Source organism: Acomys minous, assembly GCF_964271855.1.
Source record: "Acomys minous genome assembly, chromosome: 1".
Classification (NCBI taxonomy): domain Eukaryota; kingdom Metazoa; phylum Chordata; class Mammalia; order Rodentia; family Muridae; genus Acomys; species Acomys minous.
Window position 1 is genome coordinate 51931145 of NC_140483.1, and position 72089 is coordinate 52003233.

The window sequence follows — 72089 nt, forward strand, 5'->3', positions numbered from 1 at the left end:
ACAAGAGAACATCATTTAAAACAGTATCATTTCCATTAATCACCTGTAAAATGCCAAAAATTTTTACTAGAGGTATGTTTCTGAATAGATGAGGGTTTTGTTTGTTTTTTGTTATTGTTTTTTTTTTTTAAGTAAAAAGAATGCCTGGGCGGTGGTGGCGCATGCCTTTAATCCCAGCACTCAGGAGGTAGAGGCAGGCAGATCACTGTGAGTTCAAGGCCAGCCTGGTCTACACTACAGGGAGTCCAGGTCAGCCAAGGCTACAGAGAAACTCTATCTCGAAAAACCAAAATAAAAATTTTAAACAAAGTACTGAGATTTCTGGATTTTGACCATCTATAAAGTTGTAGCTACTTCCAATTTTAAACTTTATATTAAATTGTACTAAATTTGTCAAATTAGTGAGACAAAAATATAAAAAAATAATAATTCCGAACATCCAAACATGATAATATGTGACTGCAACCCCAGAATTTGGGAGGCTGAAGCTGAGACAAGAGGATCATGACTTTGAGGGAAATCTCTCAGTTACATAGCAACACTCCAACACTCCAGAAAATGGCCAAAGCAAACCAGGTGACCGTCACAGGGACAAATTCTAGTCATAACTATACTGTTAATACAGTAAATTCTGAAATTCATTGTGTGTCATAGTGGTTATTTATAAAAACAAGGAATCAACATGCCAATGCTTCAACTTACAAAGTTACACATATAAATATACGACAAAAATCTATTTTATAGTAACATGTATGTACATACTTAATGATAATTTTATGCCTTAAGTAGTGAGTTCCCTAGAAATGAGTTGGTATGTCAATTACAAGCTTGACTTTTCTTTGCCTCGTGCCTCTGTACTTCATGAAAGAGGACAACACGGAATCCCCATTATCTCCTCTTCTTATTCCTTCCTCTCCCTTTTTAAATCAACTACACGCATTTCCTTTCAAGCCTCTTTTTTTTACTTAACTGCCCTCATAATGCTATAGAATATGCATCTTAAGTAGCTGCAAATTGATATTTTTAAGTAGAGAAATCACTTTGGTCTTACTTTTTGTGTGTTTTTATAAAGAAAATATTCAAATATGAAAGGAAACATACTAATGTAAAAGAAAACGTGCTTCACAAACTTTAAAACAAGTAAAAGTTAGGGGAGTGTTTTTACCCCCCCCCCCCAAAAAAAAAGTGGTAAGTGGCTAGCTTTTGCAAATTAATGTCTGAGAAACCACTAATTCTGGGAAAGCAAATGAACAAACCCAGAAAGCCACTGTGGAACTACTTGGCCTAGTACAAGCCAACCCTTTTTCTTTTACTTAAAAGAGAGAGAGGGAGAAAAAAATGAGTCCAAATAGCTGCTCTTCTAGGGAAATGAAATTGTGCTGTAGCAATATTTCAGAATGTTTATATGTTTAATGGTTATGCTAGAACTATTTTGTCTGTACTAATTGGTCATTACCAACTTTTTTTTTAACAAATAAAAGAACCTTTCCTTTATTTTATCATTGGGTTGTTATTACTATAATGACTATCACATGTTTTAGCCTCCAGTTATTAGTAAGCATGCTTTTGTCTTGTGCTGATGAACTAAAAGATGGAGGAAGTAAAATCAATAGGAGAGCAGAGCTAACCTAGAACTCCTGCTCAGACAGCGACCGAGAGTTTCAGTGCCACTGGTTCGAGCATGGGATTCCAGAAAGATCCCTGTGTGCAGCTCTAGGGTGGAGCCCGGAGTTGTAGATGTAACAAGGATGCTGTCACACAAGGCATGTAGTGAGGAGTAAAGTGGTTGTCATATCCATTTCCTGAATAAACCCCTTGGAAGAGAGTGGTCTGGATTTTTTAAAGTACTACATGAATATATTATGAATTATTCATCATATAAATTATTTGTTATTAATTAAATTATTTAGTGCCTTCATTGCCTTTCGTCCGCTTCTGTGTAGAGGGTGATTACAACAGCAGAGGTAAAGATATGTCGATGGAATGACTAGGTTTAGAACTTTTTCAGTCACATAAAGAGAAAGGCACATTCATTACCATGGGCCTATTCATTTGCATATGAGAGTGAAAAATGATAATCCAGTTCTTTGACATGAAACTGGATTTATCCAATGGGTAGTGGGCAGTTACGTTCTGGGGACCAGTGGCACACACCTTCTGTGTGTTGACGCATAGATGGCATTTCTATTCAGGGAAATTCAATAGCAGTTCAAAGGAGTCTAGTCCTGGTGACAATGACTGGACTTCATGGATGGGTGACTACTAGTTTGGAAGATCCTGAAATGTGTGGCTATCTTGAGCTACAAAGATGTACTCAGGTTCAAAGCCTGGAGACTCTATGTGAAGTACCTATGAAATTCCTAATTTATTAGGCCAGCAGTGGGCTTTGTAGTTAGTAGGGAAGATACATTAATTCTGCAAATGCGTTTGTGATCTGTATGCCCACACTTAAATGCCTTTCAGCAACTCTTCTTAACGGCAATGAGACAAAGTTTAAACGTTTTGTTCTTAAACAAATGTAAAATGGGCGGCTTGCTCCGTAGCAGTGAGCTAGGAATGGTGTTGCACACCTGCAATCCTGGCACTTGGGAGCTGGAAACTGGACAAACAGTTACTAGTGAGTTTGAGGCCAGCCTGGGATACAAGAACAAACCAACCAACCAACAGATTGTGGGGAAAAGGGAGGTATCCTGGTGGCCTATGACACAAGCACTATGAAACTGATGCCAGAGGATTGAGAGTTCAAGGTCAGTCTCAGCATCATAGAAATACAAAACAAAGCAAAACATTTAATATACAGCACATTGCATACAATAGATTATCTAAGTGGCATCTTGTTTACATGGCTTTGACCTATCTTTTGAGAATGTCACAGTATGTTAAATTTGGTGAAACCAGTGGTAGCCATACATTGCATGGATTATACATTGCATGCAAAGAACCAGCACTCTACATGAATATCATATCAATTACAAACATGATTTCATCTCCCGGAGATCATCTCCAGAGAAGATGTGTGGCCAACTGCACTGTGATCAACTACAGTGCTTCTGCAGGGCTTTGCTCAATATAGGGATGCTGAAAATGTACTGTTTGACGTGGGTTTGATACTAGAAATACTGTTTTTGCCCCCTTTATAATGGGTAGATTTTATGACAATTATCTTTAAATTCTTACTTTACTCTCTGCTAAGATAGGCAAGAAAGGGTCAAATGAGACTATTTAATGGTTGGTGTATATATGTACATCTAAAGGATTACCTATATAGTGTTTATTAACTTATGACTGAAAAAATATTTTAAAAGTATAAAATACTTTTCTGATGCCTATTTCCTATAAATGAAGTCCATCATTTGAAGAAACAAGAATTGCCTCTATAAAGTATGCAAGTTTATGCTACGATAGGGAATTTTCAGTTTTGTAAGATTGAAATTAAGAACAGAAAGATGTCTATTATATCAACACTAAAGTTTTAGTCATTAGAAAAATAGAAACATTCATATCAGAAAATACTTTAAGATTTAAAAACTTAACACAATTATCACCATCATGTTTTCTGCCAGTCTGAAGAAAGTACTAATAAAAAACCAAACTCTCAACACCCAAGATCACAAGTGCTAATACTGACAAAATCACAAGTGTTTATACTGAAAAGATCGGAGGTGTTCACACTGACAAGCTCACAGGTGTTCTTACTGACAAAACCACAGGTGCTCATACTGGCATGATCACAGGTGTTCATATTGAAAAGATCACAGGTACCCATAGCAACAAGATCACAGGTGCCCATAGCAACAAGATCACAGGTGCCCATAGCAACAAGATCACAAGGGCCCATATTGATAAGATCACAGGTATTCATACCAACATGATCATAGTTGCTCATACTGACAAGGTCACAGGTGCTCCTAGCAACAAGATCACATGTATTCATACCAACAATATCACAGGTGATCATAGCAACAACATCACAGGTGTTCAAACTGATAAAATCACAGGTGTTTTTACCAACAAAATCACAGGTGCTCTACACTGACTTATGGAAGTTTACAAAAACTTCATACCCAAAAGAGAATTGAAAAGTAAAAGATTCAACAACAATTTTGGTTTGGTTGTTGTTACTTGTTCTTTAAGCATTGTTTGTGACCGGCTAAGCATTGGTGAGTGTGATGAACAGTGGATAAGTATATACAATGAAAAACTATTCTGTCTAGAAAAGGAAGAATATTCTTCGCCCAAATGAGGGCTTTGTGATAAGTGGAATGAGCCAGTCAAGACAAGACATATATATATAAAATTGTTCACATGATGTAACATAGTAGTCAGATTCATAGACACAGACAGTGCCAAGGCAGCAGTTGTGATGTACTGGGCATGTGTTGTTGTATTGGTATTCAGTTCTGTGGAAGAGCTAGAATGTTCTTGAGCTAGATGGTAATTTTAGCTGTTCTCTGCATGAATGCTTTGTGGCATTAAATATATTTTTCATATTATGTACAAATTCTACTTGTGTTGACCTCATATAATGAAAAGTGAATTCAGATTGAATAAATGACCTAGGAAGGTAAGGCTTTATTAAAATTATTCAAGTAGCTACTAAAATATATTCATATGCACAAACATTTCATCTTTTTAGATTTGTATAGAAAGCCCTGTTGGGTTTCACATTACAACATTCTAAATTGCTTTATCTTTCCATATATACACCAACGCCCCCCAGTATGATATTATATGACTTTAATCCCAGAACCTAGGAGGCAGAGGAAGGCAGGGCTCTGTGAGTTCAAGGCCAGCCTGATCTACATAATGAGTTCTCAGCTAGGAGAGTTTTATGCTGATGCTATGTCTCAGAACAAAGCAGTGTAAGAAACCTAACTCAACCAACAAGAGACAGGTAGCATTGTACAGACCGGGCAGGAATATATATGCGTATGTGTATGTATTTTACATATGTTTGCATACATGCATGTATGTATAAACAATTAAAGAGGCCCGAGGCTACGAATTTGTGAGTGGGAAAGGTAGGGGAGGGGTCGGAGGAAGGAACGACAATGGGAAAAGCAATTAAATATGTCCTGTGAATTGTTTTAATCTCAAAACATAAAAAGTTCTAGTCTAGAAATATATAAATACCATTAAAAGAGTACTAAGACATAAACAAACAAACCAACTATATCCCATTTGGGTAAGGAAACGACATTAAGTAAAAAAACCAAAGTTAAAACAAAATTCATGTATAAACTACATCCAAAACCCTTAAGATTCAGAAATTATTAATATACCGCATATTTTAGAGTATTCCTTAACCATGAATGCCACAATATACACAAGAATTGTGCCATAATGGTTCTAGCCTAAGGAGGATAAATCAAATGCCCAAAAGAGGAGAGCCTAAATTAGGAATGATTCAATGGTGAAGTTCCGTTTAGCAGTGAAGCTGACGCCTGTGGAATGCTGGCAAGGGATCTACGCAGCGGACTCTCAGCAGCATGGTTTAGGTTGCTGGTAAAGACATTTATGTTGTATAAAGCTTAAACTCAAGCAGATATATTATACATCTGAAAAGAGAACCTCAAAGCTTAGGAGGGGAGCAGATCCATGGGCATAGCCCACACAGGTGGCATGGAGCACGATCCAGTAGGGCCTTATTCTTAGCAGGCCTGAACTGCAAGGTTGATATTTCTTTTAAGGTGTGTAAAGAACCCATCTTGCACAGGGGATGTGTAGCCTTGACAGGAGAAAGTTCTCAAGAGAAGAAGGACATATGGGAAAAGGAAGGAAGCCATACTATCCAGTGAGACACACCTCTTAACTTCTGTATAAGTGGGCTTACAGGTCTTCACCACGCTGCCCACGTGTCTTTGTGTTTATCAAGCAATGGGCTTCCAGAAAAAAAATTCTAGCCTGCATGCTACAGAGAGGAAAGGATTAGTCTGAAGTTAACTGTTGTCCACACGTACAGAACTTCCTATGATTTCACTTCTGAATATGGCTATTTCATTGCAAAAAAAAAAGTTGTATTTTAATTAAAACATTATAATGTGTGACTCTATTTAGCTAAAAAAAAAACCTGTCAGTAAAACATTTGCCGTGATTTTCTTGTCAATTTTTAATGCAATATGGGCACATTTAACCCAATTCAATAGGGAAAAACCAAATTGTCCCTATTCTTAATAAATACCCTGGTTTCTTAGGGAGGTGAAATGTGTTGTGAGATCTAAAGATAGTTTGAGAACTATCTACACAGTCATACTTTTTATCCATATCTTTCAAATAGCCTAAAATATAAATTTCTACAGGCATACACACAGAGAAAGCGCGAGAATGAGACAGGAAGGGGCGGGGAGAAAGGAAGGGAGGGAGAGAGAACGTATGTAGATGCAGTTTGTTGAGAACTCTCAGAAGTTTGGGAATCCACTTATTTGCAGTGAGTGGCCTTTTCCAAAACTAAAACAAACATTTTGGTGGAAATCTTCTCAGCTAAAGCTTACTTAAGGGAGCTTCAGACCCATAAAGCAAAACAAAAAACCTCCCATGAGAGTATTAAAGTCAATTATTTCCCACCTCAGTCTTAAAATGAGCAACCATATTATGAAAAGCCTCATTACTTCATCATATGATCTCAGCTTACTCTTGTAAATGCATGAAGTCTGTGCTACACTATGAAAGGTGAAAGCAAAGTTCTCCACCCAATTACTAAGGAAGCACGTGTTCCTGAAAGGGAGATTTATTCTTGATATATATAGAAGCATGTATTATTAGATAACAATTGAACGAAGCAAATGTATAGTGCTTTTATAGAAAGTGAAACATCTTGTTTGAATATCTGTAAGAATACTGAGTAAAATGCTATTTTTTAGAAGGGTTTTATTGTGAAGTCACTATAATAAACATTATGGTAAAAGTACATATTCCAATTAAAACTTGTTTCTTGGGTGACATTTGAGAGATGCCATCTGTACTGAGTGCCGTCCCAGAATTCAGAGTGTGGCGTTTTCCCTTCATATTAAATAGCTAACCCAGTATAAGTAAGCTTTACATCATAGTATCTTGTTTTGGAATAAAACAAAATTCTTGTAATTGAACATACAGTTTTAATTTTCATGCATCATGTGTGAATGTAATATGCATCTGATAGGTAGATGAGAAAGCTAAAGTAAAATTATGAGAGGAATCTATTACACAAAGGAAGAAAAGTCTATAAACCAGCTTAAAACAATATAAATAAAAGCATACCTTTTTGTCTATCTTGATTAGTTCAACTATAGGCCTAATTTAAAAGACAATTTTCTATCAAATGAGAAAAAAAAACCAAGGGCAAGGATATGGATTTTTAAAGTGTGACATCCTGACTAATTGTAATGTGGCATCCTGTCAGATGACGTGGTGTTTTGACTGCGTGGCTACAGAGGGCTGTAATTTAAATGCCACTGAAGACACATAAGGCCCTAGCATGGAGGCAGGAATGCTGTGAAATCCTTTCCTCTCTAGGCAACTACGCAGATGGAACTGTTCCTCTGATCTCTCAGTGCTGAAGTCTGCTGGCCAGAAGGAAAATGTCTTTGTGCTTCCGTCTTAAAGTAAGACAAACTACATTTTCCATCAGAGGCACTGTGTTAACACCACATAAAAAGTACCACGGAGCAGGGCTTTGTGTTCTCCCATCCTTATTTTCAGCTGTACTATGATTGTGCAGTGCTGAAAACAATGTGCCCAGAACAGCCACATCTGGTTTAAAGAGCCTAGACTCCACCTCCATGTGTAGATAAAGACCATTTACATGGTTTTAGGTTAGGAAGTCAGAACTTTGTGGCTCGCTGCTCTTCTCTGCAACTCTTCTTCCAGATCAATGGTGAGATATTTTGCTTGTGAGACTAAGGGTGACATCAGCACTGTGTTTGCCTCTGAGGAAACTCAAGAGCTAAGATTTTGAAGTAAAATATTGCTGCAACATAGCAAATTCCATACAGTCCATGTCAAGATCCCAAGTCACAGAGAGATTTGTGGTATGTTAACATTGTTTACTTTACATTAAGTTGTAATTTTTAAAATGTATGCTAACTTCTCCAAGGGAGAGAATGATCTGCCGGATTTCCCTAGCAAATTCAGTGTTTCCAAGGAAAAGCAGACAAAGGAAAAGCCATTTTCCTTTTAGCCATCTTCTTGCGGGGCTTTATATGAGACACTGAAATCTGCTCCTAAATCATCTATTTCAGATGATAATATGTTGGTGATAGCTTTCAAATCTTAGTATATTTTAGGCCTCACACATTTGTGTGGTGAATCTTCTTTTTATTTAAGGAAATGAATACTACATTCTTTAAAAGATAAGGTGTTAGGGATGTATTTTTGCTGATATGCATATCTACTCCCATAGTCAAGAATAAATTTTAGCTCTTTTGTAGGTGAGAACTTCATAGTAACTAAAAGCGGTCTATATAATGACCAGTGATAACATTTCCAGCCTGAGGGCAATGGTAGCATGCTTATGTGGTATGTGTGAGGCTCTGGGTTCAAACCCAAGCACTATACAAAATCAAATCTATCATCCAAATGTATCATGTGGGAACCCCTTGATAATTAATTTTACTAAGGTTGGCTTAAATGCTTTAAAGGTGAAATATATTGTGCATAAATCATCTCTAATTTCACCTTGCTGTATTTCATGTCATAACATAAAACATTCTAACTGAGATTTGGAAGTGAGATGCCTTTTGAGAGTTAAAAGTGATTTTCTGAAGTGTGAGGAAAACCAGAAAGAATAAGGAGAAAAGCTTAAGCATTATTTCTGTCACGTATTGCGTCCAGAAGAAACAACTCAAAGTCAGTTTGGTAAAATACTCATCAACAAGCAAACAATCAAAATCACGTCTCAAGCTGCTAAGCGATATCGTCATTAAGCTGGCCTCTACAAGTGGACTGTAAGCCAGTAAACAGGGGGCCCCTTTCCGTCTGCCCAGAGCCAAGGTTCTTGCAGATGCTTCTGCTGAAGGATCTTTATGACCAGCTTGATCTCCTGTCAGGAAGACTACAGTGCAGTCTCCCTGAGAGCAAGTCTTTGCACTTCCCTTTGCGCATGCGCCCCCTGCGGGACCCTGCGCTGCAGGCTAGGTTACCCTGTGTGCTTCTGTTTAAGTAGCATTGAAAAGAAATGTTTTCTCCAATGTGTTGCAAAGCATCAATGGTGTGTGAACAGACCATCTTAAATACAATTCTGCCTTTTGATTGATTCTGAAAATACTTCACCTGTGCCTGAATGCTCAAAAATTGCACAGACCAATGCTAAATTTGCTCTTACTCACTGTGTGTTGATGAAAAATGAATTGTCACTAGGAGAACACAATGCAGAAGTACCTGGTAGCAAAGTAACTGGACAAGATGTATTGTATATTCTGTATGCAATTTTAAAATGGGGTTTAAAAGACTCATGTAAACATCTTTCTAGACTTTATATTGCTACTTACAGAGAGATGAGCCCTGGCAAGGTTTTGCAGAGCAGTGAAGGTAGAAATGCCAGCTTCTATCCAAATAAAGATTTGTTTTGAAATGAGTTATGCCTACAGTATAGAATATCATATTAAATCATTAGAATAATTCCTAGTAACTTATTGTTATCAGAGGACTCCTCCTCTACAGATAATACACTGTTTAAGCATATACGAAATTAGTATCATATGAACATATTGTAAATACTCAAAAAATCCTAGTCAACAAAGGATAGTAGATATCAGAGTCACTACATAAATGATATAAGCCTGCTTTAATCATTTGAAATAGACTGTTGAATTATGAGAGACTACTTAATCACTATGAGTGCAAAATTAAAAAAATAATCAAGCAAAGGAAAATATCAAATTAAGTAGTACATTAGGGCAAATAATGTGCTATGGAGAATATTTTAATGTTTTGGAGTAAATGAAATCAAGATGGATAAACAGAAATAAAAATACAACTAGCCAACTAAATAAAAGATCATGTGCAATTATATTTTTGCCAAGTGGTGCTGTGAGTTAGAGCAGCTCTCAGTCCATTCTGGAGCAAATCAGTTCTGTCTCTATAAGATGGCTGACAATCATGTTGATTAACAAAATGATTACAGAGCATTAGTAAAATCCATCTCACTCTTAATTTTGTGAACAAAACCTACTAATGCTCTTAAAATGAGGATAATCATTATGGCTCTTTGGAAGATAAGTTAATAGCAAGTGCGTGTAGCACCCACTACTTTTGATCATTTTAAAATAACAAAAGCAAGCCACATAAGCATCCATAAATGTTCAGCAGCTTTAAATCTCAAAATTATTCCACACATTTATTTGGTGCCAAAAGACAGTTGGGTTTTACTGATACTTGGTGATTCTGTGCTTCATTTGGGAAACTCTAGATTTAAAAAAAAAAGCGAATAATTGACTTTTTTTTTTTTTGGTTAAGATTTATTTATTTATTATTTTTACAGTATTCTGCATACATGCATGCCTGCACGCCAGCAGAGGGCACCAGATCTCATTATAGATGGTTGTGAGCCACCATATGGTTGCTGGGAATTGAACTCAGGACCTTCGGAAGAGCAGGCAGTGCTCTTAACCTCTGAGTCATCTCTCCAGCCTGACTTTTTCTCTTAGTAATATCATAAGAAAAGTGTGACTTTTATAAAATGTAATTTATAAGAATGTGTGCCACCCAAAAACATCTTTTATCTAATTGTTATGTACTTTTTTCATATTATTGTAGGTTTTCATAATGAAGTACGAATAAAACAAACTAATATATTCTTGTACCACTTACAAGATTAAGCTGTAAAACCACTTTAAAAATATTACTTGTTCTCAAGTATATATAGTATAATAAATATTCTTGGTATAAAACCTTAACATCTTCATCAATAAAAAAGTTAAAACGTCAAAAAAAAAAAAAAAAAGCTGATTCCCAAGTACTTTTTTTTTTAGACAGGGTTTCTCTGTGTAATAGCCCTGGCTGTCCAGGACTCTCTTTGTAGACCAGGCTGGCCTCAAATTCATATCGATCCACCTTCCTCTGCCTCCAGAGTGCCAGGATTAAAGGCGTGTGCCACCACCGTGAAGCACGATATGAACAAATATAGATCCTCACACTAATTGTCTAGCTTAATTCTTCTCCAGCAGTTTAAATAGGAGTGTGTACTGAGGCACACATCTTGCTAACCTTCATAATTGGAGGAAATGAGCCTCCAAATCAAAGATAACAACACTGAAGACCAGTTGCACATCTAACTAAAAAGGGCCAAATTGAGCTGGGCATGGTGGCGAAACACCTTTAATTCCTGCTCTCAGGAGGCAGAGGCAGGTGGATCACTGTTAGTTTGAGGCCAACCTCGTCTACAAAAGCAAGTCGAGGATAGTTATACAGAGAAACCATGTCTTGAAAAACAAAAACAAAACATATGGGCAAACTTGTAAGGTGGTGTGTGTGTGTGTTTGTGTGTTGCTGATCAAAAGACAACCACCAGCATCTGTAAGTGGTTCATATGTGATGCGTCACACGAGTATATGATTCTAAAATGTACATGGTTACAAGTAGTGTGCTTGCCATTAGCCTTGGTTTTGAATTCCCAGAAAATACCAAAACAATGAGTGCTCTTCAGGACATGTGTTCCACTTCCTGCCATGGGGCAGGGATCGCAGCTGCGACAGTGGCTGGGGGCTTCCAGATGTCAAGGCTGCAAGGGTGCTGAGGTGAGGTAATTGCAGGAAGAAAGGGATACAATTTTGTTATCACAGATTATCTTCTGCACTGGGAACCGTGATCTAGCATCAATGACGGCACTTCAGATATGCACAGGATGAGCTGGAGGTCTTTATGTTAAAGAGATTTGTGCTTTCGTCTCTGTGGGAAAGGAGGGCTAGGTCCATAAGAACACACAGAAAACAGAGAGGACAAGGACTCAAACTACATTTTTATATTTATAACCATATTTAGCTGTTTAGAACTAGAAGATAACTTCTAACCCTAACTCCCAAATTTGGATACTGTTGGCAAGGCATTGTATGACAATGTTTTTTTTTACAAAACCGGGAAATAAAAAAGGAAGTTGAATTATTAGTGTTCGAATGCAGTGTTATCCACTGCACTTGAGAATATAAAATATTTACACACTAATGAATCTGCATCTCTACTCAAGGTTCTTTGAAGAGCATTAATTTAATTGGGGGTGGGAGAGGACCAGCAACAATTACTTTCCATCTCCCCTTGCTATGTAGCCAGAACTACAAGCTTCTCAGATCGCTGTAAGCTCTCGTTCTCCAGACAGACTGAAGAGGCCATAATTCTGAGGAATCTTAAAGCAAACATGCCTTAGTGTGGCATAATTCACTGTCAAATAGGACACATATTTATTGGCAGATTAGATATTAATTCAAGTGACAGCGTCTTGTTTTGAAAGATGTGTGTTCTTTGTTTGTCTAAGTGACTCAATGTTTCTGCCACATGAGCAGAACAGTTGGTACCCTGGTTTATTGTGAGAGTTAGAATTCAATTGTGGGTTTTCTCCCAAGCAGGAAGAGATGGACTTCTCATTGTCTTCATCTTCTCCCAAAACACCGAGCATTTCCCTGGTTTCTGTGGAGGGCTGCATGGTAACCACTGTAGGCCAGCTGTAGTACAAGAGGCTCTTCACCTAAGCCAACACACAACAGATGGATCACTCTTGTGCTATGCTTCCATCATTGTGTCAAATTTGGGAATTTGGATTAGAAGCTCACTCCTGTTTCAGGATGACCTGTCCATTACATCTCACTCAGGAGCTTCTGGGGTAACTGGTTGACTCTGAATGCTTTGAAATAATGCACCAAGAATGAGGGGACACTCCACAGCCCTGCAGTCCATGCATAATGGCTCACAGTTCCCACACTGCCATCCGCATGATCAGCTGATCAGCGGATCAGCTACACTGTGTACTTCAGGTGGGTGGCCTCCAGCATCAGTTGGGGAGCCCTGAATATCTGTCAAGATGTGCTTTGCAGTCTGGCTAATTTATGAAATGTATTATGTCCTGTGGATTATCACTTACTTAAATGTAATAGAATCTTGATAAATTTTAAGTAATACTATTGAGTCATAGAGATCTGTAGTACATGTAAGTAATAAAAATATACAAGGCTAAGAGATATTGGATATTAAGGGGAGGTTGAACACTGAGAGAACAGTCATTAATTCTTTGAGAGCAGGTGGAATGGGGGATAATTAGATGAATAAAATATTGATGACAGGTATTTTTGTTTTGTGTTACTATATAGCGCATACTTTTAAAATTAAGTAGGTTAAAATTTCTACTTGAGAAGATATCACCTGTTTTGTTTTCCTTTTAAAGTTTCCTGTCTTTCAATATTATGTGACAGGTCTTGTTGAAAACAACCTCATGTATAACCCATCCATTCTACTGGTAACACTAAGGTGGTCAATTACAAGGGAGTGTTCCCAATCTATGAAATTATTTATTTAACCCGTAAGAGCCTTTGCCATTTCTAACAAAGAGAAAAGTCTTGGTTCAAACTAAAGTTGGTTCCTGAGTGTCAGTAAAGCTCTACATCAGTGGCCATGACACCGCTGGACAACTGGTCATATGTGCAGGCTGTCAGCTTCACTTGAAGCAGACACTTTAGGCCAAAGCTGAACAGTCAGTATTTTCACAAACCTTTTGAGAAGTTTTGGCATAACCCAAGTTTAGGGAACTCTAGTCTAGAAAAGTCTGTGAGAGTTAGAAGTGCCTTTAGCAACAAAGTTGCTGGAAACTGTTTCCCAGGCCATCATTAAACCAAATTGTAATTTCTTTTTGATGTGAACTCATTCACTATAAAAGTTTTTTTTTTAATTACAGGCAACATCTACTAGCACTAAGTTCTCATATTAATTCATTCCTTTTATTTCACACATGGCTATTTACTACCAGGGAAAGACTCTACAGTAATTTAAAAAATCATGTGATATATCAAACCAAAGCACAACCATTATACCCTCTTCATAAAGAAAAGAGTGAGTTATAGGCATAATGCCATTTTATGATGTAGTTACTACAAACTAGAGTTCTAAAGTCTCCTGGCTTTTATGTCTAAATCTTGACACCACAGACATACAAATGTAAGTTCAGTGATGTTACAGTTAGCCCCTCAATAGTCCATGCCTTGCCTGGTGTACAACTAAGGCCCTGTACATAGATCTGGATGACTTATTAAAATCCCAAACTGCAAACATAAAAACACATAAACAAGGCGTGTTCAAATGTTACTACCTCCACAACACCTGGTAGAGGTCATAAAGCAGAAAACCACAGAAATTTCAGAAAAATTGACAAAAACGAAAATGAACAAGGAGACAATCAGCTTTGTAATGCAGGTACACAATGGGGAGGCCACATCACCCACACATCTGTGTGCAAACATCCGTGCATGCTCACTCACTGGACAATTACAAGTGTCTTCAGGCAGTTAATCTTCATCAGTTAGCAGATCCCGATTATTCCTGTACCACTTTTGTTACTATGGACTCAAACTAAAATGTACCATCTTAGTAATGCTAGCAGTTTTGAATAGCACAAATTCAGGCCACAGAATATATTTTCTGTCATCACAGAGCAGTTTGCTGATGACTCATCTTAGTTTCTATGTGACTATTATATTTTTGTTTTTCCTTCCAATCAAAGTCTCTACCAGCATACAAACACATGCATGCATTTATAAAAGCAAGTGTGTAGTTTCTCTCCCACTACTTTATTACTGAGAAAGGACCAAGATTATCAACCCATTTCCCTGATGGCATGACATGATCTCTTTAATTTTTTTTCATTGTTCGGTATTTTATGTGCTTTTCCATGATAGCTGTTTAGTAGGTGAAGTCCCAAACTGATGACAAGGCACAATTCGGACCAACTCTGTCAGCTCGGTTTCACATAGAACCATTCCAATCGCCTTATTTCCTTCACTGTTGTCAAAACTATGTTATGAAAACATATTGCTCTGTTTAATCATAACACATGAGAAAAGTGTTTAATACCCAAATGAAGGCACATATTTTACATCACCATAGCTAGGGACTTGGAGTGATTTTAAATAAAGCACTAAATATTAACCCATATTTGATGACCCTTAACATTCTTATGTTATCACATGAGTGGTGCAGGTAGGGTTACACACAACTGGAATTAGTATTTTATATATACACAGATAAAATACTGTTTTCCATGGACATTTGTGTCAGAGGTGTTTGCTCTGTTCAGAAAATTGCTATGCATGCATGCTTGGCGTGCACGTGGGCACGGACACACACACACACACACACACACACACACACACACACTCACACACATATTCTATTAAAGAGAGGATGAAGATCTGAAACAACTCACAGAGTATCTGAGCAGGCTGCTCCCAGTCAGGGCGAACTGTCGCTGAAGGACCTTTGGTGGTGAATGTGAGGAGCTGAGGGAGGGTGGGACTGTCACTCAGCAGACAGGAGCGAAAGCTGAGGAATCACCCCACAGAAAGAATTCTCTGGATTAAAATATCAGCAGAGGTCAGGATGCGTGACCCTGACCTAGAGAAAAATAACATACTCTCCCCTCAATATAAATTGGCCATAGTTACTATAATTCCCGTGCTACCCACGAGGGAAGTGAGAGCCCCCATCACCATGGTATGGCCCCATGAGACGAGTGACATTCCTCTCCTCTCTACTCAAAGCCCACGCTAATTTCCAAGGCCTCCAATGAGTTTTCACCCCAGTGCAGAAAATATGGCTAATTGGTTTAGATCAGCAGGGGGTCCGCACTGAAGGTTTCTTTGTGTGCTGAGATTCTGAGTGATGTATCTTGTGCCGCGTGTGAGCGTACAGCTTTGCTGGTCACCTTCTTGGGGAAAGCAAGGTGCTGCGTAAGACTGCGTGTGATCACTCTAATAGTGGAGTAAACACTGTTCTGGATACTACTTCATACTTCATCTCCCTACATTTTTTCAACTCAGCAGTATAAGCTAAAGTATACAGTCCAGTTTCTAAATGAAATGAATTACGATCAACAAATGCCTCACAGTGTGCCTTTAAAAACTCCCAGCAGCTCTGGCATATGTTCTCATGGATATCACGTGACCGCTCCCATAGGTGTTCCTAAATCTCCCCAACTAAAGATGTCATTCACAATACAGAATAATTTTCTGGAGAAATGTGACCAGTCAAAATTCTGGTTATTTCTTTCTAAAAACATATGACTAAAGAATTTCTGTTTTTCTCAGGTGCAATCTTAGTTTGTGAGGCATTTGCCCTGCATAAATAGCAAATAGCATTTGCTGGTGGAGACTAAGAACCACTCAAGGATTACTATTTCATCGAAATCTTCATGTTTCAGTGATGACACAGTCATCTTTTAAAACGTTTCAAACAAAACATCTGTAGAAGCATAACACCCTGATTTCTTAAAAACACCTTAGGATTGCTTTCTGAACCATAAGATAGTATGGCAAGCTTTTTGAAACTAAGTCATCCCACTTGCCTAATTTAAAAAAACCACACACTTTTGTGTGCTCATTCAAATATTACTTAACCAAGTATTCTCCTATTTCAAGAAATTGATTTTCCTAAGAAAACTAGAAAATTTCTTTAGGGGTAGAATTAAAAATTTCAATCAAGTGTGGTGACTAAAGCTTACAGTCTCAGCACTCTGAAGGGAGAGGCAGGAGAATGGCCATGAGTTTGGGGCCAGCCTGGGCTACAGAATAAGACTTCATCTCGAAATTCAACAGTAAAAATTTCAAAACTTTACTGTACACACGTATTTATTGGTGTGTTTAATATCTTCTTTTTAAAACATTATGTCAAGTATATCTTCCAAAATAAATTATATTGCCTACAGATTCCTGCCAATACTCCTAAGGATAAGATATACTGTTTTGTCTGTCATGGTTTTCCTCCGTGCTCCCACAAATATTAGTTCTCATGGGATATTCATAAATGAAAAAAAAATGGGCTTTCATTTCACCCAGTTTAAAAAACAAACCACACAATACTGAAAAGGAGGAAAGAATTCCCCAAGGCCTACCACAGCTTATGTGCTACCTTACCTTCCTTTCTTCTGGGCATCCTCTCGAGGAGTCACAGCAACAGGAATGTGAGCAAAAACCATGGAAACACACAAAAAAGTGCAAATGGAAGCTGCACATGTGTCCAAAAGAAAATATTCAATGAGCAGAATTTTGTTGTACTTCGTATGTATATAGATATCAGAAGATGTAAGATTAAAGTCATTTTGCTGTGTAAACAGTTTCCTCAGGAAATTCTCTCTCTCTCTCTCTCTCTCTCTCTCTCTCTCTCTCTCATTCTTGTCTATGTTAGATGATAATTCCAGTTTGCTGTGTGTGTATTTCAATAAGCATATTCCTCCTCAAACATTTGCACAGCATCCTCTCTGAGTGTGTGTTTTCCGGGCATACACATGTGCAAACCTGTAATTAAACCAATGGCACTTTCGAGCTAGTCAGTGAATTAGGAGGTACCTTAAGGACTTCCTGCTTTCCACCTGATATGAGTCACAATGTACAATTTCTATACTTTCCATCATTTCTAGAATTCTGTTAAATTCTATGAAACTTAGGGTAAGGGTAAATTATGAACTGAGAGTTGCAAATGTACCCCAATCCATCCAGCATATGTGTCGCTGGTACACTGGAGACTTTTTTAGATGCAGTGTATTCTTTGAAAACATGTTCTTTGCTTTTTTACTTTTTATTTTTATTTTCTAGGAGCTCTTGGCATGGAACAGAAGTCTAGGGTCTGGTAACTGTTCTTTTTGTTTTATTTTGCTTTAAAGTAAGTAAACAGGTCAGAAAATCAACTGGGAAGTAGGGTTATAGCTAGTGGGACAGTGGCGCTAAGTGGGGAAAGCGTTCAGTGGGACTGCCCAGCATGGCATATAGTAGTACATTCTGGAAAGCGGGGTCCCACTTACCACCAACAGGGCAGGCTGCTCTTCCAGGCTTCAGGCTTCAGTAGCTATGTCTTCAGTCACTTGACTCCAGCAGTTGATTTTGTTGCCACCACAGAAAGAGAAATTGTAGCCTTCAACCCTTCATTTTACCCCTCTTACCTATAACCCTCTAGTTCCAGTCTGTCTACCCACTTAACAAAGCTTTTTGTTTTTGTTTGGTTTGGTTTTGTTCCAGGTGTGTGTGTGTGTGTGTGTGTGTGTGTGTGTGTGTGAGAGAGAGAGAGAGAGAGAGAGAGAGAGAGAGAGAGAGACAGACAGACAGACAGACAGACAGATAGACAGACACACAGACACACAGAGACAGAGACACAGAGAGAGAGAGAAAGACAGAGAGACAGAGAGACAGAGAGAGGGGGGGCAAGAGAGGAGAGAGAGCCCTCAAGACCCTGATGGGAACATGAAACAGTACAGGGAACAGGAAACACACAGTAATAACCCTCATAATTGAGACTGTCATGTGTCTTATTAAAAGCCATCATTTACCTCGATGTCTTTCTTGATAACGATAGTGAGATGCCTTACAGATTTTATACAAGCAGGTTTTTCAAAGCCTTGCTGATCTATTTACTTGTGGATGTTGTTTGGTTGGGTCCTTCAAAGGGCTTCAAGGGTTACTTTTATATTTAAAAAGAGTGAAGATGAAAGCTGTTATTTGAATGCAGCTTTGCATCCGTGGCACCAAGATGCTTATTAGAATTGCCCTGATGAGACAGTGGGAGCGGCTCCTGCCTGCGACTCCCCTCCACTGTGTACTTAGGTGCTCTGGCTGCTGGCTTGCCTAAGTGATGCAGCTTAGATTTAATGAAAGGATAGTAAACAACATAAATTATAAAAGACATCTGCTAACCAGAGCAAGAAAAGGGAGGAGAAAGGGGAGGGAGGTAAGAAAAAGAGAGAAAGGGAGTAGATTGTGAGAAAGAGAGAGGCAGAGGGTGGGGGCGTGGGGTGGGGGGGTGAAGCATAACTGTTGGGGTGTGTGTGTGCATAGAGACACTGAGCAAAAGGAGAGAGGAAACTCTCTGACAGGGAGAGAACAAAGTGTTTCCAGTGAGTTCAAAGAAATGATGTACTGTAATCACTTTTTAATTTTAGGGTATAATGAACCAACCTTTTTAAGCTCCTCAGAGACCTGGACATTCTGTGGTTTCCACTCGATTGCTGTTGAACACGTGGATGGAGCTGCCTTCAGTCGCCTCATGGACTTATTGGTCCTTGTGGCCAGAGCCTATGGAAAACAACAACAAAAGATGCTCTCTTCATCTCAGGCCATGTCAGACAGATTATCCAAAGCTTTTAAGCACCCTTTTATAGGGTTGACTTCCCATCCAACAGTCCATAGAGATTGCCTACTTCTAACATCCTACATTTTGCCAGCCTTATGATTAATTTTGGCATCAGAGATCACGGAAGTTTTTGATTTCCATAAATACATCTTTTCCAATAACAAGAGACCCTGATAAAGACAAGCTAATAATTTTAGCTTCCTCCAGCCTATGAATTAATTATAAAAGTTAGTGCTCTTTGGAATGTGTTTCCTATACACAAAAGCACCTAAAACCTTTTTAAATGCTTTAATTATCAATGAAATCTATGTGTATTCTAAATATCTTAAATATATTATTTTGTTTTTATAATCTCATTTCTCTGAAGTGACTAACTTACCTAGTGATGTAATGTTATTTCTCTCACCCTGTAATCATTGTTGAAGTTTTCAGTTCTCAGAAAAGAAAAGTTGCGATTTGATTCAGTAATGTGTTTTGAATGTAAAAATGTTTCCTTTCAAGAGTTGGGGAATAGAGGGACCTGGAGGGGTCAGGAGCTCTACAAGGAGACCAATGGAGGCAACAAATGGCGGTGGGGAGAGTGCTGCAGAGACTGATGCACCAACCAAGGACCAAGCATGGTGTGGACCTGGACCCTCTGCTCAGATGTAGTAGAGAGGCAGCACAGTGTCCCTGTGGGTCCCATAATATGGAGAGTAGACACTACTTCTGACATGGACTCTGGCCCCCATATGCTGATCACTTCCTCCTGGCAGGGCTGCCTTGCCAGGCCACAGAGGAAGAGGATACAGGCAGTCCAGATGGGACGTGATAGGCTGAGGTCAGATAGTAGGGGAGGAGGGCTCTCTACCTGAGGACTAGGGGAGGGAGGGAGAGGGTATGAGGGAGGAAGGGAGGGATCAGGAAGCGACTAGGGAAGGAGGCTCTAATCGGATGTAAAGTGAACAAATTAAAAATTAAAAATGTTTCCTTTCTATATTGAATTAGAGGATTCTAGCAAATTAGGGGAAAAAACAAGAAAAAATAAAAAGAAAAAAATTAACCCCCAAACTAACAAAATTAAGTTTCTTATTTCATTGTTGGTTTTCTTAGGCTACTTGTTATGGTTTTGTTTTGTTTTGTTTTGTTTTGTTTCTTTAAATGTATTTGTATTGTTTTTAATTCCAAAGACTGTGGCTGGCTTTCTTCAATGGTTTTCTTTTATCTTACGGCCTGTCTTCTTCCTGGGATAGTCTGTTTTCACTGTCTCCTGCCACTGAGCTCTAGAGGCCTCTCAGGATGCTGCGAAAGAGGGAGAATGACCCAGCTAACTGTCAGTGTGAGGCCCTGTGCTAACCACTCCACAGGTCCTCCTGGCAGAGGCTCCCCAGGCTGGGGAGGGGCGGGGCTGAAGAGGCCTGTTTTTCTAGCTCCAAGTTTCCCATCATGCCATTCTACTTCAGCCTGTGTCACCAAGAAACCCAGAACAGTTAGGAAAGGAATGGTCAAGGAAAGACAAAGTCAGTATGTATCCATAAACATGTGGCGCCCACTTTAGGAAAATTTAAAGCAGAGCATTACACTTCAGGCTGCAGAATATGAAAATATTAGGAAAAGTACATACGCCCATCAGAACAGCGGTGTCCACAAGACACAGCCCCGAGAGGGTTTCTGTCACGGATGCATGAGGAAGCTAGAACTGCTTAGCATAAGGTACATCGACATTTTTAACACAGTAAATACCCCACGCCTTTCCCCTCAGCACATACATCTGCATTTGGAACAGAAAGTTTCCTTCATGGATTGCTCTCCAAGAGTCAGCTGAAACTTGTAAAATTCTTTACATTCTGGGCAGGAGAACTGAGATGGTGTCTAAGGAAAATTGTGGCATGGCTGAACTGAGAATAAAAAGTATGCTTCGAACCCAACTGGTGTTTGTTCCTGACAAGTATATTGGTTTTTTCAGCTCCCTTAGGTGGGGGATTTTAATGTTACATATGGAGTATCAATTTTGCTACCTAATATTAAAAATATCCTTTAAAATACCAGTGTTCTTCCCAGATTGAACATGATACCTACAGTGCCCTCAGAAATATTTTTATGAACAAAGAGCTTATATAAAATATTTTAATAATCATAAGGTTTACCTAATAGTCTCATTATTCTCTATGTTACTTTTTGTATTCTCAAGTATTCTCTCCCTCTCTCTTTTTCTCTCTCCCTCCTTTCTCTTTCTCTCCCCTTCTTACTCTAAAGAAATTTAAGAACTGCAGGATCTTGTAAAAAGGTACAGGAAGGTATAAATAAAATGTGTTTGTTTTCTTTTTTAACTTGTTGTACAACATTTAAAAAAAATTAAAACATCCCAGTGCAATTTCTTGGTCTATTACCCGTGACAGCTACTATTAAATATATTTTAACCTGCTAAGGGTTCACTTTCTTAAGTATATTAAACTAAGTTTTCTGCCAACCCTGAACTCATCTTCTGAGTAGCGAGGATGGGAGTCCAAGCAGACAGGAAGAAAAAGCACAATCTTTCTCAGTAGACAGCCTTTCTTTGTCTCCCAGCCCCGGCCTTTGCACTTACACATTGCCTGGCATGACGGGGAGGCCAAGCAGATGGCCTTCACTGTGGAAGCCAGGGCTCTGGGCCCACAAGATGAAACCTGCATGCTTGGCAAGGCTGAGACGCCAAGGTTTCATGTCTAATAAAGTATTTGCTGTCTCTCCAGTAATGATATCCTGGGGCTGCTGGGAGGAGATTCTTTTCACAAGAAACATACTCATAGGAATTTAATACTATCTTGCTAAATAAACCCTTTGATTCAATAAGGTTTTAATTAAAAAAAAATCTCTCTTCTCTCTTACTTTGTAGACCCCGTGATATGAGCAAGAGTCGACTCCTCCTTACCCAATCGTGGTCTCCGACCAGGATCCCTTTACTAAGCTTAAGATTCTTTTGCTTTCTTAACCACGTGCTTCAACACATAAAATACCTTACCACTGGAGGCCTTTTTTTTTTTTTTTTTTTTTTTTTTTTTTTTTACAGACTGAAAACACTGCTAGGTTCAGTAACATTTGTTAGGCTTTGATGCAATCAAGGGAAGTTTCAATCCTCAGAGCGATCCAGCCCCGCCTCCTGGAGACCACACATATGTGTCAGCTTTCAATTTTTCTCACCAGTGTTTTACACATGAAATCTATTTTCCTTGAGAAAATGGAATCTTTGTGTCTTTGTCTGGAAGGCGCGCTGTGCTCAGGCGTGTTCTGGCAGGAGCTGGGACTGCCAAGACCCTGGGGGAGGGGCCTGGCAGTCATTTGTCAGCTGTCCTGCATCTGTAATTTCTGGCCACTCAGCACTATCAGAGGGTCTTAGAAAAGGGGCACGAAGGGTGGGGGAACCAGCTTGTCACTGATGAAAGCCAAACCTCGAGTAACTGAACAACTGCCTGATGCTGGTGACCAAAGACAAGGAGTGTATGAAGAAAATGTATTGTCCTTAGGGAAAAATATTTTTTTTTTGGAAATGGCTAATTTATAAAATTGCACATGGTAACATTTTCAGATCTCAGTCTAGAAAGGCCCTGTCCATACTGTATTACCAATTTTACTGCTTTCACCTTGGTGAGGGCTCCTAAAAGTATTTTAATTTTCCGCCAGTGGCTTCTGGTTATTTCTGCTCTGACTCCCTTGTAACAAAACTGACAGCACAATTAAACATCTGCATTTAAAAGCTGGATTTTTTTCCCCTGACTTTTTGCTTTGCTTCTAAAATTTCCAGATGTTTTGAGCTCTTTATGATTTTAATGTATGCAAATATATTTCCTCATATTTTAGAAAGAGAGGGAGCAGAAGGAGGGAGGAACGTGAGAGAGACAGAGACAGAGGGTGACAGAGACAGAGCGCTTAGGTGGCCTGACCAGATGTTTCTAAAAGCAAAGCTTTGTCACAATACACCAAACATCAAACTAGTACTTCTCCTCGCTGTAGATTTACTTTAGAATCCATTTTGTCTCTTAGCTCTTTACTATTTTTAGCTCAATTTTGCAACTCAGTTGTGTGACCAAAGTTTAGAATTTACATCTCAGTGTCTCATAACAGCGAAGGAGCTTTCTCCCCTTTCTGTCTTTTCAGTGAGAGATCAGAAGTCGACACATAGGAGAAGAAACACTGTACTTCAACTGAGCTCCCAGCTTTGTGCAAACGTTAAAGGGATGGCCGGTATCTTGCCTGAAGTGTCTGAACAAAGCTTACCAGTGTCCCTAACACTGTAAGATAATCTGGTTCCCATAATTAATAACAGGAAGCTGGTAAACAGACTCTTGCCTACAAATGAATCCCAAACAGCAGCATAAAAAGAAACAGGGAAAGAAGCAACAGCAGTGTGTGGTACCCAAGTGGTTCAGACCAGGGATACTTAGGAAATATGTGCTCACATAATCCTTGGGAGTAAATGAATATTCATTTCTTTGCTGACTGTTCAAACACATGCTTTGAGAGTGCAGACATTTCTCCCACAGTAATTACCACAGTGATCTCAGGCCACTGACATGGTTAATAGTTAGGTAGAAAAATGGCAAGCAATTATGGAAGAAGACAATATATTTAAAAAATACATTATTTTGAGACCTTTAAGGTCCATTCTACTGTACTCTTTCGGAAATGGCAATACCTAGTAGGGGCTTTCTGTCCGTGTAAGGTGTCTGGGGAAGTGCATGAGTAGACTTAGCAGTCTAGAACTAAATGCATCATTAATTAGACAGATAACAGGGCAGGGCGATTGACCCACTTCTGCTCAGAGCTCAGGGCTAAGCTCTCTGAGAACTGACAGGTCTTTATCTTCTAATTGTATCAAAAAAGGAGGACTGTCTGATCACAGTCATGACCTTGAAAGCAGCAAAATGAAGTGATGTGTGGTGTCCCTGTTTCTTAGAAATGCTGAATTCAATTTCAAAGTTTGAAGTTTCATAAGCAGAATTAGCTGCTTAATTTATATTGAAATTTTTATAGTGAATGGTTTCATCTCATAAGAAAAATAATTAACCCCTGGAAGGGAAAGGTAATTGCTCTAAAAATATTAGATATTCAGCTCAATTAAAAGTGCATTTCTCCTTTTGTAAGATGAACAGGAGAGTTAGGAGTTCTAGAAAACGTAAGAGACAGTTTCATTTATTAGGTCATGTACTGTAAGTGAGAAATGCATTTTGGCCATTGTAGCACAGCAAAACACGTCTCCACGGTACTACAGAGCTGCAGCCACGCGCCTTGCTGGCCGCTCTCAGCAAACCAAGCCCTAGTTCCAGAAAGATGAGGCCAGACATAGCAGGACATGTGTGATGCACATGCAAGTAGCTGAGCCTGGAACTGATGACCTTGTTATCTTAGCCAAACCTTCAACAACTATATATCTTAAGGCAGAGAAATTGTACTAAACTTTAGGTGTACCTAATTATGTTCCTGTGTGTGTGTGTGTGTGTGTGTGTGTGTGTGTGTGTGTGTGTGTGTGTAAAGAGAAATAATATGTTTCACACTATCTATTATATAGCATCTACATTAAATGTATAAATTATAAGCAATGAAATGAGTATTGAAAAACAGTTAAGTTGGAAAAATTAAGAATATAGTATTTTGCTGAATCAAAAATAAGATAAAATTTTTCTAGGCTGTAAAATCTTAGAGTGCCCAAAGGTAAGGAAAATATGCAAAAATTCAAGTGATAATATTTAAGGTGTATTTTGTTAAGGATAAATTTGACAATGAACACTAATGATTATTAGAAATTTTTCCATAGATTAACATTCTTTCAGCTTTCCATAGACAGATATAAGAATCAGATTCGTGCTACTTATAAGTTAATTTTTAGAAAGCATAAAATATGTTCTATTTGCTTTTAAAGTAAAGATCTTCTTGGAAGCCTTTTAAGGATAAACTATAAACTTTATTACTTATCAATTTAACTATTAAATGTAATTTTACATAAAAACAAGTGAGGGCTTTAGGCAGTAAACTGATTGGTATGTCTGGGCTCGAATACTCTGAGACTGGTGAAGAAGAGGAAGGGAGGGAGGGAGGAAGTGAAGAAGAGGAGGAAGAGTTTTAAATTATTCATTTTTACAGGATAACCCATTCTACCACACAGTCATGCTGTGATACTTAAGGATGTTCGTTTGTGAAAGTGATCTGTCCTAAGGAAGATGTAGGTGCTGCGAGTCAGTGTTCTGTAGCGTAACCAGAACCACCAAGCCCTGCTCGGGCTGCCCTCTTGGGTTGTGTAGACCTGCCAATGGCGGTGGATGAAAGGGACATGAACATTTCTCCCTTTTATTGACTCCATCAGAGCACAATGGCTAATCCCTACAAGAGGCTAAAGGGAAATTTAGTTTATTTTAAAAAGAGGACAATAAAAAGCCTTGTGCATAACTGTCACACAGCTACCAAATCACCTTGCTGGTGTAGGACAGTGTTAAGAATTTCGTGGTGGCTGTGGCTATGATCCAAGCACTAGGGATCTGGGGCAAAGAGAAGCATCATTTTGGAAACCAGCTTAGTCTCCAGGTGAGTTCCAGGGCAGCCTCAGCTACCGAGGGAGAATCGGTCCCAGAACACAAAACAAACAGAATTTGTTTTACTTTTAGACAGTGACATGTGGAAGAAAACAATATTATAATGATGTGAGTTTCAATATTATATATTGCCCTGGACGTGGACAAATATTCGTATCAAAAGAGGCTGTGGGTAGAGCTCACTGGGGAGACGATTGACTAGAATATGCAAGATCCTTGGCTGAAGAACTAAGATCCATGAAGCAAAGTCCTAACTCGGGTCAGGGGAAATGATCTCAGCTCGGTCTCAAACAACATGGACACCAGAGTTTCGTTCTCCTGTTTGCTCATCCAGCCACTGTGTGATAGTTGGTTTCTCTGTCTTGTATTTCTCTTCTACCTTTCATTTGTTTTTCGGTACTGTGCTTCAAAAACATGGAGAATCTACTTCCTCAGTCTTGCCTCTGCTATTTAGGCACGTGCAAATTTTCTTTAATAGGTATTGAAATAGATAAAAATGTTTGAGTCTAGAAGGAAGCAGACAAAATTGACTTTAGCACCAACGTAGCACATCTGGTGCAGCCTGAATCTGAAGCACAGGGCAGAAGGCCTCTGCAGTGTGACAACCGTGAACGGGGACCTGGGCAGTCCTCTTCAACAGAATCCATGGCAGAGCAGCGAACCAGCTACTGCTTTGGTGAATTTCTTTCCGATAATTCAGCAGTTTGGACATTCTCTTCCTGTTCCTTTTGACGATGCCTTATCATGAAGCAAACATCTAAGACTCTCACAGTTCCCCAAAGAGGGGTGCTCTTTCAAATTCTGGAGATCCTTTTGTCTTACATTTTTGTGTACTTTAGTGACCACATCCCTATACATTTCCTGTCATTGTCATTTTTCTAAACACTGTAACCTGTGATACACACTGGGTCGACAGGAAGAAAACATGTTATTTTGTTAATAATGTGCTTGCAGCAGAGATTATTAAGATCAAGGAGCACTTTTTAACATCTTTTCAATCATAAACAAGTGATGGTTGTAATGGGCCTGTGCTGAAGTAACAATTAAAATTTTACAGGCAGTATAATTACAGGTCAGGAATGGATACATATAGTGTCATTAAATATCAGACTATCACAGAATTTCCCATGATAGAGAACAGAATCTACTCAAGATATGCTTTTTAAAAATTGCCTGACTTCTAACCAGAGGCAGACGGTGAAGTATCACTGTTGCCAATCAGTTTCTTCTTTCTGCTTCCTCTTTCCCACCATTTACAAAGAAAATCACATCCACTCTGCCACACATAGAAAATTATGTTTATAAGTTCTAATTTTAGAAAAGAAAAACATAGCATTTGTCTCAGTGGCTTAACAACCCCTACATATAATACATAAAAAGAAAAGAAGACCTACTTGAACTCTGTTTTATTTGTTTACTTTCTACAAAAGTATAGGGACATTTCAGAAGGCAATTGTAACTACAAGTTGTATTATTTTATTATTATTATTATTATTATTATTATTATTATTATTATTGTCGTCGTCGTCGTCATTATTATTATTATTATTATTATTATTATTATTATTATTATTATTATTATTATTATTTTAACCTAAGTAAGAAACATGAATGCTGTTTGAAAAAAAGTCCCAGCTTTTAAACCATGGATTTTCTGAGAAGAGTCTGTAGGAAATCCAAGCGCACATGATTCATCTCAGACTTTACTTGCTGCCTGGTAAATGATTTGTTGAAGCGTGATTCTCACATGAGAGTCTCCTTTTGCTCAGCAGGCACCTCTTGACTGGAATGCATGCTGAACCATTCTGCCTGGGAGGCAGCTGCTCCTGGGTTTTCAGTTCCCCTTTCAGGGTGATAGTGGCATGTCTACTCCCACGCATGGACCAGCAGGCAAAACAGCTCTGCCTGCTTCTAGAGTTTCTTTGTTCCCCACCTAAGTATCAATGACTCCTATAAACAGGCTGCGTGCCCACTTCTTTAGTAAATCCCATTTCTTCTTTGATTATCACACATCATAGGGTAAGAACAGTCAACTTTAATTAGTTATATCTAGGAAGAAAGATTTATTGGAGACAAAATTCTACCTCCCCTCTCTGGTTTATTGTAAAATACTCTTTGGTAGGAGAGAGTGATAGAACCAAACCCATTTATAAGTGTAAGTCCTATAATTCTAGAGCAAAAGTTACTTTCTTAACAATATTTAAAACAAAATCATTAAAATTTTATTTATTTTTCTTTTAGTTTTAATTTTTAATCAATCAAATAGCAATATCTTTTAAAACACAATTCTACTAACACATTAACAACACATTATATTTCCAAAGAATTTCTTTATTTTCATGTTATGTTACTAGTTTCCCATCTGTAATCTAAGAAGTATTAGTCCATGGATTGATGTCCTGTGAGAAAATATCTTTTATGCTTGTTGTAGGTTTAGCAAACTTAAATATTCAAAATATTTGTGGTTTTAAGAGATAAAATATTTTAATGGGACTGGAACATGCAGAACCCTGGGCCTTAAGAATGTTCCTACATTCTATTGTCATCCTCTCTGTGCTCACTGGAGTCAGGACAGAAAATATTCAACTCTTCTAAAATAATTTCAACTCAAATAAAAATTTCAACAGTGCATAAGCAACCTGAGTTTCATGAATATGATATCTAAAAACACAGAACTGAGCATCAACAGCTTGGACAGAACATGTTATTACAAACTACTTTTTAGCAAATTTGTATGCATCCACTGTAGTCTCTCTAGAGCGTGAAAATGCACTCCATTCCCTTCAATTCAATATGGGACCATCATAGAGAAACAATGTTTCCACTGGAACAAAACTGACACACCTTGTAACCAATGAGAGTGTTCACAGGAAATACTCAGCGTGGTCTTGGTTCTCCTGGTTAAGGGTGTAGTCCCAACTGATGAGTGAGGTTCCTTTCTCTATTCCAGGGCAGCCCTCTCCTTTCTACTAAACATAGACAACCACAAGCAGAAGAAAAGGAGAACTTCCTACCCCTTATCGTCCTCTCTCTCCCACACTTGCATACTTCCCCTAATCAGTGATTCAAACAATATTAAGGACAATGTTTGTATTAGGAAAAAAAAAAAGATTAGGAGGAAAACACCCTAAAGGGACTAACAAAACACATCATTACTAGAGCAGAGAAGGGGCTGAAATTATCTTTGAAAACTTAAAAGATGTTCACTTCTTTTAGTTTAAGAATAAGCAATTGGTAAGCCACCATTGAATAACAGATTATTGAACTTCCCATGACAATTTTGGGCGGAGCAGGGGTGGTGGGGGCTGGTTAGGTTGAACTTCGCTGATTATTTTGAAAGCAGGGTTTATGTCCAACCCTCTGCTACATGACTTCTTTCTTGGCCAAGCAAGTGAAGGCTATGAATGGTGCATATATAGTACATTGAGTTTCCAGAGAAAGAGGCAAGGAAAAGCAATGAAGTGAACATTTGACTCAGGAGGTGGAGAGTCTACATGAATCACATGTGAGCCTAGTGCAGTGTGTGGAATGGACATTGCAGGGGGGGGGGGGGAAGTGGGATGACTCACATGCATGTGAGGGGAAGACTTTAGTATTAGTATATGTATTTTGTGATTGAAACTGAGCAACTCCATCATGTTTTAGCATACTAAACACCAAAGTGCCTAAGAATTATTACAATTTTATTCAGGAATAGTAAGAAAAGAATAAGCTGTAACTCTAATCGTTACAGTTCTAATAATATGCACTCTCTAGCACAATATGGTCATTATAATGAAATCTTTTAGTGAATTTATTAGTGGCTCAAGAAATGCATGGTTGGTTAAAGAGGTATGTTGGGACAAGAAGACAACAACAACAAAAAAACCAACAGCAAAAAACAAAACAAAACAAAAAATATGTCCTGATTAATGTATCAGAATATGTCAATGACCAGAACTAGCAATAAACTTAGATTTTAACACTTAACAATATTAATATTTAATATTAATATTTAACACCTTAAGTATATCTTTGGGCTCCTTTTATGACTGTGTAAATTAATAACATACATATTTAAAACTCAAGTAACACAGAAAACATGGCTCACAGAAACTAAGCATGGCCTTTACAGAATGCTCGCGACAGATGTTCAAAATGGCGTCCTGCACAATCCAAAACGTAGCTGGAAATCATTATGTCCACTTTCTCAAAACAAAGTAACAGTTGTTTATGAAGCCAGTCATTTAAAATTCATTTTTCCTAATTCTTCTAAAATACTTTACACATTAAATCAAAACTCTTCTTGGGTATGTAGATATACAGAATAAAAACACTGGGAAAATGTGAAATTTGGTGCACAGAAGAATAGCCTTGATGCTCTGAGATCTGGCTTGAGTCGCGACACAAAGCATGTCACCCAGGCCTCTCAGAGAGCTGGGTTAACCCTGACACTGAGCTCTCTGGAGAGCTAAATTGGAGAATAATTATCCTATGAATATAATACAATGAACTCCTCTCATAAAGACACATAAAATCTACATCGGGTTGAACCTTACCGGGTTTAAGTCTTGAGGAAAAGCCAACCCTGACTGCCAATTTAACTCTATCCAGGCTCCAGCCACTTCTCCCCATCGCCATTGCGATGCAGCCCAGGGGAAGCACCCTGCTTTAAGTGGGCTCCATACATCACCCTTACCCAGTCCCTCTGGACCTGTTGTTCAAGCAAAAATCATGATGTCTGTTGACACTAAAGAGAAATCACATAGACCAGCATTCAAACGCTTTAGCAGCTTTAAAATAAACCCCCAAATCTTCACCATGGCTATCAACACACTACAAAACAACATGCCCACCCCACTTCTTCATTGTAACACGTGACACCCTCTCCTTAGTCACTCTGTTTTGACTATGACCTCTTCATTCTTCTTCATGCACCATAATGACATTTGCCTTTCAGGGTATTTACACTTTTGGGTCACTGGTCTGGAAAGATCTGGAGTTGATGAAGATTCAAGACTTAGGTAAAATACTTAGGTACCTCTTTCTCGACATGTGTGTCTAAGTTCACAGCTCATGGTCACCATTCTTTGATTTTCTTTATAGTATTTGCAGCATATAAGATTATATTCTAGTGTGTCTTACAGTGAGCTAGGAACTTGTTAAACATTCATTTACTATTGTCTCAGCAGTGAGGAGAATGCTGGGAGCTAACTATGTGATCAATAAATATTTATTGGGTGAAAAAGAATAACTAACAATCAAAGAATTATATAGACCACAAGACCTCTTTGGCTTATATTTAATTCTTGAAATTCCCAGTCACCTCTTCTCCTGGCCATAGAATGGTACTTCTACTTTAAAAAGCCTATTCGTTTCCCGTGCTTTATTTGACAAGCTCATCATTTGTCTCTGAAATGACTGATGCCATTGTCTTCAATACTGGCCATTTGTTGAACACAGACTTATAAAGACACGGGAATTAAGGAAAACACAATTTATATAATACAAATCAAACAACTCCTATCTGGCTTTCAATTACAAAGGCTATTTTTTACTCAGACTGTTGAAATAAATAAGGCTGCTTGAATGCTATCATTCAGGCAGAAAGAACTTGGTGCTTTCAACTTTTCTAGAGATATTTCAGTCAGTATTGCCTCTTTGATGTCTTCAGGGCTTCCATCCCCTCAGTCCTTATCCACTAATTCAATATTTCAACACATACTTACTTGGCATTCACTATATCAAGGGCATTCTGTTGATATTCTCCAATTTATGGAATAGTCTTTAAAACATGAAGAGATACTATGAAAGGAAAATCTGGTAAATACCCAGAATAGGATAGAGCTATAAAGTTCTTGGACTTTAAAGAAGGGGTTCCCTGGGCAAGGATGGCTAGGGGAGATAAATTTAGGATGATTCCATCTCAGGTGCACTTCATTTGAATGTTTAAAAAGCAGTAGAAAAATAATTTCAGTAGGCAGAAATAGTGTAAGCAAACTTGAGAGGTATGTGGAAACACAGTAACTCCATATAATAATAGGAAACCTTGGACTACAGTTGTTGATATGTTTATACCCTCTATAGATGAGGGTACAAACTCTGCTATAAAAGCTAAATGCACTCAGATAAACAGTGTACATATATGCTTAACAAAACAGACCTCTATTGTTTTCTCTGGCTTATAATTTAAAACCAAAAGAAATTCCCAATGAGCAAGGTAGGTTAGAGAACTCACTAACTAATACGTGCTCCTACAAACAGTGACCTCATGAGCAGCTTTGAGCCCTTGCAGAGAGACATGACATAATCTCTAAACCATCCTTGGCATTTGTTGTAATCAGGATGTGAGCCACACACACTGTCACTTCTTAAATGTGTTAAAGTTATCAGGCTTTGGCTCGCATGGTGAGCTGGGTACCTGTGCATCAACACTGAAACACTTCTACTAGTTTTGCACATCCAGTGAGTACAAAGTCAGGGAACTTGGTAAGGCCCTTGCAAAAAACTGTTCTTCTACTTTGGTCTTTCTTTGGTGAGAATCAACATTTTATCTCCTGTGTGCAAATAAGTGTGTCTCCACTGCAAGTTTCCTGATGTGTTCCAATGGATAGCATAAGAAAAGACAGCACTGTCGGCTAGGATGTGAGCGCTGCGCACTACACACACAGTCTCTTTTTTGTTAGTGACTTTTAAGTATTCTGAGGAAACTGGACCCTCAGCAAGAACAGGTATGAAAGCTGTTAGAGGCTCCCAAGATTATCAGTCCCCCATCCTCGGGTGCAGGCTCCCAGGAAAGTCAAGAGCGACTAGTGAGAGTTCCTCCCAGGTAAACTACAGGCATGTTCTATACGTCCAGGCATTAATGTTGCATTTAGTCTGTATGCACACCGACTGATTTGTCAGTAAGGACAAGGCTAAATTAGAGGGAAAATGGCTACTTGTTTCTGATTCCCCTGATGCCCTAGCATCTCATTTCGAGAAATCTGAAGTAACTCATGTGAGTGAATTCCTGAATCATCTTTCTAAAAGGCAAACTTCATCCTTTCATACTTTGGCGTGTCACCTTCAGATGACTGTCAACCGTCTAATATAAAGGTTTGGGAAACACAGTTGTGCAAATGAGTCACATGCAGCAAGAAGGTTGGCGGGGATTCCCAGAAGGAAACAATCCATGCTTGCTGAGTTTCCCTTTGAGGAGGGGACCTGGGCTAAACAGCATTATGAGAGGTCAGCCAGCACACTACCCTTCTACTAAAACTTCAGTTCTTCCTGCCTCCAGCCTTGTACTGGCTTATCCTACAGAGTCTGGTCTTGCCGGTACCTGGAGCACCTTGAGCTAATTCCTTAGACCTTACCCCAAGACAACTCCTGTTAATTTTGTTTCCTAAAAGGTCTTGAAGGTGGCTATCTAAACACTGATAAGCTTCTTTGGATATTTAAAAACCTTAGTCAATCTTCCCCAAACCCCTTCTTAAATTTATTTTAGAGCTAAGCCTATAAAAGTCTCTTGGATGATGTATCATCTATATTCTTACACCAAAATTATTCCACCATGCAGGGTTGGCCTTCCTAATGTTCAGTGCTGCACCTCTGTAAAATGCGCTGCATGGTGGCCCTGTTAAGAAGTTATTTCAGCTGTATGCTATGGTCAGTCAGTCTGCTGTTAGCTGCCCTGCATATCAAAGGGCTGATACTAGTGGAAGAGATAAGAACAGAAGAGAATGGAAGAAATGCATGAAGATTTCATGACCAAACCAAGACTCCTCAACAACAGTATCTCTACCCTCTACAAACTAAGTGACATTATCTAGTAGGATGACCTGGCTAGAGAGCTTCTCTTCTCGGGATCGGGGGACGAAAACACACCATAACTAGACATCTTTATAGCACATGGATCCCAAAGAGTAGTTTACATGATGGAGTGCGTTCCTATAGTCTATCGTTTTAAGCATCCAGGTTAGACAATTTTAGAGGGACTCCCCGTTGGTGTGTTGAATGGAAGAGTGCATTTAAAGGCTAAGCTGAATTTGATGATGAGATGAGGAAGGTGTTTGAATTGAGGGGGGGGCGCAGGTAGTTTGAGAAAGGAATCCTACCAAGGCTGGTTTGTAGGGAGAACCACTGCACTTTGTCTCTGCAATTCACAGCGCTTCTTGGGGGGAAATTGGTGGTCTACATCTCTGGTAAAAAAAAAACTTCAGTGGATCTTTAGTTATGGTTAAATTTCTGGGAACCACTTTAGCGCTTCTAGGTAGAAAGCCACTCCTTATCACCTCATGTACACATGCATGTGTGTGTGTGTGTGTGTGTGTGTGTGTGTGTGTGTGTGCATGCGTGTATTGTTTGTTAGAAATATTTACAATGGCAATAAAGAATTAAAGCTTATATGTTTGTTTTCACTTTAAAATGTCTTTCTATACTTACTGTCTCCCTTTTAATTTGTATAAATATTTTATGGGGTAATGTTTCTCATTCCTGACTTTTCATGTATAATGAACTCCATCATTCCCTTTGCTCTTCCCTTCATTCTGCTCTCGCGCTCTGTTTATATTGTAATAAAGATGTTTGGATGGAGAAACCGGACAGTGAGCTTGACTATTCCCATGTCCCCTTCCATTCCAGTCACATTAACTCTGCCTCTGCCTCTCTCCATCCTCCTCTTCTCTCTCCTATCCCTAAGGAACTGATGTCTTCAGGGGCTGTAAGTTCTTGGATGCTCCACCCCATAATGCAATCTTTCAGTCTACATGCTTGAAAGTAAGAGCCACATTTCACAAAATAGCAGGCTGTATGGGGTAGTCTCTGTCCATTCATTTTATTTTTTCACTCTGCTTTGGAGCTTAACTGGGGAAGGAGGGTGTGATTTATTGCCTCAAGAAGGCCAAGTCTTTGAAGCAAAACACAGCTTGAAACAAATGTTTGCTTCTGCACAGGAGCTCATATTGCCGAGACACAGAAACGTGTATATCTCATAAGCTGACTGTGGTGTTCCACTTAAGAAACGGCTTTAATAACAGATGTATAGTAGTGTCTAATTTGGCAAATTATGTTTATTTCCCTTTGTAACAGGCCTGATTAGTTTCTTTGATAATCCATTCTTCTAAAGAAAATGATAATATCTATGAAAATTATGGTAATGTCAAATAAATATATGTTAAAATTTACAACAAAAGCACATGTTTTATACTTTCACTTGTTCCATTAGGGAATTTAAACTTGACTACAAATTAAATAGCTTTAACAATTTTCTTTTACTTTACCAATTTTTATAAATTATATTTATTTGTTATTATTGTTACAAAAATATGTTAATTATTTATTATTTTAAAACAAATCTGGCATCGAGGTAGAGGGTAATCATTCCAGCCATGGTACTGTATGATGATTTCACTTCTTCCTTGAGTGTTTCCATTATTCTAAGAGGTAGCATTTCTCCAAAACGAGGAGAAGAATAAAATCCTCCCTTCCTGGGTACAACTCCATTTGTATGTGCAGGGCTTTGGGTTCAAGTCCCAGCATTCAAAAAAGGAAAAGTTTCTTTACATTATGCTCTAAGCAAAAGTAATCTCCATCCCATAATAGCATTTGCTATTCATTCACATGAAGGCTATGGGCAGTTAGTTAAATCTCTTGAAGCTGGTTGCATTAAGGCAGAGAAATACAGCAATGCATTAAAGAACGTAATCTGAGGACACAAAGACCTAACAGTAGTTCAGAGATGGCTAATAAAAAGCCACATTGACACCAAAAGGCTCATTAGGGAAAATCATCTATGTTGTCAGAAAGAGAGAACACGCTCCAGGGAGCGCATCATTGTGCCTGTTATAAGCGCTATTGGGAAACCTACTGACGTGTCATTTCCACAGAAATGAGAGAAACGTGCAGAATGGTAGAGAATGCTTCTCACGGCCCTTGAAATCACGGTAAGGCTAGTGCTGTGCACCTGAATCTCTCTAGGACACATTAGCTATGTAGATTTCATTTCTGAATGCCCTAGGAGCTCCGTGCATATGCCCAAGTCAGAATGCCCCACATCTGGCCTCTGTCTCATTTGTTTGATGTCAACCTGAACTTTCATTTTCTTTATAAAATAATTCATGTATTTTAGGTAGGAAGCTGTCTTAACTTAAAATCTTTGTAGTAATTCACATTGGGTGACTCAAAAGTACTTATAAATCCAGCTCCAGGGGATCAGATGTCTTTGGCTTTCATGGTCACCTACCGTCACATGAAAACATTTCCTACACACACACACACACACACACACACACACACACAAACACACTCTCTCTCTCTCTCTCTCTCTCTCTCTCTCTCTCTCTCTCTCTCTCTCTCTCTCTCCAGATAAATCCCATTATTATTTGGAAATTAATGAAGTACTTAAAAAACAAATGGTGTAAAAAATCAAGTGGTGTAATACTTAAAGGCTCAGACTAAAACCTGAGGCGAGAGAGACTCATATTTACGCATCTACATGATTTGCCTTCTTCCATTTTTATTTTCAATCATTGGGAGGTGAGGGAAACTAAAAAGCGATAAAACATTTTCAAATGCAAGTTGGCACTAATTCTAGGAAGGATGCAGCTTTATCTCAATATTATTATGGGTAATCAATATTTGGATGTCCAGGTCAGATCTCTAATGAATTCCATTACAGGGAAGACGGAGAAGGAACATGTTTAAACACCACAGAAAAGCCAATTTACTTTACTTGTTAATATTTCTGTATACTGATCTTCTTGAGATACACCATAATGAAATATGACCTGTGTGGATAATGCATCACTCTTTTTTATTAAGTTAGTTCTTTGATAATTTGTTTGTATTGTGTAATTCATTCTGCTCACTCTTTCCGTCCACATCCCTCTATAATCTCCCTCTGGCTCCCATCACCTCCCCTCTCACTACCCGTCCCTTTCCCAAATTCTCAACTTTTTAATTTTGTTGTGTGACTCATTTGTTCTCACCAAGGCAATCTGTGTGACCATTGGATTGAGACTACCCTTTAAAGCCTGGTGCTGTCACCAGGGGTACAAAAAATAAAGCAAGGACTGCTTCTTTTTCCAGTTCTAAATATTCAATTTCTTTTTACAGCAGCTATATTTGTTTCAAGAAGCCTGTTTGATACTGGTTAATTTTCCTCATAGCTTACTACTTTTCTGATTTATCACCTACTCAATATGCTATGGTATATTAGTCCATCTAAACTGATGTAATGCCTTAAAAATATATAAGAAATGTCTACAAATTAAACCTCCCTATCTGACACTCACAGTAACCCTGAGGCCCATCCCACAGGGCCTTCCATTCAAATGAAGGAAACCACTACAATGCTTACAAGAGGGCGAAGCTGAATCTAAGGGTGATGCTCAATCAGAGATATTTATTGAGTATCAGCTCTGGGAATTTATATAATTCATGTTGTTACTGTATAAAACTTATGTTCACATTATTCTCTTTGGAGATTTCATGGAATTTTTCAGAAGTTAAAATACATAACTAGGAATATAGAATTTTCAAAACTCTTGATCTCTTTTTTTCCCAACAAATTTTGTTTTATTTAGAAATTTGACGAGAACCATGAGATCTTCCTCATGACTTTTAAAGCTTTCAGCTGAATGCTTCTAGATGTGAAACTGTGACTCAAATAAGCTTCTGCCTCAGAGAAGACATATAAGTCAAAGCCTGAATGGTACCTTGTTGATGCTCTCATCTTTCTAAATATATACATATATTGATTATGGGTTGGATAATGAACACACTGCAAAAATTTTAGTCATTCCCATGGTATTACTGTCATGGGTTTCTTTGTCAATGTTTAAGAAATAAACCAATATTCTTCATGTGTTTGTGACATTTTATGTGTAAAACTCTGAAAATTGAAGATCGTAAGCTCTTATACACTTATACAATCCCAAATGGTCAGAAATGTCAAAAAAAAGTCATCCTCAAGATGCTTCTCTTTCAACCTGTCCAAATAATTGAAATTCTTAAGGATGACAAGAAGAATAAGTATTCAAAAATCCTAGAATTACACAAATAAACATAGAACTGAGTGGAGTGTCAGTCTCAGTAGCTCATATACTTGGAAAATCTGTTCCTCATCAGTGAGCCTTGCTGTCTGTTGCCTTGAAACTTGCTACAGTTCTTAGAGCCTTGCTTTTACTGTTAAAGTCTGTATTCTATCCATCACACCATCTCTGTCTCCCTCCTTTTCTTTTGTATACTTTATTCATGAGGAATGGCTTGTTTTGCCTTTTACTCAGTTGTAATTAACCTTAATGATACTTGAGGCAGGAGGACAGACTCTTCATGCTCCCTAGAAACTTCCCAAATCAATGTCATTGACTTTGAGATTTTCTGCGAGGATCCTGGAAGTCTGTGCGGCTGGCAATCAAACCCAGGTCCTCTCCAACAGCCTTATCTACTCTTACCCATTGAGCCATCTCTCCATCCCAGGATTCATAGTTTTTGGGGGAGGTGCTTGAGAAGTGTTTCTTTGTTTAACCCTGGTTGTCCTGGAACTCGCTATGTAGACAAAGTTGTCCTTGAACTCAGAGATCTGTCTGCCTCTGCCTCCTGATTACTGGGATGAAAGGCACAGCTCAGATTCATTTTTTTAATCCCCTAGTAATCTCTTGGATTTTTTGATAGAAAATAATTTTGTACCATTTCACTAACTAAAACTCTTGAATACTGAATTTTTACTTTAAGTGACTGATCTTAAAACAATATGAACCAATATTTGGTTAACAAATTGCTGCATTTTATGCACATTTCATAGGCATTGACAGTTTCTATTCCAATTCAGTTCTTTCTTTAGCTTAACATCCCATTTTAAAATGTCTTGTAAGAGGATTAAGACCTATACACTCAAAAGTGACAGAAGTAATGGGATTCAAGTCCAAATGTAATCATTAACAATGTATTGTGTGCATTTGAATTTTTACAAAAGCCATTCAATTTGCATCTATTCTATGTTTGTAGACTACTTTAGAAGCAGAGATAAATTGGGCACACAAATTGATTTAAGAAAATTGTTGCTGTCAGATTCATGGCATGTTGTGAAAGGTTGTTTGATTACCATTTCTTAAGTGAACAAATTAAATCTTTTATATGGACCTCATTAGAAAAATAATTTCAATATAGTTAAAACTCTTATATCTTGAGAACTACTAAAATGAATATTACAATCATTATTTAAATCACTTGATATAATATTTTCCTCTGTGAGCTCGCATTGCTCATCTTGTAGTTTTGATTTTTGATATTTTTTTTCTATGTTTGACATTTGAAACTCTAAGTTCAAATATCTGTGGCCATTCCCAGTGGGAGAAAGCATTTGTTCATCACAGTTGTAAAGTTGCATTAAGCCTGGTGCACAATCTTAATTAACAGGAGAATTTATAAGTCAAGTTGTTCACAGACAAGAAATCTGAGCAAGTTTGCATTGGTAAAATTTAGAGTGAAAACTTTGCCAAAGTTCTCATCACTCAATCAAGGATGAACTTCCCTGTAATAAAAATGGTGACAATGCCAAATTAAAACCTAGTGTATTTCATAACATGTTACATGCAGTATTTTATTCTTCCTATTAATACCTAGGTCACTGCCTGGGAATCCCTGAGTCATATCGTGACTTTCCAACAATAACAGTTGATTATTATTGTTGCTACTGAGCATTCCCAGCGGTCAGAGGATCTCAGAGAGTGATTCCTACTCAATAGGCTCTACCAGTGAGTGATAAGGTTTCCTCCCCTCACTTGCATTTTTAGCAAAATATATTATCAAGATTATCTGACCTGCTCAGCTGTGAGATTTTTACAGATGACACTTATCCTCAGGAAAGCAATGGGGTCTATGACAGCTGCTCCTTAGAAGACATACATGGGATTCAGACAAGCCTCAGGCCCAGTGACATTTTTAAGAGCAAAGTGAATGAAAGCGGACAATGCTATATAAATGGGAGTCTGCATTTTAAAAGAATGAAACCCGTGTTTAACTTACAGAGCATTTTGAGAGCTCAGAAGTCATCAGTCAGTGAGAGGTCTAACTGTACTGGCACAGAGGTTTGTGAACATCTCTGAGACATCCTGGCTCAATGTTTGTCAGTCAACAATAGGAAGCCAGAGGTGTGTAGAGCGTCATTACACTGTCCAGGTCCATAGAACATTGGGGCATTTTCAGAGAAGCTTTCTTTCTTGGTCCTTACCAAAGTGTTTCTTAGTTGTTGAGTAAGCATAGTGGGAACTAGATATGAGTATTTTTACACACTGTTAATGAATTGATCAGGGTTCTGAAAAAACAACAATAAAAATAACCAAGTAAGTGACACTGACTATGTAATTATCTGCAGTGAAGAATATCAGTAGCTTAAAGGCTAAGAAATATAAGTAGCCAACGGTGACAAAAGAAAGAAAAATCTCATTCAAACACAAGCACATACATTTGTAATTCCTGGGATAAATTCATAAGATGAGAGCTGCTTTCCATACTCTTTAATGTACTTTATAATAGAAATATGATGTCTGAATAAATGGCTTTGTCTATTAAATATATCTGAAAATAATCTAAAATTTACCATGCATCAATAATATGTTTCTAAAAGAAATTATATTAGTTTTCCTGATGATAAACTCTGAATAGAAGGTTAAAAAAAAAATGAAGCCTTTCATATGTTCCAGTCTCATCTTTGGGTCATGTGAGGTCATTGTCTTGAGTCAATATTTATTACTGGATACTAATTACTCAATCTTGAGATAACATGCAGTTTATTTATTTATTTATTTATTTTGGTTTTTTGAGACAGGGTCTCTCTGGGTTAGCCTTGGCTGTCCTGGTCTCACTTTGTAGACCAGGCTGGCCTCGAACTCACAGCGATCCGCCTGCCTCTGCCTCCCGAGTGCTGGGATTAAAGGCGTGCGCCACCACGCCCGGCAACATGCAGTTTATAAATGGAAGCTGAATACAGTTTGCAGGAATACTCACCTTAAGTATCCAAGCCATACCTCAGTTACATGTCTCTTCCATTCAAGTGTTAAGAGTTTTGGCTTAAGTTGTAAATTTTTACAGGTGTCTCTTCCTATACTTTTTTGAAAATAGTTTCATTACTAAGGAATTTATTAAAGAAAACAATTCATCTTACCTATGTGTATTAAAGGTTTCTTTCTTAGATTTTGTTTAAGAGAAAACACTGAGTGATGAGGGAGCTCTACACTCTAATGGCTAAGTGCAGAAAGATCCCTGACAAGTCTCTGTAAGAATGAATCTCCACACAGCTGATGCAAATCTGTAGTGACAACACACACAAATAAGACACTTTTTTTTTTCCAGAAATGCATTCATTTCTTTTTTTAAAGGTAGACACTGGACTCCAAATGAAGAATCACCCCCAAAATCCCAGTGTTAGTGTCCATTTCCATAACTACAAGATATTACTAACCTTCCTTCACAAACCAGGCTGAGCAGAGTTTTAAGAGTTCCTCAGAATATTTTAAAACAAAGCATCCTTACAAATGACTAGCAAAGTGAGGAAGGAGAATGTGTTGATGCATGAAGATAACTCTAATGCATGGTCCTTTATAATAGCAAGGGCTGTGATAAGCAGGAATGATGCTAAAGTATGATTTGCCTTTGGTACCCAGCCTTACGTAACATGAAGGCACAATTTAAAAGACTCGGTTGTAAAGGCCCTGCAAAAAGGGAAACGAGATGTAGCTTTTCTCAATGTCTGCCATCCAAGTTAGTTGAAGCAAGGAAAAAACCCTTCCAATGTCTTTAATTACCACAATAATCACCAAATTATATAAGTAAATACAGATTTAATTACAGCCATTTTGCCACCTCCCCCTTCCTTGACTTTAGGATGAGTTTTAAGTGAGCTAACTAGGAATTTTACTTTTGATGTCTCCGTATTTTTTAATAGTTTCAAATGAAACCATGAGGACAGAGATATAAAAGATGGCCTAATAGCTATTTTGTACCAGAGGAAAGTCAAGATATGGTAGGTTTGGGGTCTTTAACTATATTTAAACTGTTTTCCCCTCTTATTTGTTTAAAGTAAAATACTAAAAAATGTAAATCTTGGTAGTAGAAACATAGATCTAAACATTACTTTGCCTTTAATTTCCTGTATAATTTGGAATTGAAGTTTGAAATTGAAATTGAAGTTTTCTATATATTTTTCTAGCCTAAGAAACATTTATGTATTGCTCCACCAGTGAAAATTTAAAATCACATTTTTAGTCAAAAGTCAGAGATTTAATTTTCTATGGGAATCAAAAAGTACATTTAAAATAAGTGAACTTAGATTATATAGAACATTGTCTGCTAAATAAAGACTTTTTTTTCAGAAAGATAAAACAAAATTCCTCATCTTTTTAATGTGCTTTAATAGCTGTCTAACTTTCTATCTCACTTTGTTCAATGGTTGAGTTTAGGGTCATCTCATGCTTCATACATTCAATTTATCGTTAGATTTTTAAGAAACACAACTGGATGTTTTACTTAAACTATCAACACTTATCAAATATGATAAAAATATAGAAATATAATTTATAAAATATCATAGAAAAAATTTCTAGTGTTTTAGAAAATGCTATTGTTTTTGGTGTTTTCTTTCTCTTAGTTACACTTTATGAAATAAAAATTAATCTTTTAAGAGTAATCTTTCAATATAAGAGTATGCTTAGAGCACACATAAGTGTAAAGATTTAAAAGAAATACCTATACAAAAAATATCTATACTCCCTACAAAGAAACTTAGTTTGGGTAGAAGTAGCTGTTTTGGATATTCTCGCACAATATTATAGTGACAGTACAGCAGTGTGTTCTGGCTGCGAGCTGTACTTGGCCATCGTCAGTTACAGCATAAGGAAGAGCCATTTATTAAGCACAGAGGGAGTGGGTCTGAGCATACCGAGCTCTAACAAATGAGCCCACCGCAACTCCTGTGAATTTTTTAACACTAGGCATACTCTGGTCATTCAGGACTGGAAGTTTGCTTAGAGTGCCCAATAATGGCCAAGCACTTGCACAAATGTTGCACCTGGAACAGGGAGAAGTGAAGGGGGCAAAGGTCAAATCCAGGCCTTAATAAGCATTGACTAAACAGACTTTAGACTCAGTGAAAGGTCCAGACGCCCCCTGCAGCGTCATCTTACATCTGACTTGCCTCTTTTCAACATGCAGTATAATCCATAGCTACAACCACCTTGCTGGCTGCTTAGCCTTTGGGTTTGGCTTAGTTTTTATCTTCCAGAGACGTGCCCCCCCCCTCTTTGCAAAGATTTAAAATGTTAACCCTTTTGCTCCCCCATTAGCCACTGTTAGCTTACATCCATAACTCTTTCCAGAACAAAAAGCAATTTAAGTGTTTCCTAAGAGCAGTGGCTGGGGCTTCCTTTTTGTCTCAAATGTTTTGAATAATATTCTGGCGAATGACTAAACATGGATCAAGACAATCAAACAACTACACAGTCAGCAAAATGCGTCTCTTTAATGCATATTTCCACTGCAGTAGATTTAAATGAACACTTAAAACCTTAAAAAGAATTGTGTCTCTCTCACTTACTATCACATAGAAGTTAAATGTACGTTAACAGTTTCTGTATGTGCATACGAGTGCTGAAAATGTCTGAATTTTTAGACTCTTATAACTTAAGGTTAGGTGGCACAGTTTGTCCTCCTAATTTTATTAGCACAAATGGTTGCACATTTGTCTTTTAACCTGTTTTTTACAAAAATAAAAATTGCTTTTTTAAAACAATAATTTTCCTCCAGGAAATATACTTCCTCAATGGGGAACACAAGAATAAGCTGGGCACCCACCTTTAGCTTATTAAATGAGAGCACTCTTCCACTCAGAGGTGGACTCACTGCAGGAGCTAGAAGTGAGAGGCTGCAGAGGCAAACTGGGTGCCCTGTTATTTACGACATTACAGATTTTCAGAATGCCAACAACATCTGCATGAGCCCCTATATTTATCCTCACGTCTATCCAGATAGCCCCACTTCCTTTACAGTTAAGAATATAAAATTAGAAAGCAGCACAAGAGCACACTAGCATGTGTATGACTCATAAGCCTCTCAATGAAGGAGGAGGCAGAATCTCACGGGGCACTGACTGCTGAGTGCACAGGAGACTGGACGGGAGACATGGACGATACGGCAGAGTTTAAACTGGGGAAGGGTCCTAAGAACGAGAAACAGTGCAGTTAGTGTCCAGAGAGAGCTGGAGGGGGCTTGGGTTTCCCACGGATCTCTATCTCAGACGCATTCTCACAGTTTCACAGGACAGGAAAGGGGCTACAGTGAGGGCAGACATTTTGCACAGCTGCAAAGATTCCACAACCGACCATAATTTTCATGGGACTTTTTTTTTTTTTAACCTAGATCAAAACTAGGATCCTTGAAGCCAAATAGAGTAGGAATCTCAACCACAGACCTGCATGGATGGCAAAACTAACCCTCACATAGCTTGCTGAGACGTCGAGTTAGTGTTGCATGACAGTCTTGTGATCGGCCTTGACCCCACAGAATCAAGCCTGCTCAGTAGCCAATCGTACCGGGCAAAGGAGGAAACGCAAGTAGCTGAGAGTCATCAGCCTTACTTAACTCTAGATCAGGATTATTTAGTATGAATGATATACCAGTTTAATTTAATAAGCCCCATGATCCCATTACCCATCATTTTCTTTAGCCCAGTTATAATTCATGACTAAATAAATGCTGGTTCTGAAGGGGAAAACCGTGATGTCGCTCTTTGTAAATCAATATCTTAGATGCCACTTTACTGCCATTTTTGCTGTTAGTTCATACTTTTGATCTCTTATAGCCCGCTCAGGACAAGACCAAGTTTGGTTAAATCAGAGCTATGAACTCACTTTTGTAATTGGCTTTTCCAATTCTAAGTCATTAAAAAATCATTTAATATGAGAATAACAATAACTCAAATGCTTAAAGCCATGATGAGAATTCTCACTCTCATGCATGGAAGCACAAGTTGCCTCACAGGAAGTCACTCATAAGACACAGTAACTTTAATTTCCCCAAGGTTGGTAAAGCCTTGACTTCATGTGCTGATGGTTTAGAGAGCAGACTTCAGGACTATACCTTCCATGGGCAGTTCACGTTGATTTTTGTATAATTTTGATGAGTAATGAATGTTGCCATTCTAAAGATTCATTTTTAAAACATATGTATGTGTGTGGCTTTTGATAAAGCATTTCCTTTTGGACAGTCAATATATCGGTTTCATATTAGGTCATTCTCTCCCCCCTGCCCCTCCCCCAAAATACAGTGACTATAACCATGAATCCAGAGACTGCCCTGCTGAAAAGCCTCTTTGGGATTTTTTAAAGTGGCATTGATAATTGATCTTGATTTTCTTAATTTCTATCTGTTTTTAAAATGTGCCCTTTGAGTTCAACTTTTCTACTAACTTTGTATGTCAAAATAATGTCAGCATCTCACAGGCTTGCCATTTCAAAATACACTTTTAGAATAGAATATTTTTAACTGAGAAGTAAATATAAATTGATTTGACTCAAGAATTTATCCAAAAGGAGGCCTCAGGGAGAATGGGTGCTTAGCACATGCTAGGCTTTGGGTTCAAGTCTCAACACCCTCTAGTCATTGAAAAACATTAACAACAACAACGAAAAATGGATGCCTACCAAAGTAGATGTCCACTGTCAAAGCATAACTAACTGGACTATATATTATATTTACACACACGCGCATGCATAGACACACACACACATATACAATTCATTGAACTATTTATTATGTATACATACATATATATTTCATATTCTCTTTCTAGTATACTTCCTAGTAAAAGTATGAATAAACTTCCAGTAAAATATTTTTCTTAACTTAATGTTCATATACAAAATAGCCCAAAATCTTGATAATTAATATTTCCATCAAAAATGTATACATATCTTCTAATATATGTATTTTGTATATGTACATATGATATAATAGTGCTTTATTTAAACAATGAGGAAAATAAATACGGCATTTTTTCACCTCAATTCAACTGTCATGCTAACATTTAATGTGCTTTTTAAAAAGCGAAGCTCTATAAGTGCATGATAATGCTTTGCTTTTTACGGTGAAATGAAAGAATCAGATCAATCACTAATCTCACTGAAAAATAATATCGCAGCTATTTTAATATTAAAACATTTCCAATATTTCCAGTTAGTTTAGATTGGCTAGCATTGGTGAAACAAAGACAGAACTGAGGCAGAGAGACTTACAAAGCCTCTACTGATTTCTGTCCTGGCCCTTCCTCTGCACATGGTCAATTAGAATTGAAAATCCTGTGCTGATTTCATTCGCTGGAATTTTTAAGCAGGTCAGGAAGAAAGATGTTATTGAAAGGAAGAGTCTCATCTAAATAAGAAAGGAGTGTGTGGCCATCTGGTCATAGCTATACGTATAAAAAGTTATTTCAGCTGAACCAAGGGTTGGTGTTCTAAAAGATGTGCCAAAAACCAACCTAAAATCCATTTACAGTAATAAAATAAAATAAAAATTTATATGTGTGTGTATATAGAATATATACATATATTCTAAATGTTTCTTTTTAAACCTCCAAATATGTATTTGGGGTGTGTGTGTGTGTGTGTGTGTGTGTGTGTGTGTGTGTGTGTGTGTGTGTACTAAATGTTTCTTTTTAAACCTCCAAATATGCATTTGTTTCATTTCCTATCTGTGATTCATGAGCCCCCGTCTGACCCTAGTGCCTCACTGAGCCTGAGTGGGTTGTAACAGAGGGTCAGTCAATCATTTTCCAAACTCCTCCTTCACGGGGCATCTAACAAAACAGTGGATCTTTTGTGAGTCAAGAAATAACTTTGATAGCCTTCACTCAAATTAATTTGAGTGTAGTGTACATCCAGACTGGAGGAATAAATTTTGGAGTAGAAAGCAGTGAAACCAGTTTTCCTTCTTTGCTTATTGCAACCAGAGTTTCCTGTGTACTCTCTGAACACTGCTTGGGCATCTGTGCACAATAATTTCAGGCCTTCAGCCTACAGACTAAGCTTTAAAAATATCTCTCTCTTCATGAAAAGAGATCATGACTGCTAAGTATACTTTTAGGAACCATCTGAGCGCTCAGAAACAGAGTTTGGTTTTGTAGTAATTTTTGTTTTATTCTTTAAATTGGGACTGAAGGTTTTTGAGTGATACAAGTATTTATTTCTTTTTTGTGATGTATCCATAATAATTACCTCATCAATAAACCAATTTATTCAATACCTGAGCACGATTGTCATTTAGGAGACTCACAACCAGGTTGATGTCGCTACCCAAATTTCATTGTATTAAAATACATTCACACTCTACACCATTTCAAACACTATTATATAAGAACAGAAATGAATTGTGGTCACAGGCCTATATTCCAATGTATATTTTAAATATAACGCAGGCATGGTCAGAAACCTCAGCTGATGCTGAGGAGCATAACCAGAAAAATCTACAACAAAAAGACTCAGAATAAGAATATTCTGTGAAAACCAAGAATACTGATGCATCCCTGACAGAATAGACCATTGGTTGTTTTCTGTTTGGGTTACATCTCTCTACTGTTTGTTCTGACATTTCCAATAAATCATTACCATTGTGTAAGGAGAATAAACTATAGGAAATTGTTCTTTCTTCGTTATGTTCTGAAAAACCATTTGTTCTTCAACTGGCCTTACGTAGTCCAACTATTTCAATCAAGTCCATTATCTTCTTGTCTTTGAAAGATGCCTTTCTAGTAACCTGTTTCCCCGAGGGCAATGGCAGGCCTTGCTTTTAGAAAGTAGGTGGAATCTAAATAAAACAGCTTGTTCACTTTCTCTCTTTGATAAAGAAATTAAATTATTTTTTTCATCAGGCCAGAACCCCAGTGTGTGCTGGAAGGGACTGTTTACATACAAATAGAGAGTCATGCCTCAGAAAAAGTTATTCGTTTACCAAGGAGTGTTATCACTCAAACTATATAGGCAGTTTTTCTAAGTACAAAATGTCTAAATTCTTCAACTATATGTTTTTCTGAACAAGAATCAAGTCAAGTGACACAAAGATTTTTTTTTTATTCTCTTGCTCTAAAACAATCACATAATACATTGGCAAATAAACCCATTGTTGTGGTGACACTTTGGGGGAGCTGTTTACAGGCATGCACTCTGAAAATTCTTTCTCAATTAGAAGTATGAAGAATGAATTCTAAAGCTTACAAAATTGTATATCAAATGCCAGGTGTGTCAAAGCAGGTAAATATCCCATAATCTCTATATTATTAATAAGTTACACATGACAACTTGATAGCTAAGGTGTAGTATATATATGTAGAATTTTTCTCCATTTTTATCTCAAGTCCAGGCATATAGTTTGGTAAAAGTAATTATTTTTCTTCCATTTGATATAAAATAATATCATATGCATGTTAATAAAGACCTGAGCACTTATTTGGTGAGTGACTCTTTAGGGTAAGACCCACAAAGTAGAAATGAAAATTAAATAGAGTGAACTGCACAAACACTGAACCCAAGTTTTATCTAATCTAGATACATACTCACAAAGACGCAAGAATGGGTGTCACTTCAAAATCATTTGCATAAATTATTCTTTCCTTAAGAAATTTTAATAGTAAAAATCACTTAAAAGTCAACAAAATTAATAGCAAATGGGAAATGCCAATTCATAATGACTATTACTGTTGTAAAATTTTGAGCCAAATTATTTTAAAACGCTTTTCATTTCTACACCTATTCCTATTGAAATTCAGCCAGCTCTGACATGTTCAAGCAGCATATTAATAAAGAGTCCTAGAACCACAGAACTCTGCCTTACTACATATATCATGATAAGCACACCCGTATTGCCCCGTAAACATGTCTTCAGGAGAGATAGCTCTGAATAAAAGACCGCTTTCCTGTGGGTGTCGGTTAACCCTGCAAACACTTGAACTTCCTATGGGCACACACCCAGCAGACACTGGCGTCTAGGTGATTGAAAATGTTGCCCATAAAAGCAAAATTTTATCTGTGATGACATCATCAACTAACCTGGGTTCGTTGTGATAGAGTGATGTATTTGTCTGGCTGGTGTGTACGTCGTGTGTGTGTGTGTGTGTGTGTGTGTGTGTGTGTGTGTGTGTGTATGTAAGAGAAAAAGACACAGGCAAACAGAATGATGCGGACAGAACAGCACCTCCAGAAGCCCTCTGCAATGCTTGCAAAAATCTTCCCACAGAACTCCAGCTTCTCCCTCTCTATCGTATATAGCTTAAGTTTGTTCAAAAATGCATTCCTTGCACAAGCAAATTCTGTTTCGCTTAGTTAACACACTGTGAATCCTCAAATATTCTGCCAGGATCCTTGGAGATGGGATTTCCACACCAAATGAGGCGTGTGCTTCCACATGAAATGGTGCAGGAGTTGCAGGGTCCCTGGAGACCTGCCTTTGAGTGTTTGAGACGTCTTGGTTTTAAAGGTAATGAAGGGGTTAAAAATTGAGTCTGTCTAGGGTAGGAGAAAGGGGATATTGTTGTCTTTAATCTTTCCGCAGTATGTGTACGACTTCCATCCCGGATCTGCACATAGCGGTGGAATAGGCTCGGCATGCATTGCGTGCAAGCTCCTTGATTGTAGAAGGGGGGCTGGGGGGGACCTGGCTGGAGTCCAGACAGGCTGGAGCTCTGTTGATCATTATGTCTAGCCTTCAGGTGTCTCAGCACACAGTGGGCGGCGGTGGGGGAGGTGTAGATAACATGAGAGCAGACAAAGAAAAACTGGTGTATTTTAAAAAGATTATGTGAAAATTCGTGCCCAAGCCTCCTTAAAAAGAATGATTCCTGATGTCTCGGACTTTTATAATTACAGCGCAGGCTCGGCTCTGGCACCTTTCTAAGCCATAATTAGTTATGTCTGGAGCCTTTGAATAATTCCTTTCAATAACTGATGGAGTTAATATTCTCTTTTAAAAATGGGGAGGGCAGTGCGTTCTGACAAACTCTTTCTGTCGGAGTCTTTGTTGCTCAGAATCTTCATCGGTCATAATCACAGTGATCTGGTTTGCAGTTTCATTTCTTATGAGACTAAACACAACTTTTTAAGGATCTAGATGATTCTAGAAGGAAAGCCGTAATGCACTGCTGGATCACCCTCACTGAATATGAAAAGAAAGCAGTAACAGGAAATTTCTCTACCATTTGTTTCCAATTATTGTATAAATTAAAAAAAAAAATACTGCCTTGAATGTCACTTCTGTTTAAAACTCCATCAAAAAAAAAATCTTTCCATAAATACAACTTAGATGTTAGCTATTGCTTTGCCCCCTCTGGCAGGAAGACATCCTAAATTATTTTATTCTTTGAGGGTTCTTCTATGAAGAAGCTCCGGCATGCTTCCTCCCCACCCCCACATCCTCACCCCACCCTATTAGGAATTAAAAAAAAAATCTTTCTATGGAGGCCTGGCTCCTAAGACAGAAAGCTATCCTCTCCACACTGGCCACTTTCAGCTGCCGTCACTCTTGCTCGGACTTCATTTCACATTTTGTGGACAAAACACAAAACCCCAGCTCAGCCTCTGTCATTATTGTAAAATTTAAAACACTTCAAAAATGAGTCAAAAGAAAGCCCTGGCTTGAAGCCATTGTTCAGATTTAAGAGCTATTTGCCTCCAAGTGTCTTTAGCAGTCTTTCATGGCTAATTATAATAACTGTCAGATGTCTGGAGAGTGTGGGGTGCCCTAGTCAGTGGAGTCAGCAAAGTTTGTCTTTTATTTTTTCCTGAGGACAAATCAAATCTGATTAGACATAAAGAGCGAAAAGAAGGGACTAAGTACATATGTATGTGCCTTCATTTTCCCATGAACAAAGCGGCATGCTGGAGCAGTGTCCCAGTGCGTAGCCTCCTACAGCTACTCTCCAGAAAGCCTGACTTTTCTTTTTAATTCTTTATCTTTCACAGAAGAAAGCATGCAACAAATGCCCCTAGAATAGTCCCCTGCCCTTTGGCTACCTTTCAAACTACACATAAAAGAATTCCCAGACAAATCTTCGAATTATTTTCTGCTCCTGACACAAAACTATTTTAATCAGCACGCTTGGTGGAAAGAAATGAACACTTACAATCTCCAAATGCTGCTTCTTTCTCTAGTTGCTCGTCCCTGCTGGCAAAGCAGAGGCTTCTCTCCAGACTGACTGCGGTGCAGGTGCAGAATCCTGTCTGCACGCCCAGGAAGGGGGAGACGCGTTTCCTAAAGTCACTGGAAACTCGGCCACTTGTGCTCAGGCATGCCTGCTCCTGTGGAAACCGTACTATCTGCAGTTCTGAATTGAACTAAATTAGAGCCCATGCGAAAGGCAGGGGCAGGCAGTCATGTGAGCGGCACACAGCCACCCTATTGGCCACAGAGCCAGAGCTTAGGCATTCTGCCTTTTCCACTATTGGTGAAGAGTTAAAACTGAAAGCATCTAGGTCCTCCTCTTCTGCCTATTTGTCCTTTATGTGTGGAAGAATGACTGTAGGATTTTACAGTGACAGAGTCAGTGGGGAGCCACTGAAGTCACCCTCCCAGAAACTGTGGGAGGGGATGGAAACCTCAGCCTTTGCAAGATTTTCTTTTCTTTTCTTTTCATCCCCTTGACCTGCAATTTTGTGTGTGATTTACCTTTAAGGAAAACGTTATTGCTGTTGCTCTTCCCTCAGCTCCAGGGATGACAGAAATAAATTATCATTGCATTCCTTTGCAGAATCCCTCAGGTTGAGCAGCATCCAACCAAAGTCTTCCAATGATAAGTTTCCTACCTTTTTTTTTTTAATTAAGAAAGCTTTAGTACAGTTATAAGCCAACATACTAAATTATTCATTAGTGACACTAGCAACAGAATTAAGTTTTCGTTATTTCATTTTGGAAAAAAAAGACAAAGTAAAATGCTGGAAAATATCAAAATGCCAAAGAAATTAAATCAGAGACTCAAACTAAGTGGGTTAATGAGGAAATACATTCTTCTCACTCAAGTCCCATTTTAATTACTTTTTAAAGTAACATAAAATGTCCATAAAACTTTGAGACAGACTGTATTTTCCAGTTATTGAGGGGATATTTATGTACCATGTTTTTTAAAAACACCTGAGATATTTGTCAAGACTTAAAGATTTGTTAAGGTCCCTTAACGATCATCAAATCCCACCCTCCCAATACTGAAGGTGATCTGGGTGTGCCTGCCAAATAACGGCTGCCTTGTAACACTCATGCAGAATTATGGCAAATGAAAGCAATCTCGCCAAACTATCACCTTGCCCTTGCTGACAGTTCCTCCTAAGAGCCAGTCACTCTTGCATTTATTCGGCCTTCAGGATAACCCATGGAGTCTGTCCCTGTTACTTTCATTTCTCAGTGAGAGACAGAGGATTTCATAATGTTATCTCTTTTGGATCTTAACCTATGGCTCACCCCTCCATTAATTATGGTTATTTCTGGACACCTTACTTTATACCAGGGAAGTATCAAAACTTCACATCCTAATTCCAACCTCACAACTGGAACTAAGTTTGGTTTTTGTTTGTTTGTTTGTTTGTTTGTAATATAGTTTACTAATGCTTTGAGAAATTCTTAGAATGTAGTTTGATTGTGTCCACCCGCTAGGCCCCCACCTAACTACTCACAAGTCTACCGCCCCCTTCATACCCCATTCTTATCCTCTTCTGCTTTTTTTTTTCCTTTCCTTAACTAACCCACTTAGTCCAATTTATTCACTGGTTGGGGTCATCCACTGGAGCACAGTCGACCTACGAACAGCCACACCCTTGGAAAAACACAACTGACTTTTGGTTGACCAGAAGTTGTCAGCTGTTGATGCTACCCACATTTCATAGATGAGGAAATGAGTTTCAGGCTACTCAAGGTCCTGTAGCTGGAAGCTGATGCCCTGGGGTACCTCATTCATCTACATATAAAGCTCCAGTCCTTCCTCAGAGACACAGGAATTCTTGTGAGATGCCCATAAGCTTCATTTACCTTGCTCATTTTCCTTCCTGGTGTGACATCCTGGAATATCCAAGCATAAATATAGGGTATTCACTATTGGCAACAATATATTTTAGGTTCAGATTCAGATTGGACTGTAATGTGGCCCATGAGGGATGGATAGGGACAGTTGTGGAACCATATTCACGCCCACTGTAGGTTGACACTGTAGCTTATGGCCACAGGAGCTTGTGAGTTTTCTAGAGTGCCATTCTGGCATCAGAGGCAACAAGTCCTAGAACCTTTCAAAATCGGGGCCAAAAGGTCCATCTCAACTTGGGGAAATGCAGGGCCCCGCCCTTCCCCCTTGCTCTTTTAAATAGGATAATTAAATGCCTCTGTGCCATTAAAATCTCACCTATAAAATTCAGTCTTTCAAATAAGTCAATTTCTCTGAAGTGTTTGTGAAGCTCAAAAGTGGTCCTCTTTTTAGTCTCCTATATTCCTAATTTTCTTCCCGATTTTCCAGAGATTATTTTTTCATTTCATGTACCCTATTTCCTCGGGTTTCTTTACAGGTGTGGACTTTGTAGTCTTCTATATGCTTTCACTTTTATTTCCCAGATGTTAGCATTTGAACCGATTGCACTTGTGAATGCTGAATTATAGCAGGCTGAGGGCAAACATACGATGAAAAGGGAAAACTCTGTTTCCCACTAGCCCCAGTGTTATCCCTGACAACTTGATACTGAAGATTGGCTTCCGTTTGCCACACAGGGTGAAAGCCGAACTTGTACATCTTGTAGATACACAACATCCTTTCCTTTGGATGTTTCAGTCCGTTCCACACAACATTTTCAACCTCAATGTCACTGTTTCTTCCCCAGATTGTGCACTATCTCAATAAGACTATCACTGTCTACCAGAAAGCAAAGGTGACATGGGAGCAAGTCTGACTCTTCTCCAGAGCCCTTCATACTTAGATGAATAGCATACCTCCCGCATCTCTTGATTTGCTCTGTCCCGCTCCAGGGGAGTGTTCTAAATTATGCATTTTAGTGAGGATTCCATCTTCTCTTGTCCTCAACCTTGTGCAACTCCACTCCCTTTTCTCTTGCTAGCAATAAAACTGAAATAACACCAATAAACTCATTTAATGATGATGTACTTTTCTCAAATTTACAAAGTTGTATGGATGTGCTGCTTTTTAAATGTACTCAGATAAGCTTTTCAAAGAGTCTTAATCCTATAAAAATATTTGTGTTACAGGCAGTAATTTCTGCTTTCAACAGTCAGAAAAAATGTCTACTGGAAAATGAAAGTTATTGATGGCAGAACTGGACATATTATGTTACATGCCCAGATACAGAGCACGTTATGAATCCTAAAATGTCTCCAAGAAAACACTTTTCTTTCTTTTGCTTTGTTTTTTGTTTTTGTTTTTGTTTGTTTTCAAGACAGTGTTTCTCTGTGGAGTTCTGGCTGTCCTGGACTTGCTTTGTAGACCTGGCTAGCCTTGAACTCACAGTGATCCACCTGCCTTTGCCTCCCTGAGTGCTGGGATTAAAGGAGTGCACTACCACGCCCAGCTAAAACACACTTTTCAATAACAATATACTATATTTATACAGGAGTCAACCATGTCTCAAGGCTCTTTAACATTCATGTTATATTTATATATTATAAAATATACATTTATACATTATAAATGTATACAATATAAATTTATACATTATAAAATAAAAAAAACCCCAAAACATGGAAAATTCTATGACATCTAGAAATCACAACATAGAAACAGCTCTGTCTCCACAACCCCAACATTTAAGGCTATAATAAGGACAGAACGTTCAGTGTCTTGCACATGCAAACAAATTACTTGATTAAGAATTGAATCCTGGCCTCAAACTTTTATTTTAAAGAAAAAGATTCATAGAAGTTTCTGCCTTTCACACATTCATGTTCAAATTGTTTTTATTGTAAAATTAGCTCTTGGTGGTAATTTTGTTTATTTGTCATGGGTGGTCTGAGCCTTTGGTGGGAAAATTGGGATCAGATGAAAATGAGCTATCTGAACAGGAAGTTTCTCAGCCATTCTGAATTTACAATAAGCACACACTGGGAAGTGTGGCCAGATCACAGACAGAGGAGCCAAACACACTACAGGCAAAGCCTATTCATTTTTGTTAAATGCTAAAAGATGAATCTTTTGGGAAACTTAGACTTTTTTATCCTGAAATGGCCAGAATGCTTTTAATTTTTCTTGGCTTATTTTTTCTCTAGAGTATGAAGATTACATTTCTTACAAGTAAGCAAAAGTTAAATAATTTAGACAATGCAAGTTAGCCAAATATACACATGGCTTATGCAGGGCAAAACCAATAACTCAATATTTTGATTTTTCATTTTCATGTGGCTGTTTTGGCATCAGGTAGAAAAGAGAAAATAAGCAATCTGACCAACTGGTATGTTAATCTTTCAATTCCAAACCCTCAGCTGATTTAGAGGCAAAGTTTATTTCCTGTTTTCCTTTACTCATGTAGAAAAGCAGCTACGGACACAGATCCTCTATGTTTAGAATGTTAGAAAGTGATATCATTGCTTCATCAGATTAATAACACACTTATTTTTGGACAAAAATATGATTTTATGAGAGTTTGATTTTCACTTGAGAATACACCATGGGCGGTTAGTCACATACAGAAATGCTTCAGATCGTTGTATCCATGAAAGATCTGAGGCCTCGTTACAATGAAAGCTATTTTTTTTTTTACCATGCTCTGAAGTATGGTCTTAGACTCCTCTCAGTAAATGTCCTGAGAGCTGCTGATGCCTCTGGTCAACTGGCTTGCCTCAAGCACAAAGCCTTGGTTCTTAGATTAGGACATAACAGTAAAACCAACACCTTGCAGGCCATGATAGTCATCCCAGGGAGAGACTTCTTTCGGCCTTTGTCTCCCTTTCCTCTCTCCCACCTGTAGCCCTCTCCTGTTGCTGTGCCACACCTTTCTCTCCAAGAACAGCATACCGTATCTCACTGACTCACTGAACTTGAAGGGATGCTTCTGAACAGGGCGCAGAGAGCCTCACCCATTCCTCCTTCACATAGCAGCAAGCTGAGTCTATAAAAGCTCAGCTGCCTGGCTCCCCACATTACCACAACATGGACCCTGTTTCTGCTGGCTACTCCATTCCTCTTTTCCAGGTCCTCCTCCTTGGTACCGATTTACAATTTCAACTGTGGTCACATTTATTGATCTCTTGGGTTATTTGTTTATTCTTTCTCAAAAACTGATACTTCGGGCTTTCTTTATGTGGTGCTTTTAATGTTTTGTGTGGTATTGCTCTTTCTGCCAACACTGAATTTGAAATTAACCTGTTGATTTTTCGGAAACATTTGTGGTGTTCTTCTAGACTTGTTGGGTTAATAAAAAATTTCTATGATCATTGTCTTACTGTACTGAACCCCCATTGGTAGGTATGATTAGACAACAGATCTTACTCATTTGTGTAGCCAGTGAGAAAACAAAAGGTAATGTGACACTTGGAGAGAAAAACAAAAAACTGATGAGTAAAATCATTTTATAATCCTCAAGTTAAAAGCATGAAATACCTCTTTTCCTCCTTCTGCACTCGGTTATTTATGTTTCTTAGGACACCACAGGTATAGTTAACTAGGATGGTCCAGATTCTAGGTGTCTAAAATGCCCACGTATGATACTTTAAACACTACTTGGGAGTTGGGTATGCTTATGGGAAGTTCTTCAGAATAGTTTTAGACTTTTAGAGTTTTTATTTGACAAAGGTTTCTTTTTTTATTTCTTATTTGTCTTCAGAAATATTCCTGATGTCATGACAACAACTGACTTGACATTTTGTTTAATAGTAGCTAGCATCTAATAGTCAACTAGCTTTAAGAAATTAGCTACTGACTCTGGAAAAAAAAAAAAATGAAACAGAGCAGGAGACATAAGGAACAATATTTTAATCTGTGTCTCGAACTTCTTAACCTGGATAAATCCATGCGATCGTGGACACAGGAAGTAGCTACCAAAGTTTCCAGTATGAAAAGTGTTCAACTTAGCAGCCAGCACCGCACTTCTGAGCTCCGTCTATATAGTCCAACTCGAACTTCAACCCCAGCTCCTGGGTGGCCCAATGTTACGATGATTGACTAAACCCCAGGAAAAGCATCTGCAATCCACATTCCGTCTTGGATGAGAGAAATTATTTTATCCATTACTTAAGGAAAGTTAAGGCCCAGAGGCTGCACATTAGCACTGCCTTGAATTAGGAACTTGCCAGATCTGAAAAAACCAGCTATTCACATGGAATCTACTTTAATAACTTATGAAAAGTTAAACTAAACTGGATTAATAATTTAAGTCGAAAGTTCTACCAGTGAAGCTTAAAATTTTAAAGCTTTAGGATAAGCAGCACAAATAGCAGAGGGAAAATGTGTAGTATTTTAGCATTTGTCTTGAAAACAGGGGAAATCCTTGCTAAGGGAGGAAACGAAAACCTTGACTCAAAGGTTTAAAACATTAGAAATCAGTCCCCTGACACTCCACATACCAAAAAAAAAAAAAAAACAAAAACAAAAACAAAAACAAAATAGTGCCCCCACCCCATTGTATCTTTGCCATTTCTTAAAAAGTTCAACTGTGTTTCAAAGTAGTGGAGGGGAGGGAAAATGGAGAGTCTCCCATTTTTTGGCTATGTGGGAGATGACTGCTCTGTTGAGAAGCTCCTGCTTAGTCACTGTTGAGGGGCCCAGATGATGGAAAGCTATGGAAGGGACCTCGGAGGGCACAAACAAACCAGTGTGAAGGATACCAAGAAGCTGAGCCTTATGTCAAAAGAAACATGGGATGATCTAAAATCTGAGTGCTAAGGCCACAGCAGTATCCTTTAGGTTAAAATGGATGAGCAAAGAAAGCTCCATCCTTTAAGGTAGCGAAGGGCAGCTGGGAAGTTCCTTGCACTGCAGCAAGAACAACATCTCAGTCCTCCCGGAAGGTTGCATATTCCACCTCAGCTGAGTCCCTCCTCACGTGATCAGCTCATAGACACAATGGACCTCCTGGAGTGGCTCCTTCTAGATGCATCTTCTAGGAGACGCCTTAGCAGGACTTCTCATGGATATCTAACAGCCCTCCGTGCTCTAGCTTTGAGCCTTGGCCGAAAGTCAGTTAATCCAATTTCTGTGTTAGGAGTGGCACCTTGTAACTAAGGGACTTGGGCTCAGGGTGCAGACTGGAGAGGGGACATCCACATGTGTTCAATAAGAACACAGAGTAAGAGTTCTGTCGGTCTTCAGCCAAAAGGAAATAATGCAGAGTTCAGACGTGTGAATGTGGTAACTCTCTTTTTCTACAGTGATATCATTAGATTTGGGTTAATGGCAAGTTATGTTTTGGATCTTGTATGTCCTGACAGCTGTCCCTCAAGCTGCGAAGACACCAGTACTAAAATCTGAGACTTAATACTTGCTGGATATAGAAACAGACATCCAGATTACTTGGATTCTCGATCAATTTCTAAATGTCTCTCACTGACTCCCTGGAATAGTTAATGTGTGAAACTTTAATATACAAATACAATCTATTTCTTTAGTGTCAATCAAGCCTCTTGAAAAAAAGCTGATACATGCTGTCTAATATTTGTCAAGGATGCCATATGACTTGTAAATCATTTTTATTTGTAATATGCATGGGAAGACTGAACCAGTCAAGAAGCAAACAGTTTTTGAGGATGCACTATTTACTAGTGTTATCACTATGGAAAACAAAAAATGAAAACAATGTTCTTTTTTTTATGTTCTAAGAAGTGATAAGAAGATGAGACTAAACACACTGAAACAATGTGTGTAAAATTACAAACAGCATTAATTCCAGGGCTTTACTATATTAGATTACATGTATACACACACACACACACACACACAAACACACAAACACAACATATATAATTACTCTCTCTATATATTATGTACATAAGTCTATAATAAAGGAAACAATCCCTCACATTTAGGAAAACAAATCTATTCAGCATTAATATCCCAGCTGCATAGACTATTGCTCAGAGCATATTTCTTATGACTGTGCTCTTTTGATGTTTTATGTTCTCTAGTGCTTATGAATTGTCTGATGTTGACTTTGATCCCTAGATCAGCATCTCAATCAGTACTTTTACTGTCTATGCCATTTATCATTTCACATCCAGGCTCTCTCCTTGATTTTAAGGTCATATCATGTTCCCCCTAAGAGGAGAGGGCAACTCAAGTGTACTACTGTTCTTCAGTGGATTCTGACTTCCACTTTTTTTTTTTTTAAAAAAAAAAAAGGGGCTTTGCACAAGTATCCAGAGCTTAGCAAAGAATGAGAGGCCACTCTTATTTGCTAACATCCATGAAATGAAAACTGAGAACAAACATCTCATTCCAATGGAAAATATTAATTAGAAGGACTTTCCAATGTCCCACAGTCACAGCCTTGGCAGCCCTTAACATCTCCAGATCATGGCAGACCTGGCTGTGCTCAGATCACTGATAGGAAGCTCACTGAGCTTGCTCTCGGCCTCCCAGCTTTCACATACAGTTGCTCCTGGGCGTTAGTGTTTTGTGGAGTTAAAGGAGTAGAAATTTGCTCAGACTTTAAAGCCATGTTGAAGTGAGGAGACTGAGATGTGTCTCCTTAGCTAGAATGCCTCCGAAACTCAGACTGCTACCCATATCTAAGCAGCCCTTTCATGCCACTTTCCAGAATATTAGGGCATCTAATTAAATTATTTATGCTGTCTTGCCCAAATAAGGCATTTGCTTCATTTTAATGGGGAGTGACATTTATTTCTCTATCCTAAAAGAATTCTACTCAGCTGCCATGCAATGAAGTCTAATTTTATACCTAATATATAGATATGATTATACCGCTTTTGCCTTTAAAATATTTTTACTCCCTTTAAATTTCTTTACCTATATCTTAAAATTAACAGTTTCCTTGATAACTACCTTCAACTTTTCTTGTTTTTATGGCATATATTCTTGTCCCATGCCAAGAACTGTCTGAACACAGCTTTTTGGTGCACAATTTAGAATCCACATAATTATTTTGAATGGGTTCTTTCAGTGTTTCAGATGACTATTGAAATTTATACAATGGGGTCAAATTGCAATTTACAAACTTTTGTGCATATTGAAGTGATTTCTTTGGCAGCGGTAAGTTCTCAACAAATGATGATGATGGCAGTTATCTGCTGCTGGTCTGAGTTTAATTTTAGTCATTTTTATTCATGATATTCTAAGCCATGTGCATTAAAGAAGGAGTAACTTCTCCAAGTGCCACATTCCTTTGAGAGACAGTTTATCATACTGCTCAAGTCTATACATCATGAGCAAACAATTCATGCAGAACTGTGTCTGTTCTGTGGAGGGAGGTAAGTAGATAAGCTATTCAAGGCACAGAGAACTAGAGCGTGCACAATGCACATATGAGATATCCTCTTGCTTAAGTGACGTTTTCAATCAATATCCTGCAAAGCCTTTTTTCCTCCTCCGTTATGTTATTTGTTTGGATACTCTCATGATTTTCCATTAGATTGTCTACCTCAGAAGGCACATTTTTCTCAGTTTCCAATTTCGTTTGATTAGTATTCTTTTTAAATCCTTTTGCTGTGTATGCAAATTATCATCTGTCACCATCATGCCAATTCTCCTGCTCCAAGATCTTCAGTGGTTTCCTATCTCTTGTCATATCAAATTTAACTATTTTATCTGAATTTTTAATGCCTACAGTTCTGTGTCCCTCCTGTAATCACACATTAGTTTCTAGTTTTATGTAACATACTCTAATATAACCAGAACTGTCACTCACAATTACACAAACACATCATGCTAGTCTCACTCACTGGAACTTGGCCTTGTTCTTCCTCTTGCCCATCCTTGTCTACTGTGTGTGTGCACACGTGTGCGCGTACATACTCTATGTGTGTATGTGTGTTGGCTTTTCTACTCAGTGTTGTTTCTTCATTTCTTAAAGGCTGAAGGCCACCTTTCTAACTTCCTAAGTGTCTCCAACATAGCCTTTATTACCTTTAAAAATGTCTTGTATACAGGGGCAGGCATAGCCTCTACTCTAACCACGTAGCTTAGTCTTTGTTTTTATTTTCTTGAGTTGTAAGTATTACTTATAGCTTTTACATACTTAGAGCTTTACTCTATCTAGGCCTGCTTTGCAGCAATATGGAAAGCAAATGACCTGTTCACTTATACATATGCTAGAGTCATGAAAGCAACCAATGGCTGCAGGATGCAGGGCCCTGTGTTCACTCACTCTAGGAAACACCACGCTTCATAGGGGTAATTTCTCCACTGAATGTTAAATTCCATGTATGAAATGAAATGAAATGCAGTCGGGATGCAATAATGTGAACCACATGAGCACACGCATCGCTTTAAGCCTGCTGTGCTGGCTGAGACTCAGTGTCTGTTCAAACCACATCGCTTTCCTATTTCCTTAAAGCTCTGTGATTCCTTGACAATAGTTTATGCTTTCTATTTTCAAAGAATATGGTAAAGCACTAAGGACATACTTAACATTCTATAAAACATTTTTGCCAGGATGTGCTAATTCAAGCCATAGCTATAAGGAATTTGGGTAAATCGATTTGATTCATTTTTACTAGAAGTTATGAAAATGTATGTAATTAGGAACACGTGTTATAAAATATTCAGGTGAAATTTTGAAAGCCCTTAACTCACAGTGGGCATTGAAAAAAATATGCTCTGTGAGGGAGGAGCCCAGTTCTTAAAAATTAAACAGATATTATACCATATTTTTGAAAAGAGTAGGCATTTTGTATATACCAAACTTTAAAATGATGGAAACATAAAGTGCATTTCAAAGCTAAGCAAAGTGATCCATAATGTTATTAAGACGGCTGCTTTAAACTTCGCTGTGGCTGCTTCTGAGTGTTGCTTAGCAATACCAGGTGACCTCATGGAAGATGAGTGAAATGTCTAGGCTTCCTTAGTAGATTCGGCAAATATTTAGGCTTCTGTTAAAAGTGATGGGTGATGTATTGTGCTGATGTTGAGGAATAGCACCTGGAAGCCATGACCGTATCATTAGGTAGTAAAAGGCACAGTGTAGGATTTCGAGATGAGGAGACAATCCTGATTGGTCCAAATGTAATCATGTGTCCGTATCAAGGAGGAGCAAATGGGTATTTGAAATCGACAAAGAGAATACACACACAAAGGTAGGGCAACGTGCAGGCAGATGGAGGCTGGAGTGATGTGATGACAAGTTAAGGCTCACCATCAGCTGCCAACGCAGCAGCAGGAAGTCTCTTCAAGACTTTAAAGAAGCTGGCCCTTGGCCGAGTGATATTGATTTTGAACTCTTGTCTGAACATATGCAAGTAAATGTATATTAAGCTATATATTTCATCAACTATGGAACTTATTCACATTAGGGAATGATATCATCATATATATACCAAAAGTCCACCCAAAATGATGAAAAACATAAAGTTAGTAAACTTACTGGTTCCATAATCAGCATTCAAAAGTAAAAACCAGTGACACATTTCACACTAACAAAATATCCTACACTTAAAATAAATCTGGTATGATGGTGCCTTTATAAAAGCACTTAGAAAAATGTTTAAGTTGCAAGGTAAAAGATTGGTGAGATGAAAATAATGAAATGCTTATGGAAGAAATTCAAGTTCTAAACAGTGAGCTCCTGAACAGAATGTCAAGGACTGGTGTCAAATCCTGGGCCACAGTGAGCAACAGTCAGGGCATTTCCCATCAAAACTCTATTGATGGTTTTGCAATAATGGTAAAATCAATCATAAAATAAATAGGGAATACACGTATACCATAGCCAAGATAACTTTAGAAAAGGCATCCCTGCAAGCATAACACACTATATCTCTGACAAGACTCTGTTGCCTGTTTTTTGATCACTCCCCCCTGATGAAGATGCCTCACCAGGCTACCAGGGAAGAGGATGTGCTCAGTTCTTATGGGACTTGATGACTAGGTAAGTAGGTGAGACCAAAAAGGGAGGAGAGAGCGAGCTACGATCAGGATGTAAAGTTAATAAATATTTTTTTAAATACCCTTGTGAGAAGGGAGAGACTGCTGAGCAAGCCACAGGGTACAAGCCAGTAAGCAGCTCTCCTCTATGGCCTCTGCATCAGCAGCTGCTTCCAGGTTCCTGGCCTGGCTTCTTTTAATGATGCATTGTGAGGTAGAACTGAAAGCTTGAAAGCTTTCCTTCCCAAGTGGTGTTTTGTCATGGCAATAGAACCCTAACACAGACATGGTTATAACCAGAAGGAATTATGTCAAGTAAAGTAAGGTAGATACAGGAAGATGAATCTGCCTTAGCATTACTTAGATAAAGATTCCACAAACTAAAGTCACAGAAACAAAATGAAAGAGTAATTATAAAGTGCTGGGTGTGGACAAATGAGAAGAACTTCTAGTACAGATAAGTTCCACGGATAATGTATTTAATATTATAAATTTTATAATTTTACATTTATCATATAAATTTTATATATTATATATAAAACTTATTTGTGTTATTATATAATTTATTTCAGCTAATCAATCATAGCTGGACCTCTTTTTCTGTGGAACAGATGCTATCTTTGACTTTGGGTGTACTCAGCTGAATACTGGATGCCGCAGACCATTTTAGTCGGGTACAGGTCCTTGGGCTTGGGAGTTTCTGAAGCGTTGGTGGGCATAACTGGATGAAACAAACTTGTTTTCATTTGTAAGCATGTGCGTTGGCAATTTTTACTACCGTGTGTGTGTGTGTGTGTGTGTGTGTGTGTGTGTGTGTGTGTGTGTGAATCTGAGTTTATCTGCATGTCTACTAGAGCCACATCTAGCGTCAGATTCCTCAGTGTGAGGGGGAGTTTGCCAATTCTACCCATGTTAAAAGTGTACCGCATTCTTGTTGCTTACTAGCCCTGGCTCTGAAGGTTTGCTTATCATATTTAGTGTTTGTAAGACATGGAACTGTGATAAAATACTTCAGTGTGAAAATGCTAACAAGGGAAATAAATTGCAGGACAGCTTTGTGATAGTCAGCATTATTATGTTACTCTGATTTATAACAAAATCGGTACTTATGTAAGGTTCTATTTAACTTCCAGTGAATATCTACTTGTAACTGTTTTATCCATCTGAATATGAAGGTCTAGAGGGAAAAAAATCCCTCTGAAACGTTAAAGAAAGCCAAGGGACTCCAGTAGCATTATACAGATATAACTTATAACTTCCTGAGATTTGTATAGAGTCCCATTTGATGTCAAAAGTTTATACTTGAAATAGTATTCACTTTCAAAAGTGTAACTTAAACAATGGTCAGTCTCTGTTCCCCAAAGTGAACCCCTGTTGGGTCACATCCCTTCATACACTTGTGCTTTGAATGTGAACCCTCTAGGCTCATGACTTGGAACACTCAGTGGGCAGCTGGTGGCAGCTTCTTGAAATATGCCGAAGCTTTAGGAGGCAGAACCTTCCTGGAGGAAGGTGAGGCGGAGCTTGAGTCTGAAAGCCTGGCCATCCTTGTGGTTTCTCAGCTCTGTGGCTGCAGAATGCAACGTGGCCTGTTCCCTCACCATACTGCTACCATGCCTAAGCCCAGGATGGCCTGCAGTCCTCTTAAGCTGCCAGCCCCAACCTCCTCTTCCTTTAAGTATTTGGTCACAGCAGTGAGAAATGTCACTAATGTTCAGAGAGAGACGTTTCTCGGAAGGGCGCACGAGTTTTATATTTGAAGGCTGAAAATTCAGGTTGTTGAGCAATGTTTGTGTGAACACAGTTTTATCACTCTACTTAAAGTAACTGAAAAATAAAAATAATATATTTTAGACATGAGTGAAAAGTCAAAAGCATTCTTTGCTTTCAGATAAATTCAGCTCTACATTTCACACTTGCATACTTCTGTAGCAATTTAAGTGAGGACAGAGCAGTAAATAGCCATTAGGAAATGGCTTTTTGAATGGCAGGAATTGTCTCTTTTTTTTCTACTAAGTCTAATCACTTTGTATTTATATCTAATGAGTTAGATACTCATTACTCATTTACATATATATATATATATATATTAAATTATCTTGAAAAAAAGTGAACATTCAGGCTTCTTAATGTGCAGTCATGTGAGCACTTCCTTGCAGCTTTCAGATTGCCCAGGAGTACTGCTCTGATTTTCCCCATAATTGGATCTCATCCAGTTAATGTACGACCCCTTTTAGCCCTTATAATATCTGTTCCATAATGAGCAGGAGAGAGAAAAAAAATCTGTTGAAACTCTATCATGTAGTAACTGCAGCAAGAAGATGAGGTGGTTAAATTTAATATGTAGACTTCCTAACTAGTGGAAGGAGACCCTCACCCCCAGCCTGCCCTCACCTCTTGCAAGCATGTAGAAAAATAAATCTCAGGTTCTCATTGTGGGAGGGGTGAGGGTGGGCAAGAATCACAAATTACTCATTAGTGTATATCCCACATCTTTCCCTCTTTCTGTTACTGCTCTGTATTTGAAAATCTAGTTGCAAACCTGAGGAAATCAGGCATTTGAGGCTTAAAAACATTTAAAATGTACTACAGTGCTTATAAATGTAACTTAGAGCCATCTAATATTGCCACAAAGTTTTCATGAAGAAAAAAATTATCAAGCTTCTTGTAATACAATGGATAGTTCGGATATCTTAAATTCCAACTGATCAGAAACACTTGGAGAGGGTGTTTGATGACGGTTTGTGTTCATTTTGGATTTCTTTTGATGCTTATAACATCAGTCTACCTTCAGTCTGGTAACGTCTGATGGTATCATTAAAATGAAGTCAGAATTCACAATGTATTATAACAATGAAGAAAGGAATCATTCCTGCTTCAAACTAACTCAATTTTTTTAGATAGAAAGAATTACCTGTGAACATACCAAAATAGCTCTTTGGGCATGACACCAGAAACTTGGGGAAATTTTCAGGAGGGCAGAAGTGTTTCCAAACAAAAGAACACACATAACCACATAGATTTTTTTTGAAGGGCAAAAACCAAAAAGAGTTCTAGAGAATACAGACTGAAAATTTTTAAGTGAATTCAATATAATAGCTGAGAACAATTTTTAGAAAAGGTTGGACATCAGTGAAGAACTGCACAAACACACAGCATAGGCGAGGGGGAAAGTGTCCTGTGGTCCTGGGTTGAGACATTTCCTTCCACCTTGCAAGAGCTGAGTTCCAATAGGGAAGCATGTTAGAATGTGCAACTAACAGAGTAGATCATGGGCCAATTAAAAAAAAATGCTTGTAACAGTTTAGAATATTCAAAATTTCGTGCTAGTTCTGGATACTTGTAAACGTAATGATCACTCAGTCAGCTGGTATTAAAGGGCAAATCAGACACTGTTGTTCACAGTTATAATGAAACAGAAAAGCAAAGTCTATGTTTCCCAGCACACAGAACTTCATGCACTGAGGAAGTTACCTCTGAGAGTCAGTTTATCGTCATAAATCATATCCTTGGGTTGGGGAGATGACTCGGGGATTAAGAGCACTGGCTGCTCTTCCAGCGACCCTGGATTCCATTCCCAGCATCCACGTGGTTGGACACAGCTGTCTCTAGTTCTAGTTTTAGTGGACCCAATGCCCCTCTTCTGGCCTCTATGGGCACTGGACACATGGTGCACAGATATACACACAAAAAAAACAGTGATGGACATAACAATTTTTAAAAATATCCTTTTATACTATATCTTACTTAAACTATTTTTCCTTTAAATTTTTAGTTATAGCAATTTAGTTGTAATGAAGATTTTAAAGGTATTGGGTCCAGATTATGGTTTAGCAGCTAACGAATGTACACTTGAGTTTTCTAATTTTACAAGTGATGTCACCATGCAAAGGATCTTTCTTTTTTCTTCTTCTTCTTCTTTCTTTCTTTCTTGTCACCTGCTATTTTTATAGATACAAACTAGCAGAGAAAAAAAAACTTAGGAAATGGAAATATAAAACTTCATTGGTCCCTTCTCCCCAAACACACTAGTATTTCCAGAATGCAAAGAATGAAACAGATGAATTGTAAACTTTTTACATGCCTTTCTTTCAAAGCAGCTTGAGACAGTGCTGCAAGCACCCAAGAAAGAAAAACAAAACAAAAAAAACCCAGAAGAGTAGAAATGTTTACCTGCTTCCAGGACGACAGGATGCCTGCCTCCTCGGTTGAAATTTTAACCTGGTGGTGTCTTCCTCTTTAGATTAATTGTGCGATTGAATAAATTTTGAATCAGCTAAAGAGAAGTGTTGCCTGTAAGTGGAGACCCTGCTGTGTTTGATTGCCTGTGCCTCTGGAGACAAGGCACCATGGTAAGCTCTCTTCTTCCTGGGAAGTGGAGGGAAGTGATTGTGTAATCAGGTGAATCAATTAGTGAGTTATTGTATTAGCAAAGGAAGAAGCGTGCAAGACTGTGAAGAAAGGAGTGCAGGAGAAGCACAGCGGAGACCTTCCAGGTCATGGCTGAAGATACTGTTGATGGAATGTCCCAGTGTTTCTTCCTTAGACAGTGTCTTCTCTGTTTCCTGTGCCAGTAACTGAGCATGTGATCCAGAGAAAATGATTAGAGTTGAGATTCTCCTTAAGGATGTGGGGAGGAGGGGGACGGGGGCCTTGTCTGGTGAGGCTCTCTTGTTGTAGTAGAATGGTGTGGAACTCAGAAAGTTAAAAACAAAACAAAACAAACAAACAATCAAAAAAATTACACACACACACAGAAGAAAAGGGTCCCCAGTCCCTCAAATAGCCCTTTCCTAAAAGAAAGGCATCGATACCTTGCGTGAGGGTACTGCTACCCAAACACTTCCTCCTAGGCTTACCGGAAACGCTCCTTCACAGAAGAGTTAAGATTCTTAAACACGAACTGTAGAGTTGATCTTACAGTAAAGGGTGTGGATCTGCGGCTCTCTGTGATGCACTGATTGGGCTCCAGCCATGCTGAAGATTCACTCCTTCAAGGACTGGCACCGAACGGGAAGGCCATGGTCCTCTACCGGAGGGTGTGAGGCTCTTCAGTCTCGGGATTAGGAACAGATGAAGAATGGAGTCCTGGGTTCCACTTCCTTTAGGATCGGCCAGAGTGCACAGAACAAGTTCCGTGCAACAGCACTTCCGGTCTCACCGAGAATGTGGAAAAGTGTTTTTCTACACAAGAGTGCTACAGTTAGCCCTTTTAATGGAATTGCCCGTATACTACCTATCCTCTAATACACGTTAGTTCCGCCACACTCTCAAACCGCGGCATTCTAAGTACGGCATTCTCAGACTGCTGCAGTGCTTCGGCCACAACCTGGCTGGAAGTCAAGCCCAATGGTCCATCGAAGAATTCTTCTGGGAGAAGTGGGAACCCTTCCTACCCCAGTGTTATAACCTAGAATAAACTGTGAGTCTCTGGACATCTTTGATGAAGTAGATGGTACTGGCCCACTTATTTCATTATAAATCTTAGAAAGTAGGGAGGAGTTTGGGAGTGCATGCATTTGATTGGCTGGTACTAGGATGCTGACAATGCTCTATTTGCATGGGGAAAGATAACTGGTTACTAGCCTACAAGCCTACTTGATTGACCTCCTGTAGCCACTTTGGAGTTGTATCATTTGCTCCTGAGGCAGGCACAGAAACAGAGAGGGGGGGTAGGGGGAGGGGGAAAGAGACGGAGACGGAGACCGAGACGGAGAGAGAGAGACAGAGAGAGAGAGACAGAGAGAGAAACAGAGAGACAGAGAGAGAGACAGAGAGAGAAACAGAGAGACAGAGACAGAGACAGAGCGGGAAGGCTTTGTCCCACGCCTTCTGTTCTCAGGATGAGATTTTTACATCTCATGTTTGATATTTTCAGGGTTTGAACATGATCTATCTTTTTAGGATTCAGCTTCAGTCTGCCTACCTGTGATGCCACTGCTTAGCTGCCATGGGGGCGTGGCCCTGCCCAAGGCCATATAAAAGACAGACCCTGCACATGGCTGGTGCGCTCTCTCTCTCTCTCTCTCTCTCTCTCTCTCTCTCTCTCTCTCTCTCTCTCTCTCTCTCTCTCTCTCTCTCTCTCTCTCCCCTCTCTACTTTCTCTCTCTCTGGGGTACTCCTCCCCCCTTTTCATTCTTCCCCCATGCTCATTTAATAAACTCTGTATAACATAATATCTGCTGCCTACTACTTTCTATCCATCATTGCTTTATTTATTAAATATAAAATTGGTGGTAGTTCATTGTCCGCCCCACAAAGGAGCAGCAAAAGAGCCCAGAGGAAAGGCCGGTGCTAGTGTCCTTTCCTGAGAAAGCAATTAAGAGAGGTCAAGGTGCCTTCTTTAGTTCAGGGCTAGAGGGGAAGCAAGATCAAACATGAACATGCAAATGTTTAGATGCTTCTGAGGTATTTATGGAGCTATGCCAAAGTGAGATGCCTGAATCTGGCACTTAGAAGAATGATCTTGGCTAGAATTAAAAGATAAACATTTTTATTTATATAGAATTTAAAGCTGCACAACAGAATGAAAGCACAATCTACAGAAGTGGAGGCTGACCTGGGGAGAGGCACACAAGAGTAATGTACACTTTCATTGTTCAGAAATTTAATCCACAAGGACATAAAATTTGCTCTAGTCCAGACCAGGGCCCTAACCTTTCTGTCGAGTCATTTCTGGATGGATCTAAGTGATCAAGAGCATTCCGATGCTGAAGACGTAACAGCGAACAATCTAAGCAGGTAATGGGAAGCAAACTGGAATGGAGTGTGATGGCCCGCGGGGTAGGCTTGGAAGTAAGAGACATTCATCTAGCTTCAGAATGTGAGACCCTTGCTCTGACCCCGCCCCCGCCCCCATACAAATACCAACAGGCCAAATGGCTGGAGCCTATGGGCCAGTTTTCCTCTTCATAATGTCCTACTCTGCTGCCTAGTGTTGTCTGCCAGACTGAACTGTCCTAGTCTTCAAGGAGCTCAGTTTTTGCCCTGGTCATTTTATTTACTCAGATTCCCTTACAGAATTCCCTTTACACCACTGCTAAGGCTGTTTCTGTCATTCCTCCAGATATCAGCGTAAATGTCACCTTTTCAGGGAGGGTTCTTTCTGAAACTCTTGTTTAAAATAGTTCCCCCCCATTTTTTGTTATCTTACTTTTTTCTCCCACTTAAGTTATCAACTATGCTCTGAAGGAACTCAGCTCCTTTCTGTACTCTACAACATGACAAAACGTTATAATCAGTTGCCTCAAATTGTATGATAACATCTGTCCTTGAATTTGGATATTTTGTTTATTTGATCTTATATGTCCTGAGATACTGTTCTAGATTTGAAATTCAATTGGTAATCATAATTAATATGCTTATACTCAAATTGATCTAGATAGTAAAATTTACTTTTATTTATTTAATGTCCCAACCAATGTAGAATAATTGATTTATTTATTTGAAATTATTTCACACCCTCTCTCTCTCTCTTTCTCATACACAGAGAGAGAGAGAGAAAGAGAGAGAGACACAGAGCTTAAGAAGAAAAGAGAAAAGAGTGGGAGGATGAGGAAGAAGAGACTGTTCTGTGTAGTTTAGTAGTATAAACTTTAGACTATGATCAAAAGACTCAATAAAACATTCAAAGTTTTTACGAGTTACATATAATTCAATGCTGAGTAAAAATTAATTTACGAAGCACAAATTCTTCCTGGAAAATACATGCTAAAGTTATGATTTGTTATTTTGAAAAATAGGGTCACATATAATTTTGCTTGTCCCAAGAAAAACGTCATATTTTGGGGAAAGCTATCATGATCATAGCTTTGTTTTTATTACCATCGCTCCACAGGTCATAAATAAATTAAGTGCATTAAGATTTGCTCCATTGTGGAGGCAAAGAGATAAATTACTAATGCAGTTTGCCCTGAAAGTGCTACATGTAAAGTTTATTTCAGCTTAAATTGAACCTGAGACCAAACAAGAACAAAAGCAATCTAGAAATAGGATGCTGAAAACAGAGCACAACTAAAGGAGTAAGAGGCTAGTGGAGAGCTTGTGGAGGATGGAAAGAGCACAGCAAATATTTTGAAGAAGTTGCCTTTTGACATAGGTCAGTGGTTCTCAACTTTCCTAATGCTGTGACCCTTTAACACAGTTCTTCATGTTGTTGTGACACCCCTCTCGCCATGAAATCATTTTGTCTCAACATTATAACTGTAATTTTGCTACTGTTATGAATCGTAATGCAAGTATCCGTGTTTTCCAATGGTCTCGGGAACTCCACGAAGGGTCTTTTGATGACCAAAGGGGTCATTACCCACAGGTTGAGAACCACTAGCCTACATGGTTAACAGTGGAACATTGTGTTACCAAAGCCCAGTGACTCTTCCACCACAGTAGGGACAAGACAACAAGAGCTGCAGAAACACAATGGGAAAAAGCAAGGTCCTCCCATGACCCCTATTCCAGTCTTCTATCAACCCCCTAGCTGTTCCATGGGTGATAACCTCCAAAGACTGGCATGCTTCAGAAGCCAGAGTAAACAACCCTCAGTCTCTGCAGATGACTAGAAGCCGAGCAAGCCCCACTTGACAGCATAAAGAAGTATTTTATTACAAGAATGTCACAAGATCGATGTGTTTTCATCTTCATGCTCCTATTTAAGTTTTGTCGCACATTTATCTACCTCATTTAAACCTTTGAACCCATAATTTCAAAATCTCACAGCCCCTGCCCTGTGAGGAAAAGATACAAAATTATACAATGAATATATCCCAGTGGTGAGTGCAGAAGGCTATGAGCAATGCTGCCAGCCCCCTGACACGAGGGGTGAGGCATCCAAGCATGAAGTCATTAAAGGTGAACAGGCTCTTACCACCTATAGAAGGGATTGGCACTATCCGGGCTAGTGCAGTAGATATTGTTGTCCCCAAAGACTTAGGTGTTGAAGGCTTGACCCTTGGTTTGACATGTTGGGAAAATGGATTGGTGAAATAGGAGAGATCCCCTAAAATGGGATTGCTAGACTCTGGTCTGTCTATTTTTACATCCTACCCATGGAGAAAAAAGGTTTACTTGGCTGGGCTGCGTACTACCTGAGTTAGGTGCTGCCTTGTGTGGGACTGGAAGCCACAAAGCCAATCAATCAGGGCCTGAAACTCCCTAAGCATAAGACCGTGAATATTTTCTAAGCCAATTATCTCGAGTATTTGCTATGGTAATGTAAAGCTGGATAACATTACGAGTAAAGAGAAAGAAGCAGG